General features: G+C 47.5%; 1 long non-coding RNA gene across 2 annotated transcripts; it reads right to left on the reverse strand.

Annotated features, from left to right (window-relative positions):
- Positions 1-43,224: 43,224 nt before the first annotated feature.
- LOC123605881 lies at positions 43,225-51,916 on the reverse strand. Of its 2 annotated transcripts, none has more exons than XR_006715974.1 (4): positions 50,492-51,916; positions 47,845-48,010; positions 43,506-43,614; positions 43,225-43,381 (listed from the first exon to the last, which is right to left on the reverse strand). It is a non-coding gene; the product is annotated as an uncharacterized LOC123605881 (long non-coding RNA). The 2 variants fall into 2 exon arrangements; XR_006715975.1 differs by lacking the exon at positions 50,492-51,916 and adding an exon at positions 49,249-49,334.
- Positions 51,917-72,089: the final 20,173 nt, after the last annotated feature.

The following is a 72,089-nucleotide window of genomic DNA, read 5'->3' on the forward strand; positions in this document are numbered from 1 at the left end:
CCAGTATGAGGTTTGCTCTCCCCGCAGATGCAAGTTGGCATTCCCCTGGGACTGAGCTACAAGGGGGGGAAGGGTGGTGTTGCTCCCTGACTCTCCCCGAAACTGAAGGGTCCGGTGAAGATGACAGTCAGCCCCGCCGTGTACATGCAGTGGGGAAAGAGAAGGGGCAGTTTGGAGAAGGGGGGCAGCAGGCGCCAGAATGACCAAACTTCTGTCCATTAAGCAGAGACATCTGACAAGGCTCTTAGCCATCGGTGAATAACTCGCAAATTACACTTGTTATTTTCAATTCTGAAACTTCTCAGCAGTCACATTTATCTGCTTGTCTTATCCAGGTTTTTCAGCAGAACATTCTAAAAATTCCCATTTTCTAGGCAGAGCAGAAAGTCTAACTTCACTCTTTTCCTGCCTGGCATCCTCTGCGTTTCCCTAGTACCTGGCCTGTCCTGCCTGAGATGGTCCTCATCTTCTACAATTTGCCATCATTCTTGGGACCAAACAGGCAAAAGAGATACCAGCTCTGTTGCCCAAGAGCTGGTTATCAGGACCCCAGACAATTGCAAGCCTGTTGGACACACCCTAGACACCCTAGAGCAGTGGCTCTCAGCTAGGGGTGATTTGTGCCCCAAGGGACATTTGGCAATGTCTGGAGACATTTTTGGATATCACATTTTGAGGGGAACTATTGGCATCTATGAATGCAGGCCAGGGATGATGCTAAACATCCTGCAGTGCACAGGACAGCCCCACAACCCAGAATTATCCAACCCAAAATATCAATAGTGCTGAGGATAAGAAACTCTGCTCTGGAGGCTGCTATTCACAGGATGGCCCATGGAACAGCAGCAGTGACATCCCTTGGAACCAATTAAAAATGTAGGAACTCAGGGCACCTGGGTGGCTCAGTCAGTTAAATGTCTCTTTTTTTTTTTCTTAAGTTTTTCTTTTTTTACATTTATTTATTTTTGAGAGACAGAGACAGAGCATGAGTGGGAGAGGGGCAGAGAGAGAGAGGGAGACACAGAATCTGAAGCAGGCTCCAGGCTCTGAGCTGTCAGCACAGAGCCCGACGCAGGGATCGAACTAATGAACCACGAGATCGTGACTCAAGCCAAAGTCGGATGCTTGACCCACTGAGCCACCCAGGTGCCCCTAAACGTCTGACTCTTGATGTCGGCTCAGGTCATGATTTCAAGGTTCGTGGGACTGAGCCCCACACTGGGCTCGCTGACAGCATGGAACCTGCTTGGGATCCTCTCTCCCCCATCTTTCTGCCCTTCCCCTGCTCTCTCTTTCTCTCAAAATAAAAACATAAACTTAAAAAAAAAAATACATGTGGGATCTCTGGCCCCACGTAGACCCCGCTCTGAGACACAGTAGAAAATGAAGAACCCCCATGTCATTCAGGATGGACTGGGGTAGGGCTGGCAAACTCTCTGTGTGAAGGGCTGCATAGTAAATATAGTAGGTTTTGAGGACCAGATGACCTCTGACACGACCACTCAGCTAGGCCTTTGTAGTGTGAAAGCAGGCATACTCGAGGTGTGAATGAATGGGTGTGGTGGTGCTCCAGTCATTTGGCTGACATTACTCGGCCACCCTGGGCGAGATCATACTACGAAAACAACCCCCAATATAGAATACAAAGACGTCATTTCTTGCACACACAGTGCATCCATTCTGGGTTGGCGGAAAGCCCTTCCTAGGGTCCCTGTGTCCACTCCTTCAACCTTCACTGACCAGCACAGAGAGGAGCATAGGTGTTGCACATGCAGTGCACATGCTGGGTGTGCGTGGGCTCCTAAAGCTTCCACCCGGTGGTGTGACCCACCTCGCTCAAATTTTATTGGCCAAAGCAAGTCGCGTAGTCGAGCCTGACTTCAAGGGTGAGGATGTGTAGCTCCTAATGACTACCCAGATCCCCCCACCCTAGAAGTCCCAGCCCTATCCTTAATACGTCCAATCTATAAATTTCGTCAAGTCTTGGAATAGACCCGAGCAGAGTTGAATCCCAGGTCAGACATGGATAATTTAGTGGGGAACTTACCTCCTGCTCACATCTCCCGGAAGGAATAATGAACAGTACAAACACCCATGTGGATCTCACCGCCTGCTCTGTGCCAGGCACTGGGCACCTACCACACCTCAGACCTCTCCTCTCTCACAGGAGCCCGGAAGGTGGGTATCATCTAGTTCCAGAAAAGGAAACTGAGACAGAGAGGTGAAGTGGCTTATCCAAGGCCACCAGCTGGTAGATGACAGCATTAGAACTCAAGCTCAAGTCTGTCTGATCTCAGCGCCCACACATTTTAACATCGTCGTGACCAGATGTGTTTTGCACACGTACTGGGTGCCAGGCATTGTATATGCTTTTTTTTTTTTTGCTTTTTTGCTTTTAATTCTCATCATAATCCTATGAAGTAGGTATCATTAGCCCCGATTTACTGACAATAAGGGGCCAAAAAGTAGTATGTTCAAAGTCACACGTTCGGTGATAAAACTAAGATTCTAACCCAGATCTTTTGACTCCAAAGCCTATGCTTCCACCGATTTCTAGTACCAGGCCATCTGTTCTGTAACTGAGGCCCCAAGTCCCTGTAGGTGTCCTGCTCATACCATTGGGGCCTTACCACTTCATTGGGCATCAGCCAACTGCCCCCTGTCAGAACCTTCATCTCTTTGCCTTGGGGCTTTCTGGAAAACCACTCAAGAGATGCTGCTCTATGCTCAGAGAAGTCAGCAGCACCAGGAGATCACCATCCAGGACCAGCACTGAACCCCAACCCCACCCCTAGCTCCCAACCAAAGACTACTAGAGTGGGCGTACAAATACCACAGCTCCCTTGCTTCCTGGGTATGTGCATTCTACCCTGGCTCCCGGAGTCCCCAGTGGGGTAAAACTCTAGTCACCCCAGGTAGCAGCTGACTTGATCATGGAACCAATGTGGGCTGCCAGCTCGAGTTATCAGATTTAACAAATGAAAATCACCAGACCCCAGTTAAATTTGAATTTCAGATAAAACTGATATATTTTTTTTCTTAGTGTACGAATGCCCCAGGCATTATTTGGGATACATACAAAAAAATTATTTATCTGAAAAACATGGCATAGGACATGCTTCTATTAAAAAATTACTCATTGTTTATCTGAAATGCAGATTTAACTGGCATCCTGTATTTTACCTGGCAACATTTCTGCCATCCCTTTCCTGTGTCATATCCCTACCTCCATTTCCCATACAAATGGCTCATACTTGACTCTATGTCTCAAAGTCTGTCCCAGGGGTACCTCAAACTATGATGCAGAGTAACATAATGAGGAACAAAACATGTCTGCACACAGCAGAGATATGTAAGATGTTCTAAGAGCCATCTGGATTCCACAGGAACCAGGTCAATGGGGCCAGCAGCGAACCTCCAGGAGAACCACTTTGAATAAAGCTTATATGGTGAAGAGAACAAGCTTGCCTCCCGTATTTCCCCTGCAACTGCAGCTTGACACTTACCATGGGAGGCAGCCCTTTATCTCCTTGTATGCTTTGCCTGTAAGCACTGAGAGAGGCAGGCATCTCTATGCACCTTTCATCTGGGATTCCCTTCACTGTGTTCTCCATTAATAGATCAGAGAGACAGAATTACATGGACCAGGTTCTGTTGCCACCGAATGGCCATCCCACCCTCCATCTTGCTTGCTAACATAACTGGATTTTATTCACCTTGTTCAGAACAGCCGTATCCTTCAAGAGAAACCCAAGCTCTCCCCAGAGTGTGGCCCATTTTCAGTCAAAATCAACCATGGTAACTCCATTATCTTTACCAGTAAATGGTTTAGAAATGGATATGAAACACAATGCTGGCCAGGGGGACAGAAGGGGGAATATAGGAAACACGTCTGTGCTCACGAAAAGACATATGCATAGTAGATGTTGGGTATAACACCAAGATTCCTCTTTAGGACAGAGGCACTCATTCTCATAGCTTCCAGGATGGCCTTGTCCAAGGTTATGCCCCCTCCTCAGGGTCAGCCCACATCCAGTGACAGGGCAATGCAGAGGCACAGAGGGCTGGCCTCTTGCCTCAACTTGGGAACCCGTTAAGATTCAGCCAGCTCCAGAGTGCCCCGTGGGGGTCAGCTGAGGCCTCTGATGCAACTGCATGCTGGCCGATTCCTCCTTCTGGCCAATCCTGCCCATCACTCCCCAACAGTCACTGTTCCTGGGGGCACTGGCCATTAACCTCCCTGGGTGCCAATTTGCATGCTAGGGAAATGCTCTAAGCCAACCTATGAGGAGCAAGTTTCCTTTTTCAGTAGAAGACATTACTTTCTGCATGTGGAACTGTAGCAGGGGACCTTGAGGGGAACCAACCTAAGAAGACAGGATGATGACTCAAAAAGATGGAAATACCATGGGTCTTCAATGTCATGGAGTCACTATATGTTACTTGTAGCCAAAATTGTTTTTAAATTACATAATACACATCAGTAGGAGGCAAAGGGACATACTCCAAGACAAAGAAGAGATGCCCACAGCAGCCCGGGCTCCAGAAACCCAACACACAGGTGACAAGCTAGGACACTCCTCCAAACCCAAATGAAGTCCCTTGTCCTAACTGGGGTGTGACTTCCCCTCCTCGTTTCATGCGACTGTGGCCCAGTAAAGCCAGAAACTACAAAGAAGTGGTGATTCTTTGCACAGCCGTGAGAAAGAAGGGATCTCCAGATAACCCCTCGACACCTTATAATTCACAAGCCAGCCATGCTTCTGTTTTACTTTCTCCTTTTTCTTGTTACACAGAAGAGAAGCAGTCAGGCTAGGAAAGGCTAAATCATCCCAAGTGATGTCTATCTCATAAATACTGTAAAATACTATAGGATGCTCAAAAAATATTTATACAGTTTTGCCCTCTCGTGATGAAATAAACCACTCAGCTGCATCCCCAGGCCATGCAACATCTCAGTAGCTCTCTCCAAAGTCAGAGGCGCCTTTAGTGCACCAGCTGCAGAGTGATGTCTATGCATTACGTAGCTGTTATGGACTGCATGTTTCTGCCAGCCCCAAATTCATATGTTGAAGCCTGAATACCTAAGGGGATGGCATTTGGAGGTTGGGCCTCAGGGAAGTAATTAGATCATGAGGGTGGAGACTTCATGATAGGATTAGTGCTGTTAAAGGAGAGACAAGAGAGAGCTTGCTTCTCTCTCTCTCTCTCTCTCTTTCCCTCTCTCTTATCCATGTAAGGGCAAGCTGTCTACAAGCCAGGAGGTGGGTCATCACCAGACAACACATTTGCAGACACTTTGATCTTAGACCTTCCAGCCTCCTGAACTGTGAGGAATAAATGTTTATTGTTTAAGGCACCTGGTCTATAGTATTTTAGTTATAGCAGCCAAAAACGACTAAGACAGTGGCCAAACATAACACAAGCACATGGCGTCTCTTGCCTGGGTCTTTATTTTCACCATTACGTAGAAGAATAGGAGCCAAGATCAAGAATCAAACAGCCTAGGGTTAAGTCCTTGACTCTGAGTGAGTTGTTTAAGTGTTCCATACTTCTTTCAACATCTATGAAATGGGAAACCTAACAGTACCCGTCAGCTTAGGTTAAGTTATGCTACAGTAACAAACAACCCCCCAAATCTCATTGGCTTACCACAACACATGCTTGAGTCCTGTGTCCATTGTGGGTTGGCTGTGGCCTGGTTCGATAGTCTTCACTTCATGATGTAGCCAACACAGCAGCCTATATTTTGGATTCTGCTGATCTCATGGGAGCGGGAAAGAGATCCTGGCAGAATGACATGATGATTGTGAAACCTTCTGCTTGGAAGTGGCTCCCATCACTTCTGTTCATGCTTGAGAGCCCCAAACTTGTCACATGGCCAAGACTGATGCCATAGGGTGGGAAATATAACCCTCCCACATGGAAGAAGGGTCAATGTTTTTAATAATAACACGTTACCACACTGACATACAGGACTGCTATGAGGATGGAAGGTAAGGGGCACACTGAAAATCCCAGAAGTTGGCTATCACAAATGCTAGTACCATCATCTTAAATTCTAAATTACTTAGCAGATTAAGGAACTTTTTATAAGTGGACCCTTCTCTTTAGATTAAGCTTTTGAAAGTACTAACTCTATTTAGATAGTATGTGGATTATTAGATACTGTCAATAAGTGACCAAATAAAGTTTATTGAACTGCAAAATGGAAATAAAGGTAATGCTGTATAGACTAAATGAGATAATCCACAGGATGGCAGTTGAAAGATGGCCACAAATTCTTTGGACTTTTCTCTTTGAGAGTGAGTCTAATTCCCATCCCTTGAATCTGGGGGACTTTAGTGACCCACCTGACCGATAGAATGTGGCAGAAGTAATGTTTCAGGACTTCTGAGGCTAGATTATATGAAGCCTTGCAGCTTCTGCCCACCCCTCTTAGAGCACTTGCTCTTGGAGCCGTGAACTGCCACCTAAACCGGAGAGGCATCTGGCTGAGCCCAGTCTTCCGGTTGTCTGTGCCAAAGTGCCGGACATTGGAGTAAAGCCATCATGAAACCATCAGACTAGCCTGTCAGTTCAATGCCACCAAGTGACCTCAGCTGATGTCTTGTAGAGCATAACAATCACCCAGCTGAGCCCTGCCTGAATTTCTGGCCCACAAAAATCACAAGATGATGAAATGGCTGTTTTAGCCACTAAGTTTCAGAGCAGTTTGCAATTCAGCAACAGATAACCAGAGTACGTGGAAGCCCTAGGCAGTGTGTCTGACTCATCGTTGGTTCAGAACATACTGCTGGTATCATCAGATCTGGGTAAATTCCCAGCTCACTTTCCCCCTTGGGTCTGGAATGCCTGTGGCTGAGAACTGAGGAAAGGATGGTGAAAACACATCTGGAGTCAAATGTTTCACAGTTTCCCAGACTTCCCCTAAAGGTAAGAAAAGAGCAGGAACATCCCCCAAGGCCACAAGGGGAGACTTAACATATGTAAGGCCACTATCCTGGGGAACACTAAGAACTCCTGGCTTCCCGTGGGTACACTTTGGGCTGAAACCTTTAACGAAAGCCAAAATTCAACAACTTCAATTCCCTTAAACTCCAAGTAAAATTGCTACACCTACATGGCACCCTGTGTTGCCCCTGGTGCATACATGTGTCCCAAGGCACCCATCACATACGTTCAGGACACTGAATGCATACCTCTTTTTTCGGAAGCAATTACCTAGATTCTAGAGTTGTAAAATCCCTATAAAATACACACACACACACACACACACACACACACACGTATACATGTATATGTATATGTACCTATATATGTATATATAAAATATTATATAGGTATATATAGGTATATATATATATATATATATATATATATATATATATATATATTGGTGCTGGTGCTATTCCCTTTGTTATTGATCTGTTGGTTTTCTTGACATAGGGATTTGGCCCTTTTCAAGGGAAACTGAGACAATAATGTTATGACTTTACCAAATCTCATCTCCTTTTCTTCTTGAGGCACAGCTAGACTGCACTTCCCAGTATCCCCTGCAGAGAGATGGGACCATGTGACTGACATCTGGTCCCTGGAATGTGGATAGCAGTAACAGACATCCCTTCCAGGGCTGGCCTGTGCTAGACCTCCTGCGTGTTTCTTCATGCTTTCTTCCATCATCAGCCAGACAGTTCACAGAAGGACCCTAAGTGGGGAGAAGAACCAAGAGTGGAAAGAGGCTGGGTCCCTGAGTGAGTGGAACAGAGCCCCACTTCCTAGCACCATGCTGACTAGCACTGGACTGTGAGCTGGGCGAGAAGTAAGACTTTTGCACATTAAAGCTACTGAGACTGGGGTTATTTGTTGGAGTCAAGAGCCTTTCTTGGCTAACACAATAGTAGGAGGTGGGAGCAGGCTATGTCCTTCTCCTTGCTCCAAGGAGAACAAGCTGGGGAGTCCCAGGGCCTTTGTTGGAGGATTTACTGACAGCAGTTAGACTGTGTGCCATAACTCTAGAAGAAAGGAAAGAGTGGCTCAGAGGGCTACCCCTGCCCTCCCCAGTCTCCTAAGGGTATGAAGGAGGAATCTTCTATTCTCTCTTTCTCTCTGCAGGGGAACAGCAGGAAGATATCTAGCACATCATGTTCTGCTAGCTCCAGTGACAAGGAGATGAAATTCTATCACTCGTCCGACAGCAGACCTCAGAAGTGACTAATTTAATCCCCGAGGCCTCTTTAGAAGGAGAATCCTCTACTGTCTCGGCAACCCCTCCCTTGCCTCAGCCTGGTTTCCACGAAGCCAGATAGTTGCACTCAAATCAGCTCAGCAGGGAGCAGATATTCTTGGAGTGATTCTTCCCCAATTTGGCTGACTGAATGGAATAGCTATTTATTAGAGCTCTAAAATGGTGCCTTTTGCATAACACGGTGCCATACCCTGGAAATCACCCCCCGCCCCCCAGAAAGCAGCAAGGGAGACAGCTGCACACTCCTGAGGGAGGTGGGATGGACCAGTATCCATGCAGGGCCAGGCTAGGGCAGATGAAGAGGTTGGGTAGGGCAAGAAATCATCTGCTACTGATTTCTTTAGCGTTGGGGCTTTGGATGCTATCGGCCACCGCTCCCTGGAGACTGGAATCCTGGAGGTTGGAGTAGTGCTGGGTGACTCAGAAAGGAGAGGGCCTAGATTTGGAGATCACCCAGACCTAGGCGTGACTCCCAGCTCCAGCAAATACTACCAGCTGCGTAATGCAGAAAAGTAACTCAGCCTCTCTGAGCTCCCGTTTCTATGTCTGGAAAATGGAGACTGATGCAACCTAACTATGTCACAGAATCCTTTAAAGGGGAAGATGAACTAATGAGTAAAGTCTCCGGCATCATAGTGGCTCTTCCATCCCCTCCCACCCACGTCCCCACCATTCTTCCACATCTGGAACTGCACCTTTAGGGACCTTGAAAGTCACTACTCTCTTTAAATCCCTGAAACTGACCTCACCGTCTTACTGCTCCTCACTGGCCATTGTATGAAATTTGCAGTAGAAACAAGGTAGGAAGACAAGCTTGAGATTTCAGAGTAGGAGCCACTGTGGACCTGGTAGCTGAAGCTGTGTAGTACCATAGGGGAAAATAGGGGATAGCACCTCCATCTAACGCTTAAAAGGGCCCTTATATGACCGCAACTCCCTCTACCGTCTCAAACTCTACCCTACACTATTAGACTACTGGAACAGGAAACAAACAAACAAACAAAAACAGTGACTGACTGGCAGATCAAGCCACACTCCCCTGTCATATCTGAAATGCATTGCCAGATGACCTCACCGGCCAGGATTGCAAATAGATGGCACGCACCCCACTACTCTCCAGTTCTATACCTGTGGCAGACATCATTAATCAATCACATGGCTCTTCCCCACTAAGCCCAGTCAAGGCAGCAGAATCCTTCCCCACATAGCTCTCTGGCAGACACCACCAATCGATCAGAGATGTCATGCAAATGGGAACCTATTTACCAAACCATAAACATCAGTTCTCTGGAGGGGCCTAGCCATGGAGGGTGAACAGGCAGTCAGAGGGACACTGTAAGGAGGAAACCAAGATGGATCACTGAGCTGCCAAGTGCCCACAAGAATGAGTGCTAACAAAATCTGGATGAAACAATGCAATTAGCCATGGAATCCGGGTTTCAAGGGCTATTGCCAAAGCATGATTTCTGCACTTTCTAGGTATTGCTTTGCTGGGCGTTTTCTACCCTATGGCAAGGAGGTTTTCTCAGGAGAGCGAGCAAAGCACACAAAGAGGGAGCTTATCTTCAAATAGTTCTAGGCATCGTTAGCCAACTCTCTAACTAAGCACAGTGTCAGCAAGGCCAGTTAACCAGAGCTCATCCCACCTCAAGAACTGTTAACAAGACAATGACATATAGTGCAGGGTGTTAAATCTTCCAAGGCAGGAATCCTTGTCTTCGGTGAATAGCCATGAATCAACTAAACAGGATGTGCCAGGATGTTTAAGACGGCCGTATATTTATTTATGAGTGAATGGCCAGTTCAGTATTTCTGCCAGTTACCTTTATGGTTTTTATGAGATTTGGATAACGTTTATTTATCGCCCATACTGTTTCCCATTCACAATGGAGCTTTGTTCGACATTTAGACACATTGCTAATGTTCCTGCCGGCCTCTCTGGCATGAATAAAGGGATCTTTTTTCTTTGGGTTTCTGCAAGGAACTCATGCAAGGCTAATTTGGATGATAAAATGATACCATTTCAAACATCTTCATGCACGGATTATATTATTTGAACCTTTTCATAGGAAGAGATTAATCATGTGGTTTGCATCATCAAGCTTATAATTTTAATAACAAGGCTGGTCAGATGAAGAGCCAAAATCTATCTTTTACAACAGAATATGCTACATCACCAAGTATCTTCTGTTCCTGCTGTTGGACTGTGCTTAGGACATTGGCGATGTGAGAGGTGAATTTCTTCCCAGAATGGGCAATATATATCCAAGATGAAACTCTGTCATTTATTACTAATGTGAACTATAATATTAATAGCCGTAATTTACTGAAAGTTCGTTATGACCCAATTGTATACACAAGCTCTCAAGCCAGAAAAGTAAGAACCAATGTGCCTGCCACATTTTCCAGATGAGGAAACTGAGGCTCAGCATTGGTAAGTCACATCCCCCAAGCCTCTAGCTGGTGCTGATGCAGCCACATTGGTCAATACCGAAGTTTGTCCCTCTCCAGCTATGCTCTGCTGACCTCACAGCCTGTGCCTACAAGATGCCTTCCTCCTCTAAATTATCTTATGTGGTCAAATCCAGGAGAAAAAAAAAAAATCAAACTGGCTGCCAAATACCATGTAGACATAACAAAAAGCTAATTGACTGCAACTCTTATTTTCCAGCCTACTCTTGTGGTTTTAGAGGAAGTAATCTCAGCCGTAGAGCTGGCGACCCACTGGCTTGAAGAGGCCCCAGGGGCTGTGTCGTCCAGCAACAAGAAGCCAGGCCACAGAGCCTCACCTCCACCCTCCCCTTTGCCAAGTGCACTAATCATCCCTGCTGACGTCTCTCACGTCTGGCTGTCTACCAAACAGGCAGGGCAGCATCACGGCCTCCATTATAACAGTCCTCAGAATCATCACAAGGCACACAGGCCGCCTCACAACAGGCCACTTTATGGCACATCGGTTGTGCCTTATCACTACACACGCATGATCTCATTTTATTCTCCCAGCATCTCTAGAAGTAAAGAGAGTGTTCTACCCATCGGACACACCAAGCAACTGAGGCTCAACTTGGGGCTGTCCACAGTCACCCAAGAAGATGGAAGAGCTGGGGACTGGAATCCAGGCTGCTAACCCCAGAGCCCAGGCACTTAACCGCATATTTTCAGAGGCTGTGGACCTTTTCCCAAAGTAACAAAGCAACACCCCACCCCCCAGGACAAACCCACAGATAGTCGTAGATCGAGAATGATAACCAGGGCCCTCTCCTCATTCTAGAACTTTCTCCACATGTCACACTGCCCCATTTTGTCTCCCCAGCCACTGGGCACAGGCCGTTGGCCTACTGTATATCAGGAACTGTGCTATATACTGACAAGAAATAACAACAATAAAACAAAAACAAATGAGAAAAGGATTCATGGCTCCTATCCTCAGCAACATCAGACTGACACCTTCCTGACTTGGCCACCAACTAGCTTTGAAAACTTGGGCAGATCACTTCACCTACCTGGGCCTCAGTTTCCTTGTCTGCAAAATGGGGTAATGTTAGTACCTGCTTCATAAGGTTACTGTAAGGATAAAAAAGAAAGATAACTAAAGCAAGTTTAAATGGGGTAAAGTATATAAAATGCCTGGTATTTTTAAGCTCTCAGAAAATGGTGGCAACTATTTTGTTTTCGCCAGCACATTAAAATACACGTATAATTACACTCACAAGTTGGCATCCAAGTGCCAATCTAGATTTATAAAGAGGGATTCTAAAGGAGAGAGTGGAGATTCGAGTTGGATTGGTCTGGGGTGCTCACACAGAGGAGATATGAATTAATCTGTTCTTGAAAATGAGATACAAAGAATTCAGATGATGAATAATAATGAAAAAAATCAAAGCTCACCATTCCCCATGTACTAGGGTCTTGACACAAGGCATTCTAGGCCTCCAAACCCGGTGTCTACATAGCCACATTGAATAAGTATGAGGAAACTAAAGCTCAGAGAGGTGTAGGGACTCACCTAAGTCCCCAGAGCCACAAAGCAATTGAACCAAGAGAGTCAATCCACACCTATCTGACCCTCTGGCCTCTCTTCCCTTCTCTGGAAAGGTCACTGAGGACAGCCCAGAGAGGAGTCAAGTAAGAAAGGCCACCTGTCTGATGGAGTAGAAAGTCCACACCTCTGTGGATGGTGCTCATGGTCTGTGAACTTGGCATGGGAATCAAAATTTTATCTTCCTTTCCATTAACATTTTCCTGAAATTCAGCATTGCCTTCCATTTTGAATCTAGGCAATAAAGAAACAGTATTATGAGCAGTGCCTCTTCACCAACAGATCTGTTGGCCAATGTCCCATAGTGACACAGGGTATAATCTGGTTCCAAAGCTGGAGTTATCTCTGCTGCACAATTTTATCAGTAAACTTACCACCCTGTGTCTCAATTGTTGGCTCACTGGTTCAGTTCTTCACTGATAATGGAACACTTGTGAGGCCAGAAACTCTCTTGTTCATCTTTAGATGACAAATATTATCGTTTGATCCAGAACCTGATACAGAGTAGGGGCTCAATAAATGTTTGTTGCCCATGGTATGCATGCAGCCTTCCACAATGGCTTCTAGTGACTTCTAGTGACTTCTGGCTATACATGCCCCTGTGTGATCTCTGCCCTTTGAGTGTGGACCTAGAACTGCTTTTTTTTTTTTTTCTTTTTTTTTTCAGAGAGAGAGGGCACAAGTGAGTGAGGGGCAGAGGGCGAGAGAGAGAGAGAGAGAGAGAGAGAGAGGTGGGGCTCACTCAAAGTGGGGCTCGTGCTCACCCAATGTGAGACTTGAACTCATAAACTGTGAGATCATGACCTAAGCCAAAGTCAGATGCTTAATGACTGAGCCACCCAGGCAGCCAGGACAGCTTCTAACAAATGGAACATAGCAAATATGATGGGATGTCGTATCTGAGAGGTTATATAAAATGCTGTCATTCCTGTCTGGCATGCTGTTGCTCTTTGGACATGCCTGCCCTGTTGGCTGGGCATGTGGCAACAAATCGAGAGCAGCCTCTGGCCAACAGTCGATGAGCTCCTGAGGCCCTCAATCCAATAGCCCACAGGGATCCTACCAAAATCCACTGAGTGACTTGGAGGTGGGCCCTGCCCCAGGTGAGCCTTCAGATAAGACCACAAACCCTGAGCCAACAGCTTTATTAAGGCAAGAGACCCTGAGCTGGAAGATCCAGCTAAGCCATGCCCAGATCCCTCATCCACAAAAACTATGACAAAATAAATATGTATGTATTGTTCATAAGCTGCCAAATTTGGGGGTAGTTTGGCACGCAGGCATAGGTAACCAACACCGTATGTATCAAAGTAAAGGAGGAGGAGGAGTAGAGAGATGGGAGGCAGAGAAAGTGCAAAGGGACAGTGTTCAGAGTCCTCTGTTACTGTCTCCCCTCTGGGGTCACTCCTTGACACCTCAATCCCATTCTCTAGACTCTTTCTTGTTCCCCTCAACACCAGTAACTGCCACACAACCTTGCCTGGGCTGGGGCATGCTTTAGGGTACATTTGAACTTTCCTGCCATAGTCACATCAGGCTCAGTGACTCATGCCAAAATTATATTGTCACCAAATGCCTCACTGGATCAGGTCAGAGGTGAAAATTTGGGTAGCGTTCTTTTAATACTCTTGTAATGACTCCCAGCCCATCCAGTGAATGGACACGAAGTCCACTGTGTTATCATCCACTCGACTATCAAAGAATTTCCAAGACTTCCGGCAGTGAGGACATCTGGTGCAGATAATCCTATGAACATGGTCAGTTGTCTTGGCCAGCTGTCCTCACCCAGTCCTCACCCCATCCACCTGCTGGGAACGTGGATTTACACCCACCCACCACCATCCATGCCTGGCTTTTGCCAGTTTCACTTTAAATTCATGGACCCTAAAGGTATCGTCAGAGGCCCCTGTTTGGCTTTCAAGAGGCTTTTGAATTGGAATGAAACTACCAGGGAAGAAGCCCCCAGAAAGAAGCCTCAGGGTCCCATGCCTTCTCTGACCCAGCCATGAGCATAACACTCACCCTCCGGGCTACAGCGGCTTTGTGTGCATGGTCTATTCCCTCCATTCTAATACGCCAATCATGGGGAACACATACTGTGGATTTAATAATAGTGTTTCATTCAGGAAAAATACTATTATATTAAAAGGCCACATTGATTTTTTTAACAATCTCAAATTTATTGAGGTCTACTTTATAGACTATAAAATCTACCCATTCTAGTTGTATATCTGAATGAGTAACCTGGGTAAGCATGACCACAATTAAGACATGGAACATTTATGTATCCCCAAAAGTTCCTTTGTGTCTCATCCCAAATAATTTCCCTACTCCTATCATCAGGCAACCACTGATCTGCTTTTGGTCATTGGAGATGAGAGTTGTGTCATCTAGAGTTACATATACATAGAGTAACCCCCAAGTCTGCTTTTGTCTCTGACTTCTTTCACTCAGGGTAATGGGTCTAAGCTTCATCTGCAGAGTCAAATCGAATGTATCCAGCAAGACAGCAGATCATTCCTTTTCATTGCTGAATAGTATTCCTGTCTACCTTTTATATGTGCTTTTTTTTTTTTTTTTGCATTATCCACCTATATTAAAGAATAATTAACGTGGGCTAAGTATGTAAAGTATACAATTTGATTTGTTGTATCATATGTATATATCGATAATGTACACAGAAAGTTTTACAAATAAGAGTGTTTTAAAAACCAGTACAGCCCAGAATAATGAAGTAACTCCTTTATTCAAGTCCTTGGGAATTCTGAGTGAATATTAGCCTCACGTGTGGCTAATGAGAAATACTTTGAAGACTTTTCCAAAACAACCCACATCTGTTAGAAGGTGTTTGCTGCCTCCGAATAACCTTTGAAAAGCAGTCCTTTGCTGAAAACAAAACCAAAATAAAACAACAAAAAATGTTTAATGGGCATCTCTCTACATTCCATATTGTTATGACAGGACCCTCAACTGCAGTGGCATAAACCCAACTAAAACTGGCTCCAGAAAAAAAAAAAAAAGTGGGCAAAGAGTAAAAGTTATGGGTTAACATAAATGAAAAGCCAAGGGGCTTCAGGCATAGCTGTATCCAGGAGCTCAAACATCATTAGGACTTAGTCTTCCTTCCTATTTTTTTCCCTCTGAACCCTGCCTTTCTCCCTATGAGTTTCATTCTCAGTCTAACTCTTCCCGTGTAGTGGTCTGCTGCAGTTTCAAATTATTCTTCTGTCACTCGTGAAAACCAACCATTTGGGGTATCTGCATTGGAGAAAATTTAATGCAGGGAATTGGTTACAGCAGTGATGGAGCTGATGAGAAGACAACCCAGGGATGTTGACTAATCTGGGACTAGCCACAGTAGGAAGCCCCTGCCTCCCTTCTTTCAGAGAGACAAAGAGAACAAGATGATATAACAGGAGCCCGGGAGCTGGGGACCAGCCTGGTGGAGACTGGAGCCACAGAGGAGCTGCAGCTGTGACTGGACACGTGGCCCAGGACCGGAAGAGAGATGGATACCTACTCTGACCTCTCCCTACTTTTACCCTCAGCGTCTTCGATTGGCCCGACGCAGAAGGAAGGGTGGCGAGGGTGCCTGAGACATGTAGCCTGTAGGGACCAGCCCTCTGGACTACAGACAAGATTCGAGGAAAGATACGGCAGGAAGGCAAAAGGCCCAGCACAATCCCCTGGAAAGGGAGCTTTTTCATAGCTCCACAGACGTGCCAGAAAAGTGTCTGATTTGTCGAGGAGGGTCAGGCCCGCTCCTGGGTGGAGGGGGTGGGTGGGGAGAGAGGCTGGTGGGGGAGGTGCAGTCCACAGCACAGACATTAGGTGAAGCAGGATGGCTCCAAAGCAAGGACAAAGTGCTCTTACCTGTCACGGACCCAGGTCTGGCAGACCCAGATGCCCAACACGCGGCTTAGGGGGCAGGGGTGAGTGGTACCTGAGGCTGTGCGGTTGCAAATGGCCCAACTCAAGTTATTCCCACGTGGCAAGATTGGGGGTGCGCTGTGATGCCAAACCGTGGCAAAATTAGGACCTTGCTGAAAGAGTTCCCAGTGCCTGGGAAGGCGGGAAAGGGGAAAAGTAGGTGAAGCAGCACTATTTTTGTTTCTTCTAATGAGGCTCCCTCGTTCTCAAATTGTGGGGTTTTGTGGCATGAGGCCCCGGGTCTGGGTGGGAAGCGTGGTTTTAGGAACCTAACCCGAGGAAATACAAAAACCAAGTATCTCGATAGTCTCAGTGGCACTTTGCCGTCTAAAGGAGACACTTTGCAACCCAAATGCCGAGGCCAAAGGATTTCCTACGAGTCTTTTATGATCTCCATAAATTTCAAGAGAGAGAATTGGTGAGCAACTGGGCCCTGTCACTGTCAGGTTGCTGATTGAACGTGCCTTTAATGGAGTCTCCAGCAGCCATAAAAATGCATGAAAACAGCTTTCTGGACACAGGCAATCCTGATAGATGGAGCAGTGACACCCAGTAAAAGCCAAATGGGCTGGGATTGTCCTCGTGCCTGCTAAAGAGAATGCATCTTAGTCTCCTAGGATAGAATTTGTGCTTAAAGAAACATTAAGCATTCTACATGAAATTTCTCCCTGGGGGAACATACAGACATGCACACACACACGTCATCAAAACTAAACATTGCACGGGGATGGTTTTTGTATAAGATAGTGTGCCTGACGTTTAATTTTTTTCTTTTACATTTTATTTATTTTTGGTAGAGAGAGACAGAGCACGAGTGGGGGAGGGGCAGAGAGAGACGGAGACACAGAATCCGAAGCAGGCTCCAGCTCTGAGCTGTCAGCACAGAGCCTGACGCAGGGCTCCAACTCATGGACTGTGAGATCATGACCTGAGCCAAAGTTGGACGCTTAACCGAGGGAGCCACCCACGTGCCCTGCGTGCCTGACATTTAAAAATGGGAGCCCTCTAGTGAGTTGAATAGTGTCCCCTACAAATTCATGTCCACCCAGGAACTAGAAATATGACTTTGTTTGGAAATAAGGTCTTCAGAGGTCTTATTTTACATAACATTTGAAAAATAAGCCTTGGGACTCCTGGGTGGCTCAGTCAGTTAAGCATCTGACTTCAGTTCAGGTCATGTTCTCATGGTTTGTGAGTTTGAGCCCCGCGTCGGGCTGTGTGCTGACAGCTCGGAGCCTGGAGCCTGCTTCAGATTCTGTGTCTCCTTCTCTCTCTGTTCCTCCCCTACTGGCACTCTGTGTCTCTCTCTCTCTCAAAAATAAGTAAAAGATTTAAAAAACTGTTTGAGGGGTGCCTGGGTGGCGCAGTCGGTTAAGCGTCCAATTTCAGCCAGGTCACGATCTCACGGTCCGTGAGTTCGAGCCCCCGTCAGGCTCTGGGCTGATGGCTCAGAGCCTGGAGCCTGTTTCCGATTCTGTGTCTCCCTCTCTCTCTGCCCCTCCCCCGTTCATGCTCTGTCTCTCTCTGTCCCAAAAATAAATAACCGTTGAAAAAAAAAAACTGTTTGAGGGGCGCCTGGGTGGCGCAGTCGGTTAAGCGTCCGACTTCAGCCAGGTCACGATCTCACGGTCCGTGAGTTCAAGCCCCCGTCAGGCTCTGGGCTGATGGCTCAGAGCTTGGAGCCTGTTTCCGATTCTGTGTCTCCCTCTCTCTCTGCCCCTCCCCCGTTCATGCTCTGTCTCTCTCTGTCCCAAAAATAAATAAACGTTGAAAAAAAAAAAAACTGTTTGAGGGGCGCCTGGGTGGCGCAGTCGGTTAAGCGTCCGACTTCAGCCAGGTCACGATCTCACGGTCCGTGAGTTCAAGCCCCCGTCAGGCTCTGGGCTGATGGCTCAGAGCTTGGAGCCTGTTTCCGATTCTGTGTCTCCCTCTCTCTCTGCCCCTCCCCCGTTCATGCTCTGTCTCTCTCTGTCCCAAAAATAAATAAACGTTGAAAAAAATAAAAAAAAAAAACTGTTTGAAATAAAAAATAAACCTTGCTTTGCCCCTTTACAAATTGGGGCTATTAATAATAGTACCTACAGGTAAAGTGAGTAAAGGATATAGAACACATACTATCGTGTAATAGATGTACAATAAATGTTGACTAGTGTTATTCCATGTGAGAAGTAGGAGGGAAGAAAGAAGGGAGGGAGAGAGGAGAGCTCATAAAAGATGGCTAATGCTGATCGTAACCTTGAATTCACAGAGCTATGTCCCGAAGGAGCGCAGGACAGAATTCTCACGTATCAGACACGTCGCCTTCCTTCTCCTAACCCTCCAATTTGCTTTGGAGTCCCCTTGACTTAAAACTTCCAGGAAGGGGAGAAATGCCTCTCTGTGAGTACAGATGTTCACAAGGTTCTACTATGATGAAGCGGGAGACGGCCAGCTGGCCATAGACCTGATTTGTCCTGGTCAGATGGTGGCCTGATGGAGTAAGCCAGGAAGTGAGATACCCAATTCAACAGTCGGATAAGGAAAGGCACTGAACCCCTTTATTCCTAACAGGGGCATATGGTACAAATCATTTGGCATGCAGTGAATTATTAGAGTACTCATTTATTTTGGAATGTGTATGAAGTAAGCAGAACAAAACATGTACCATTTTCAAAAGAACTCATTCCCTCTGCCAGCGGCAAAATACCTCTTGTGGGAAGGTATTCAATGAAAATAAATTATCTTCAGGGGAAAACACATGCTTTTCCAAAGGGGAAACATTGCCCTCTACACATTTTCCAATTCAAGGGGTGCCTGCATTGTGCATGTACACACACATATTAAATGCAAAGTTGGAAAATCATTAACCACGTATATTAAACACTGAAAATATGTACATGCCCCAAATAACAGCTGAAACAAGTGGAATTTTTTCTCACATACAAATCAGAGATCCAGGTTCAGATAATTTAGTGTCACTGTGGTGGCTCCATGGTGTTATCAAGCATGCTCCTATCTTTCTACTTTGCTAAATTCATGCTGAGTGGCTGCCGTGCTTGGAGTCACGTTATGGCCCAATATGGCTGTTGGAGCCCCAGCCACCGCATGTGTATCCCAGGCCAGCAGTGCACGAAGGAAGGAAAGACAAAGGAGTGTACCTTTCAAGTATATCAACTTTTTTCAGTCTTCCCCGCAAATCCCAAAGGTATCATAGTCACATACACCCCCTAACTGTAAGGGGGTAACTTTTGTTTCTCAGACAGAAGGGCAGAATGGATCATGGATGACTACCAGCAGCCTCTGCCACACTTGGAAAACTAAACGTAAACCTGACCACGTTATTCTATGTGTCAAATCAGGTCTAGAACAGCAGTAGGCTGTCATGTGGAGGTTAAAATTAACCATATTTGTTTCTACTTGTAACCTGATTACACACACTCAAAGTTGAAATGCAAATTTGAAAACAATCTCATATCTAAAAAAAAAATACACTCCTTTGGGGACTTGCACGTAGAGTTTCCTCTCTATTTATTGGTGTTTTACTCAGCTCCGGCCACCATAAGGAAAACCACACACTGGTTTTCATGAGCCACAAAACAGACATGTCTTTCCTCACGGTTCTGGAGGCTGGGAGTCGAAGATCCCAGTGTTGGCAGTGCTGTTCTCTGGAAGTGACCACCTTCTCACTGTGTCCCCACGTGGCCTTTCCTCCGTGCACATGTGCAGAAAGAAAGGGAGAGATCTCTGAAGCCTCTTCCTCTTCTCACAAGGATACGAATCATATGGGATTAGGTGCCCACCCTTATGACCTGATTTAACCTTAATTACCCCCTCAGAGACCCTATTTCCAAATATAGGTACATTGGGTGGTAGGGAACAGGCACAGGGTGTGGTGTGGGTCAGGGGACAGGGGAGACACTGTTTAGCACGTAACAAGTGGTAATTAAAATCTGTGGGTAATGGGAGGAGAGAACACCATGGCTCTTAAGAGCATCTCACTGTTGCCATACCTCTCCCCTAGATCTGCATGACATAGACAGACAGCAATCGAGTCAATGACAACCAGATCTACTGGAAATAGGGAACGCAGGGATGCTTCCCAGCCCTCGTTTTCCCCTGCTATTTGAGGCCCCAAGCCAGGTATATTAAACTCAGTAAAAAGCAGACATGTGCGTTTTTCTAGATTAGAGACCAGTTCACTGTTTCACAACGTATTCCGCGAAGAATGGGTTCCAGAGAGGCAAGCTCGTTCGGAATAAGGTAATTCCAATAACAAAATTTCTTCATGGGTTTTTTTGGGGTTTGGCTTTTTTAAGCAGGATTCACACCCAGCACAGGGCCCAGCATGGAGCATGAACTCACGACCCCGAGATCCAGACCTGCACGAAGATCAAGGGTCAGATGCCGACCTGGCTGAGCCACCCAGGTGCCCCTTCTTCCTGTGTTCATTTTTTAACTTCTGATCTTCTCAGGGCCTTTCATATATTTGGGGTGTTGTGAGTCCCCAAGATTGAGCCACAGAAGGCCCCATTTTCCAAATATACTTCAGACCCTCATTGAGAGTGCACTTCTGGAGATCGGTGCTCTATCAAGCGCACCTGGGCAAAGGGTGGGCGCATTCCTCTGGAGTAGGGTTCTTCACGTCAACAGTCCTGACATGTGAGGAGGGCAATTCTTGGTTTGGGGGCTGTCCTGTGCACTGTAGGAATTTCAGCAGCATCCCTGGTGTCTGCCCACTGGCAACCCCTCTCCCACCCTGTTGTGACAACCAAAAATGTCCCCAGATAGTATCAAATGTCTCCTGGGGGCCCAAAATCCCCTTTGGATGACCATGTCTGCTCTAGGGAAAGTTCTGGAATCAAAACAACCCAAGAAAACCCCAAAAGGCAAAAAACAAAAACACAGTGACTATGCAAGAGAACCCTCTCTCTCGGGAGATGAACACTAAGTCTATTTTTAATAGCCCATTTTAACACCAATGTTATTTCTTAAAAGAGTCTTACTAGTGAGGACACATTTCAAACCCTAAAATGATAATTCGAGTTGCTGTTTCTGTGAGAACTAAGTCAAAATGTTATTGAAACTTATGGAAATAAACGAAACTTGGTAATGTTAGAGTTTCAAATTCAAATTTTTGTGTAGGCCAATGTGACAATAAATTATATTTAAAAAATAAAAATAAAACAAAAATTTTTAAATTAAACATGTTAGGGTTAGGTGTAGACAATTGTATTATTTTAAACAGAATTTAATCCTCTTCCGCCCCAAACTCCGCGTTTGCCCACGGTTTCAGGAAACCATCTACAGGTCAAAGTCGAGTGTGGCGTTCTTGTGTGTTCTGAAACCCCAGAGGGGATCATCCTACAAATGCTGCTCATGACATTTCTTTCCCTTCGATCAGGTCCGTGTTAAACTGTGATAACCCTCTGAGGAGATGTAGGCCTCAACTGATTTCGATGGGAATCAAGAAAGATTGGAGCCTGGAATATCTTACTGTCTCAGAGTATAAGGAAGTACTCAGAGACTCATAGGGACATGTCCAAAGAACACAGGAGTCAGGTGGCTGGGCTCCCACTGGCCAAATCTGGGATAATTGGAACATTAAATACTTAACAAGCATAACATGTGAAATACACTAAGAATCTATGAACTTAGGTTAGTAAATAAATAAATAAACAGGGAGAAAGGAAAGCTCTCTTCCTTACTGTGAAAAAAGCCAACTAGTTAAAGGCAAAGGAATGATGAAATTATCATAAATTATAATAATAATGCATTCCATCAAGAATCATCAATAGAGGCACGCCTGGGTGGCTCAGTCTGTTGAGCATCTGACTTCGCTCAGGTCATGATCTCACAGTTCGTGGGTTCGAGCCCCGTGTCGGGCTCTGTGCTGCTAGCTTCAAGCCTGGAGCCTGCTTCGGATTCTGTGTCTCCCTCTTTCTTTGCCCCTCCCCCACTCACGCTCTCACTCTCTCAAATAAATAAACATTAAAAAAAAGACAGAGAGAGAATCATCAATGGATGCTAGGGGCACCTGGGCGGCTCAGATGGTTAAGTGTCTGACTCTTGATCTCAGCTCAGGTCATGATCTCACGGTTCCAGCCCCAATCCTCCTCGGGCTCTATGCTGACAGCATGGAGCCTGCTTAGGATTCTCTCTCTCCCTTTCTCTCTGCCCCTCCCTCACTCGTGCTTTCTCTCACTCTCTCTCTCTCAAAATAAACAAATAAACTTAAAAAAAATCATCAATGAATGCTAAAGTCAGTGGGGAAAAGTTTGAGGAGTAACAGTATTTACACAATCCCAATGTATCTTATCACAATACAGTTGACTACAAAAGGTAAAATGACACTTTGCAGTGGAGAAATCTAGAAGAGAGGGTTTTAAATGATTAAGGTTAACATTACCAGTAATGGCACAAGGCAGTGACAAGGATGTCTGGAGGTGATGCACCAAGAAATACATAGCCCCGCCTCAGTGGTATTCCTGCCACAGGTATGTGACCTGGGTCCATTTATGAGGACACATCAGACATGAGGGCTGCTTTATAAAATGCCTGATTCAAAAATGTGATGTCACAAAACACAAAAAAAGACAAGGAACCGTTCCACATTAAACATGACCCAAGAAAGAGGCATGAGAACCCAATGCAGCACATGATTTGGGGTTTCTTTTCTTATGAAGAACAGTATTGAGACAAGTGATAAAATCTGAATACGGTCTGTAGACTAGAAAAGAGTATTATAGGAGTGTTAAGTGCCTGATTTTGATCATTGTACTGTGATTGTACTGTGATACGAGAATGTCTTTGTTTTTAGAAATTCATGCTAAAATAAAAGGGAATCAAGTTTGCAACTTACGCTCAATAGTGTGGGAGGTGGTGTGCATTTGTGTGGGGAGAGGGAGACAGAGAAAGAGAGAGAGAGGGAGAGAGAGGACACGTGGTCAGGGCAAGCACACACTCAGAACATAACTGTGATACAATGTAAACATTTCAGTTGAGAACTGAAAGGTATAAGGTAGTTAGCTCTTAGTAGTGTTCTTGCAACTTTTTTGTAAGTCTGAACGTTAATATTAACAGTTAAAAAAAAAAAGAAAGAAAGTTATGAGGTTCAGGATGCCCCCCATCTCCCCAGCCTGAGTCTCTGCTTCATCTCTCCCTTTTCCTTCCACTGTGCCAAAACTCTTCCAGATCCCCTCTCTCCAGGGGTTCTGAGGAAGCACTTACCTTTTGTCTGTGTGGCTTGTCATAACTAGATTCCTGAATCTTGCCCCAGGAATCCAGGAAACTGACTGGGGACACCAGGATCCCTGGTTTTCTACAGAGGCCCAAGTTCCCCCTCCCCAGAGGTTCTGGTCTGACTGGCTTGGAGTTCATGCTGGGCTTCAGATTTTTTTTAAGCTCCCCAGATGATTCTAATGAGTAGCCAAGGGTGAACGTGACTATAAATCACCTGAAGCTTTATTAAAATGCAAATTCTCATTCACTAAGCCTGGGGGAGCAGGTGCCTGAGATTCACATTTTTGACCATCTTGCCAAGGATGCTACACTGACCACAACTTGAGTAGCAACGGTCTCATCTAGAGTAGACTCCAAGGGTTCTTTGCTCACAGACCTTCACCGTCTTAAATTCTGACAACTCCAAGAGGGCAGATACACCATCTGTTTTATTCTCTGCTGAACATCCAGCACGGGTGTTCCATAAATAGTCGTTGAATTCGTGCACGAATGAATGAATGAAAGGTTCCCTAATACCATGCTAATCTCCACTAGTAACTCCCAGCTGCTTAATATTTAAAAACGGTCATATTTTGCATAAAAATCCCCCCATCAGATTTCGCGAAATCAATGGCTTTTGAAACTAAAAGCCACTTTGGGCCGAGAAGAGCTGGCAAGATCTCGCTCGCCTTCAGGAATCGCCTGCTGCAGGTGCAGACGACTATAGTGGCCTCCGAGTCAGCTGCTACCCCTTCTTCTACACTTCTCAAATCATTTTCGTATTAGCATATCTCTAAGTGCATATAATTTTCACATCAAAGAGTGTAATTTTTTGCAGAAGTGGAGTAGAGAATAATTTATCCGCTGAAGTATCTCAAGCAGCAGTCTCGATAGCATGACATAAAAATTACACAGAAGACAGACATTTAGAAAAACTGGGTGGCAGAATTTGTATTATTTAACTAGATGTGGAGAAAATTCACCCATTGAAACTAAAAAATATATTTTTGGAGCTAAAAGCAGGCTCCTAGCTTAGTGACAAGAGGGCAGCCTGTGCTGATGACCCACCTCCTAGCTCACTGAATGGGGAGAGAATCCATCATCTCTCTCTCATTCTGGGGGAACTGGTCGACTGGAACCATAGGATTCACCAGCCCCGCCGGCCCCCCACACCCCTCACTGGCATTCTAGCTCGTGATGAGTGCTGCCATCTCAAATCCCTCTGAGAGAAGCCCCCGTTTTGAGAACTCCAAACTTAACTTTGACTCCTCAGTGTAACTTTTCTTGTGCAGCCAGCCAGGCTCTTAAGCTCATCTCCTTGTTCTGAAAAACCCATCCCTTGCCCTTTGCCTCACTTAGATCCTTGGACTCCAATCGCATTCTTTCCTCCGGGGCTGAAACTCTCTCCTGGTAACCCGAGTAGAATCGCCACCCACAGGAGCCCTTGACTACACACACACACACACACACACACACACACAGCAAATATACGTGCACCCTTAATACACACTCCTAACACCCACAGACACTTAATACACACACCTATACAGAATCACACCTGTACATACACCCAGATACCTAACACACACACGCCCCTAAGCGCACACACACCTACTATTCACACACATCCGATACGTGCACACAACTGTACACACACACACTTACCACACACACATCTGACATATGCACACGTAGACCTAACAGACATACACACCCCCGCATGCACACTTTTGTTTAAGAAAGAGGACATTTCTTGGGGCGCCTGGGTGGCGCAGTCAGTTAAGCGTCCGACTTCAGCCAGGTCACGATCTCGCGGTTCGTGAGTTCGAGCCCCGCGTCGGGCTCTGGGCTGATGGCTCAGAGCCTGGAGCCTGTTTCCGATTCTGTGTCTCCCTCTCTCTCTGCCCCTCCCCCGTTCATGCTCTGTCTCTCTCTGTCCCAAAAATAAATAAACGTTGAAAAAAAAAATTTAAAAAAAAAAAAAGAAAGAGGACATTTCTGTCCCTGTCCCTAGACAATCTGTCAGTCAGATAACCTAGATTTGTTGTTGTTGTTGTTACTTTCAAGTATAAAACACCTTAATTCTGAAATATTTTAAAAGTGGACTCCGGGACACTGCAATGTAGTCAGGAAAGAATGGTCTTGTCGCGAGACGCTGGCGATTTCTGCGGGGGAAACATGTGTCTTTGCCCTCCCTTAATTCCAAGAGGATGACAGACCTCAACATGAAAGGGAAAACGTAAAACTCTTAGAAGAGAAAGCAGAACATCGTTGGACTCATGGAGTACGCAAAGAATTCTTGAAGAAGGATCACACCAGGGCTAACGATACAAATGGCAGGCAAGGGTCCTCATCCAAGGCCCGCTCTAAGAACTGCCTCCACGTCTATCAGAAATGAAAAAGATCAACCGTGTATGTTCACACACCAGAACGCAAGAACGGCCATCTGTGACTGCACACACACGACCTAAGACTTAGTCTCACAGACATAAACTTGTGTGCAAAAACAAACCACACAACAAGAGTAGATACTCTAGGATTCCATTCAGGTAAAGCGGGAAAACAGCAAAGCTACTTTCCCCGGTTGTGCTTTGGGATAGTGGTTACTCTCAGGTGCTGTTAATCTGGGAGCAGAAGGGGCTTCTAGCACGCCGACAGGTGTTGTTTCTCCCACGGAGCACTGGGTGCACAGGTGTGTTTATTTTATAACAGTTCCTCAGGTGGTAGAGAGGCCACCGAAAATGCTTCTTGTGTAACCGTCCAGAAATTGCACATGCACATAGATGCACATACGTGTGTGTGTGGATCTGTGTCTATCTACACGTTTTCTACACAAATGAGAATAAACATGGTCTCCTGCACAATTCTTTTCTCCTTAACCATATCTTACGCATCCACATTAATAAAGACCCATCTCTTTCTTGGGTAACCTCTTCTAAAGGTCTTCTATTGCCTGTAGTGGCAAACCATGGGCAGCATGCCAAATTCAGCCCACCATCTGTGTCTATAAAGTTTTATTGGAACACAGCCATACCGTTCATTTACATATTGCCGGGGTATGGATTACATACAGCCGTGGCTGCTTGCGTGATCCACAGCACAGCTGAGCTGCTGTAACACAAACTAAATGTAGGAGCTTCTGACTGCTGCTGTAACAAATTACAACAATTTGGTGGCTTAAAACGACTCACATTTGAGAATCTTACTACTTTACTATTAAGAGATGGTGTCTGAATCCCTTCCCCTTGAATTTTGTGCACAACTGACACCACGTGATTTTCAAGCATAGGTCATGAAACGCAGTTCAATTTCTTTTCTTTCTAGAAGAGTCACTCCTGAGGCCTCCTGCCACCACGTAAGCAATCCAATAGCCGCAAGGCCGCTGTGTTGTAAGGAAGCCCAAACTAGACCACGTGGAGAGGCCCTGAGGCTACTCAAAGACAGAGAGATGCCTGGCCAACCCTGGTCACTGGGCTCCAACCATCATTTGTTTGCAACTGCCTAAGACTCCCGGGCCAGAAGCACCCAGCCCAACCCTTTCTGAGCCTCTGACCCCACAACAACCATGAGAGAGAACAAAATGATTGATGTTGTTTTAAGCCAACCACAAACCGACTCATTTATTATCTTATACTTCTGGGAGTCATCTATTTAAAATGGGCCTCCCTGGGCTAAAATCTGGGTGCTTCCAGAGCTTCTTGAGGCTCTAGGGGAGAGTCCCTTGCCTTGCCTTTTCCAGCTTCCATAGAGGGTGCTTGCATACCTTGCCTTGGGGCCCCCTCTCCATGTCTCAAGCCGGCAATGGCTGGTTGTGCCTTCCTCACATTACATCACTCTGACACCATGAGCAAGAGTTGTGAGGCTGGCTACTGTTATAGTGAGCTCAGACTGCGGTAGCAAAAATCCCAGAGACTGAGAGTCTTTAATAGGAATTTATTCCCAATGTTGTGGAGGCTGCGAGTCCGCGAGGAAGGTGTGAGCAGGGTTGGCTTCTCCTGAGGTCACTGTCCTTGGCTTGCAGGCTGCCTCCTTCTCAACGCATGTCCACATGGCCTTTCCTCGGAGCACACCCACCCCGGGTGTCTCTCTGTGTGTTCTGATGTCCTCTTCTTATGAGGACGCCAATCGGATTGGACTAGGGCCCATCCTAATGGGCCCATTTTAACTTCCTCTTTTTTTTTTTTTTTAATTTTTTTTTTCAACGTTTATTTATTTTTGGGACAGAGAGAGACAGAGCATGAACGGGGGAGGGGCAGAGAGAGAGGGAGACACAGAATCGGAAACAGGCTCCAGGCTCCGAGCCATCAGCCCAGAGCCCGACGCGGGGCTCGAACTCACGGACCGCGAGATCGTGACCTGGCTGAAGTCGGACGCTTAACCGACTGCGCCACCCAGGCGCCCCTAACTTACCTCTTTAAGGACGTGATCTCCAAACACAGTCATATTCTAAGGTAGTGGGAGTTAGGACTTCAAAATACGGATTTAGGGATGTGGGGTGGGGCACAATTCAGCCCATAACACTCCCCTACAGCTTAGTTGTCTCTACTGCACCTGCATATTCTGTGATAGGAAAGAAGGCATTTGGGCACAGACTCAGGGATGCAGATGCTGGAAGGAGAGAGCTGCTAGTGGGGATGACAGCTGTCTCGGGTGAACCCGAGACAGACAGACAGGAAGAGAGAGGTGACCACAGCATTCTGCCCTCTACAAACCTCTCCGTCACTTTCTGGCTCCTCACATTGCTTTATTTTTTGTCTTATCTCTCAATATATTACCTCTTAATATATTGCTTTTGAGCTAAAAATCACATACCATAAAATTCACCCACTTAACGTGTGAAATTCAGGTTTTTGTATATTCCTAAAGTTGTGCAACTGCCCCCATTGTCTAACCCCAGAATACTTCCAGCACCCTTGAAAGAAGCCCATGCCCGTTCGCAATCACTTCGCATTCTATATTTTACTTTATTTTCATAACGACTGTCCCTCCTGCTGCTAGAATTGAAGCTTGTTGAGAGGAGACTTTGATTTGTTCACAGATCTGGATCTGTCCCCTCAGACGGGACCTGGTGCCTGGCAGCAACCCAGAAGCCACCTTCATGAAACTGACCTGAGGTTTTTGAGACAAAGGAGAATACCAGGAACGGTCTGTGGCGAGGGTGTTCCTCCCCACGTGACTCTCCTGCTGGCAACACGGCTAGATTCTCAGGGGCTCATCTTCACTTATCAGCCCGGAAAGGAACGAAGCCCCTCTTGGGATGCTGGCTTCATACACGGAGTTAGGAGACTTTCAGATTTATGGGCCTGCAGTTGAAAAGTGTTGGTTTGCCGAGTGTTACATAGGCTGTGATTTCATTCTCTCCCTGTATCTTGGTGAATATTAACACTTCTAAGCCTCTGAGTGAGTTGGCAAGGTGGTTGGTTGGTTGGTTGGTTGGCCTAGAGATCACGAAGAACAGCCTTCAGTCTCAGCCTGGCCACTTAAGGGCGGTTGGAGCCTCCAAGCAAGTTAAATAGCCTTTTTCAGCTTTAGTGTCCCCTCTGTAAAATGGGGTGGGAGAGGGGAGATCATAATTCCTATCATACAGGGTTGCTGTGAGGCTAAAATGAACAAAACGCCTCTGGTTCACCCTTGGCGCCTAGTATATGCTCCTCGACCATTAGCTACGAGCGCTGAATGAGGCAATGTGTGTAATGCTCCGGGTGTGATACAAGGTAAAGTATAAATAACAAATGGTTGGGATTCACCAGTCTCCTCTCTGCTAGACACTCTAAATCCCTAAATTCTGTGCATCGAGTCAGAAAAACTAAAGGTTATAATAATCCCTTATCTTTGATACATACACTAGCCATGGGTTCTTGGGCGAGTCACTTGTCTGAATTTCAGTTTCCGCATCTGCTAAATGAGAACCATCTATAAAACGAGTGACCATTAAGATAAAAGGGACAGCACATGCGAAGGGCCTGGGACACTGGTAAGATTTAACAAACGATAGTTATTAATACCATCTTTATTCCAAGTTCAGAGCTCCTTCTCTAAAACCCTGGAATCCAGAAGTGTTTAAGGAATCAGAACTTTTCAGGCATGCAGCGTACTAGGGGATACCCCAAGTGGGTCTACAGCAGCAGGCTATTACCAAACACATAAACACTTCCATGGTGGGGTTTGTGAATATTCGCAGAAGCCGGATGAACCATACAGATTACCAACAACATTGGTCAGGGCGGATCAGGTTTAGCCAAAATGACTAGAGGTCAGGGACGGTTTTAACACCAGATGAGTAATGAAAAACCTTTCCATTTGCAAAAACATTTCAGATTTTCAGGGAAGGAATTGTGAGTTTGTACTTGCACTTGAGAAACCCACATCTTTTGTTTTCCACTCTCCCCTAAGAAGAGGCAGTGGAAATAAACATCTTTATTTCCCAAAGCATGACATACTCGCATATTTCAAAAGAGGAAAAAAAATATTACAACACCTGGAGAAGAACGACAGACGAAAAAGGAGAAAACAAAGAATCCAAACTGGAAACTAATTTTAGTAACAGCAGTGGATTAAAGAAAAATTTTCCTCACTCACACATTGAGAAACAAAAACCGTCACACTGACGTGTCTTCCCAAATTTGGTTGAAACATCCCTCCCCCTGGTTTTGGAGAGGTCTTCTCTTGAACTGAAGCCAAGAACACATTCCCCTGTCCAAGTTCAAGATTTCATGTTGCGAATGGAAACACAGAGAGGCCCTTCTGAGCTAGCTCTTCCACTGAGGTGCCTTCCCTGGCAAGGGCCACCTTTGGTCAGGCTCGGAAAACATTTCAACTGCCAAAGGAATATAAATGTTACCCGTTTAATCAAACTGTTGTGAGTTTCTTGCCAAAATAGTTAGTGTGCACCCAAAACATAGACACAATCTCCCTCCGCTGGGAGTTGAGCATTCGCGGAAAGGGAAGTTCGCTGAGCTGGGGACAGCACCTGGCAGGCCACCTCTGCAATCCTGGGCAGATAACAGGTGTCACGGGAGATGCAGTTCCTGCTTACGGCTCCATGCAGCTGAATCCTGCCATATAAATTATTAAAGAACGTGCAGAACATTACACAGTTCATGTACTTAATGATTATAGTTCACAGTCTGGGTCAGATATAATTAGATGTTACATTAAAATAGCTTCACAGAGCCATTTATTCTGATTTAATTACTTAAAATGATAGCATAATGAGCAATGCTTTCAAGGAAAAAAGTACTGTTTTAAATGGGCTCATTTTAAGTTAATACGAAGAAAATTAATCATTTAAACGTAGGAGGACATGTGCATGTCTTAAGCAACATTGTTTCCATGTCACAAAGGTTATTTCCCTTTAACGACATGTTGCAAGTGATAGGGAAATAGAGGTGTTTTTTTTTAATCCCCGTGGGAATACAGATTCGCATTTTCACCATTCCCCCCGAATCTTTCTCTCTTCCAAGAGAGCCTGGCCGTTGGGAACAACGACTTGAAACACCAGCAATTAGACACAAACATCCAAGCGAGACCATCTCCACAACCAGCAGCATGTTAGGAATGGCCCATGTCATTCTTCACAAGGGGCCTTAGAAACTGGTCAGAAGCAACAACACAGCACAGTGGTTGCATGTACACACTCCATAATCAGACGGGGAAGGGGTTCCAGTCCAACTTTGCCACTTAGACCCATGGGGGCTGTTCACAAATTGTGTGGCTTGTCTGGGTCTCCATCTCCTCATCTTGAAACAGGGGACAAAAATGGCACCCGTCTCATAGGGTGGGTTTGAAAGCCACATGAGATTCAGCGTGCAAACCATTTACATGGTGTCAAGCATGTGGAAGCTGATAATGAGTCTTAGCTCTTGTTAGTATAGAGATAACTGATGTTTTGCTAGCTCCTGGCCCCTCTGCACCCCACCCCGCCGCATGCACTTCTCAGAGTCTCCAGGCTCCTGCTGCATTTTTCCAGCAGAAATTATAAAAGTCTTTAAAGGAAAGGATGGAACCTCCCCAACCCAATTGCTTCCTTCTGTTTTTAATAACTATAAATGATAAGAGATCCCCATCTGAAGCTTTTTAGAGTAGTATCAGTTGACTCAAAAAAAAAAATCATCCATGGTTTAAAAAACATATGGCAATGTTTATCTGCTATTTTTCTGTCCTGTGTTAGGCTTTGTAGTGAAAATACTCAATGCTGGGCTCAGGGGAAATGGGGGAAAAATTTTAAATCAGGAACCTTCCTATGAATACCTTCTTAAGACAGCTTTAAATACTACTCAGGGGATGGGGTATTTATTTGGATCCTGGGACGCTTAGCAAAGGTGATGACAGAAAACACTGGCTTATGGATACAGGGGGTTGTGGCAGCCAAAATAATGTGTCAAACTTGGCCTTGCATGAGCAAACACCATCCAAGAGAGAGCTGACACAATCTCCAAACGCAGAACTTTCTGGATGAGAAAACCCAACACGCCACAGGGCTTTGCGAACATGGGCTATCACGGGAATTGCTGGTGTTCAAAATGAGCTCTGCTCCCTTGGGGTGGGGAAATGCATGCCGTGCTGACTCAAGGAAGAGAGTCATGTAGCAGGGATCTTAGTTTGGGATACTCCAAAACCTGAATCTAAGGCAAAAATTTAGGCCTGAGCAGTTTATTCGGGACATGTGATGGTCAATTTTATGTATCAACTTGGCTAGGCTATCGTCTTCCGTTATTTGATTCAACATTAATCCGGGTGTTGATATGAAGGTGCTTTGTAGATGTGATTAACATCTACAGTCAGCCGATTTTAAGTAAAGGAAATTGAACCCCATAATCGGGTGGGCCTCATCTAATCAGTTGAAAGGCCTGCAGAACAGAACTGAGGTTTCCAGAAGAAGAAGAAATCCTACCCGCAGACTATATTGCCAACTTTTGCCCCAGAGTTTCCAGCCTATCCTTCCTGAGGACCTCCTTTACGGATTTCAGATCCATCACAAGCCCTGCTGCGACATTCACACACGCAGATTCTTCCCAATAGTCTTCTTAATATATAAAAGAAGCATTTTAACTTCTTCAGTGATTTTTTTCAATATATTTAAAAAATTATTTCCTTGGTGATTCCTCTAGAGCTAACTACATACATCTTAATTTATCAGAAGAACAAGCTTCAGGTTTCTGAGAACTTAACTCTGGTAGGATACGGAGATGTTCTTTATCTATCACTCCATTCTCCTTTTCCCTTTCTTGGGTTATTACCTTATACATATTATATCCATACGTTTTAAAAACCAAAACAATGCATTGTTGCAATTATTGTTTTTTACAATTTTATGTCTTTTAAGGAAGCTAAAAGAAAAACAGAGGATAAGCATATATTTATAGCTTTGGTTATATTAGCCTTTTTTCCCCCCTGGTTCTCTTCATCTGTTCCTGTAGATTTGGCAAATGTGTTACATTCTTACATGTTATCGGTCCAACAATATATTATATACATAGTGTCTTATGCAATTGCTTTTCAAATCAATTAAGAAGGAAATAAATGCATGTACACTGTCTTTTATAATTAATTACCTTTACTGGTAATTTGTTTTTTCTTATGGATTCAGGTTATTATCTTCTTCTTATCTGAACAACTTCCTTTAGTATCCGTAAAGAGAGCTTGCTAGCCATACATTCTCTCAGTTCTTGTTTATCTGGAAGTGCCTTTACTTTGCCCTCATTTTTGAAAGATAGCTTTGCTGAATAAAGAGTTCTTGGTTCATAGTTTATCTTCTTTGAGTACTTTAAATATGTCATCTTACTGCCTGTGGCCTCCATTGCTTCTGATGAAAAGTTAGCTGTTAATCTTATTGGGATTCCATGTAAGTGATCATTTTTCTCTTGCCGCCTTCATGGTTTTCTCCTGTTTGGGCTTTTAGCATTTGTACTATGATGTGTCTGTGGATTTCTTTAGATTTATCGTGCTAGGAGTTTGTTGAGCCTCTTGAACGTATCAAGTTTTCTTCACATTCAGATAATTCTGTCATTGTTTCCTTATTTTTTTCTGCTTCTTTCTCTCTCTTCTCCTCTTTGTACTCCCATTACACCTGTGTTGGTGTGTTTAATAGTGTCCCACATTTCTTCAGGCTCCATTTATTTTCCTCATTCCTTTTTTTCTCCTATCCTTGGGTTGCAAAATCTCTATTAACGTATCCTTGAACGCATACACTCTTTCTTCTGTCAGTTCGAATCTACTGTTGAACTCCTCTAGTAAAATTGTCATTTTAGTTATCACCCTTTTCAAATCCTGAATGTGCATTTTTTTCCTTTTGTCAGTTCTCTATTTGACATGATATTTCATCATACCTTCTTTGACTTACTTATGGTTTCCTCTAGTTCTGTGAACATATTTATAATTGCTACTTGAAAGTTTTTGTCAAACCTGATATCTGGTCACCCTCAAAGGCAGTGTTTTTGCTGTTTATTTCCCCCTGGTATAAGGGCTATACTTTCTTGTTTCTCTGCATGTTTTGTGATTTTTTTTTTTGTTGAAAATTGGACATTTTTAGATTATGTACTATAGCAACTTGGGACTAGTCCACCTTGTTCTAAGGGTTATTATTGTTATTTGCTTGCTGACTTGTTTAGTGACTAACTACATTATCTTAGTGAAGTCTTTCTCACTCTGTAGATTAGCAGTCACAGCCTTGGGATGCCCAGTCACCCTCGGATGACAATGGTTTGGCAGACTTTTTTTTTTTTTTTAAGTTTATTTATTTTTAGGGAGAGAGAAAGAGTGCACGCACAGGGTAGGGGCAGAGAGAGAGGGAGAGAGAGCAAATCCCAAGCAGGTTCCATATTGACAGCATGGAGCTCGATGCAGGGCTTGAACTCATGAACCATGAGATCATGACCTGAGCTGAAATCAAGAGTCAGACGCATAAGTGACTGAGTCACCCAGGTGCCCCATTGCCAAACTCTTTGACTTTCTTTTTCCTTGACCACACCCAGCTGTTAAGTGCCTCTACTTACCTACTGGATACTCTCTTGCTATCAATTATGTTCTAGAGCATAAATTGCTTAAAGAGTGATTCAAGCAAATTTGACTTGCTTTGCAGGGATAGTTGCTGAGGTCAGTGTTAACATTTTTTCTGAGGTCATGAGGGGTCTTCCTATCTCCTTCCCTCTTTCTCTCCAGCAAAGTAGTTCCCTATAGCTTAACCTATGCCTCCAATACATCTCTCAATCTACAAATTGTGTTTCACCACACCACCTTTGTTTTTGCAAGGCCCCCTTGGCCTGAACTTGTCCATATCTCATTGAAAATGAAGTCAGTTCCTTTGGGGAGATATTTGGAGATCCTTACCCTATGTCCTGCTTATCCCCCAGACACAATCTCTAAGTCAAGGCTCTAGTGCTGGGGACAAGGACAACTGTGCGGTTTCATCTGAGCTAGAAGTCAGTGGAGGGAGGGGCAGCAGTCCCAAGTCACCCGAGCTGGATTCTCAGCATGAAACAGCACCTCAGGAGCCAGATTAAGAACTCTCTGCTCGCCAGTATCCCCCATGGCACCATATCCAAGACAGAACTTCCTTTCTATGAATGGGGGCTCAGCAGAAGTAAGGAGCTCCCATCAGTCAGCCGCACTCTGGGCAGAACTGAGCCCCAGAAACAGGCAGTGGGAGGCAGGATGGGAAAAAGTGGCACCTTGTCCCTCTCGCGAAGATAGGCCTCTGACCGGGAGTTGGGGGGGAGGCCAAGCCCTCTGTTCTTGGCTGTATCAATCTCAGATGCGGATTCTGCTTCACTGAGAGAGAGCAGATGTTGATTCAAACATCACAGATGCTCCCTGTTCTTACCGAATATTACTATATTTTCTTCAATTCATGTTTCTTCAATTGCCGTGTGCCCTCAGAATCATTTCCGGAGGTGTAATTTTTTTTTTTAACTTTTTAATTTTTTTAGTTTTCACGAGTTTGACTGGGGATAGGTCAGCAGGGGCCCGAATACTGTTATGCTAGAAGTGGAAGCCAGCTAAGTATTTAAATATTACTCTGACTTGTAATCTTCCTGGACAAGTGACAAGAGAAGGGGATTTATTCTGAACCTTATTTCAAAATATACGACATCTCCTGTTTCTAGTGGCTCTGTGATTTCAGGCAAATTCTTTGTTTCCTCATCCACTCCGATGAAGAAATTTGATCCCTTACAAGGCAGAACTGTTGGGAGGAATTCAAATAGCATACCCAAGGTGTTTGATGCACAGTAGGGTTTCAGGAAAATGAACGAATTTTTGTTACCATTAGAGAGAGCTCAGGCAGCAAATTGGCCCATTGAAGAAACAGGTCTCAGGATTAGCAACACCTAATAGTGGTTCCAACTCACAAATGTTCTTTGATCACAGATCAACCCTGTCTTGGGATTGGGCCATTCTCCCATCCCCCGTGACTCTACTCACACACATGCACGCGCACACACACCTACACACGCAATACAATTTATTCAAGCAAAGAGGAAAACCACAGCTGACCAATTTCTCTTTTTTTTTTTTTAAGAATCTAGTTTATCAATACAACACGCCTGTGGGAAACCCTCCCACACTCCAGGGAAACTTGCAAAGCAGTTTCTTTCTGCCCTCAGAAAGAAGTCACAGCTGGGCCAAAAGCTCAGAGCTGTCACCAAAAAGTATGCATTCCAACAAAGTTACTTGTCACGTTCCTCAACCTTTGCTTCTCTTCCACCGTTAAACCAGGTGAAATCAGATACAAGCAAAACAACAGCCTGGTTGCAGCCAGAGAGGAGTGGGCAGGCAAACAGGAAGTTCTTTCCTTTGGCCTAAATTTCATGAGGTTGCCAGGAGCACTGGCTTTTTTCCCTGAGCCTTAGGTCTTCTGGGTACAATGAGGCTAAGGCATCGAATAGACCAAGATTCCAAACCCAGCTCTGCACTAGCCTTCTGTATAACGTTTTGTAAGTCACTTAATCCCTCTGAGCTTTGGTTTCTATACCTGTCAGATGCAAAGAGTAACTCCTTCCTTACTGAGATTTTTCCAGGAATTATGGAAATGCTTACTAAGTACAAAAGTTAGGTGCCTGCTAGATTTGAAGTTGGGAAACTACAGCTCATAGTCAACTCTGGCTCCCGCTTAAGGTTACCAGGTTGAGATTTTATCTGGCAACCATAGCCACCTGCCACAGGCTTTTGTAGATGAAGTTTTACTCCACACAGCCTCACCTGTTACGCATCACATTTTTTTTTATTTTAAAAAATATTTATTTATTTTTGAGAGGAGTGGGGTGGAGAGGCAGAGAGAAAGAGGGGAGAATCCCAAGTAGGCTCCACGCTGCAAGCACAGAGCCCCAGTGCGGGGCTCAAACTCACACATCTGTGAAATCATGACCTGAGCCAAAACCAAGAAGTCAGATGCTTAACCAACTGAGCCACCCGGGCGCCCCACTCATCACATTGCTTGAGGCTGCTTTTGCTATACGAGGCTGGGCCCAGCATTTGTAACAGACCGTGTTGCCCGTGCAGGTCGCTGCCCGTCACATGCTGGACAGGAGAGGCAGCAACCCGAGTGGTTCCGGCGAGTACTCTGTATGCAGTCAGGCTTCCAAGTTTAAGTCCTGGTTCTACCATGGAACATTGGACAAGTTAGAGAACCTCTTAGCACCTCAGTTTCCTCCCGTCTAAAATGTTCTGCCATCGGGGCCATCACCGGAAAGAAGAGTGTACTCACACTGGTTGGCTGTTCAGAGGCTTCAGAAAGCCCAGAGAATCCTCTCCTGGGTCCTTGTGAAGATTCAAAAGATAATGCATGTAAGGCCCAACAGCACAGTGCCGGGAACGTGGTAAGTACTCAAGACGTCCTAACGATTCCTGTTGCAAGCGCAAAGCTATTTCTATGACTACAATTACTTCTACAACCACCACCATGACTGCGGCTCACACTTCAGACAACTGTTGTGAGGACTAAGTGAATTCTAAATGGGAAAGTTCTGGCCATAGTAAAGACCCCATCCGCCCCAGTTTTGCTCCCGTCTCCTCCACCCCTTTTCCCGGGCCCTGCCCCTCTGGCACAGCAGAGTCTTGAGCACCGGCCAGACCTGGCAGCTGGGCTGGGAGGAGAGCGAAACCCAGCAGGATCTCCCACTGGGAATCCAGCTTGGACTCCTGGGCCCGTTCCCCGGACCTTCTCTCCCCAAAGGCTTCCTGCCACCTTAACTCTCTGTGCAACAGCACCGTCTGTGGGTCACTGTGTCTCCTTTACTCTCCCAGTGGGATCTCGGTTCCCAAATCACACACGCTCACAAATTACAGAAACCAGGGGAGGGGAAGAGCTATTAATTCCTCCATCTTGGCCCATTTCCTGGGATCTGGCTGAGTATCTCGGGCATCTGAGGGCCTGGCGGAGCCCCATAGAAGATTAGTGTGCTAATGGCCCCATAAAAATGAAACATTTATGGGAAGGGCTTTCTTTCACTTTACCCTAGTTCCCCTCCTTTTAATGAGGCTGGCTCCATCACTGGAGGCTTTGGGGGGAGGGGGGCTGACAAACCACAGTCTCCAGTTCCAGGCTGGGGTTGGGAAAAGTGGCAAGAGTTCTGTGCCCTGTGGGGGTGACTGCAGGGCTAGGGGCAGGAACTGAGGAGGACGTGGGACAGAGGGTGGGCACTCTGAGGATACCAAGGACCCCCCCAGCTTCTCCCCAGAGTCAAAAGGGTCTTGTCAGCGACAGTACCGAAAAGCCAGAAGCACTGGATATAATCTACAGGATTACAATCAATGTGCTTCTCACCAACACCGGGTCCGGTGACCTGCAGGGGACTAGTGTCCCCCAGTGGCCAGCACGGCCCTCATTGGCCTCGGCTAATGATTCCTGAACTAGAGGAGTGGACAACTTGACCGGGAAACCAGAACTAACTTGTGGCAGCTTCAACTTGTTGATGGAAGCACTTTGTTGCCCCTCTCCCCCTACCCCAACGCAACCTCAAACTCCTTCCTCTTCTCCTATCCGCCTCTTTTCCAAATACAGCCTGGGGGTGGGGCCTGGCTCTGATGCTCTATAGACCTGGGCTTAAATCCCCACCTCTGCCACTCCCTAGCTGCCCACTCTTGGGCAAGCTCATCTTCCTCTCTGGGCCTCATTTTCCCCACCTTGAAAATGGGGATGACGGTGCCAACAATGCTCACATGCTAGGGTGATAAGATTATGTGAGAGAGTAGGATGTCTGACACCGATGCTAAGCTGTCTGTGGACAGAGACTAAACTATTTTATAAGGGCAGAATGACACGGGTTTGCTGTGGACTCAGATATACCAGGGGCTTAGGTGAAGGAACTGGAAGAAGCCTGAGTAACCGGTGGCGCTTGAGGACAAGCTCACATCACTCCTACCATATGCCCCCTTCACCCTCCTTTGTGCCCCTTCTTTAGAAGTGCTAATAGCCACGAACACTGACTGAACGTGCCTTGTGCCAGGAGCTGGGGATTCCAGACCTAACGAGACTCCAGGCCTGCCCTCCGGGCTCTGCCAAGTTCCCGTGTCACGAGGCTCGGAATATCGGTTATTCCCAAGGACCACGGGCAACAGAGAATTGTTGGCTGCCCCTACAAGGGAAGCACCGCCCAAAGGGAACCCCTTGAAAGGGTTCTGCCCGTCAAAGCAGAGAACGCTGATCAACGGGGCCGTATCACATGCAGAAGGAAATGTTCGTTCCTCAGTGGTCGACCCCAATTAACTTGAGGGCGGCAGCAGTGCCCCACCCAAAGGGTCCCTGGAGGCAGAACCCCTAAGGCTTCCCCTCTCTGCCACAGGGCTCCTCCGGTGCAGGGAGTAATGCCTTGGGAGTAGCCATTTGGCAATGCAAGTTGGGACTTGTAGCTCGGCTTCCTCGCCCGCCCCTCAGCAATGTGTCCCGGGGATCCCAGCAGTTGCCAGAGAACTGAGCCCAGGGGCTCCCAGGAGGAACCTACTCATTAACTCACCTGTATGGACCGACTTTCCTCCCTTCTCCGTCTCACTTCCTGCTCCCTCCTAGTGCCCCTGGGATCACCTGCCCAGTCAATTCCTTGCACCTAAATCCTGGCCTCAGGGTCTGTGGAAGACCCAGAGACCACCTCTCAATGAAGGGACTTGAGGCAGTGTGGTCAGCAGCACCTCCAAAGCACCTGCCCCGGGCCAGGACATTTCGGCCACTGGACCGCTGACACCTGCTGTAAAGCACCCTTACTGGCTCAGCAGAGCCTGAGAAGGTTCAGAGCCCTTGCCAGGCCTACCTGCTGCTTGCCTTCTTCCTCCACCCGGTCCTGCTCCCTCCACCTTCCTCTCCCAGGCCTTGACCTCCAATAAACATCTTGTACCCCAGACTCCATTTCTGGGTGAGCTTCTAGAGAGCCTGCCTACACCATTCTCCACTGGCAAACGTGTTTTATATCTCACCCCAAGATGTGAGTGAGAAAGAGGGGAGAATAGCACCTGATACAACCTTTCAGCACAGAGAGACAGACAGAGACAGAGAGAAACAGAGGGGGGCGTGGCGGGCGGGGGGGAGGGGGAGAGAATGCAAACATGGGGGCACTTCCCAGTCCCCAGGACTGAGCTGGCCTGCACCACTACTCTGTCAAGCTGCCAGGTGGGAGGAAGGCAGGAAAATAGGACTGAGGGGAGAGAGAGACGGTGGGCCTCCTCCCATGAGGCCCCACTCCAGTCCCCTGGCTCTCTGGCCACAGAGAAGGGAGACAGCCATTTGTTTACTTATTTCTAATGTTTATTTATTTATTTTGAGAGAAGGGAGAGACAGAGCAGGAAGAAGGGCAAAGAGAGAGGAAAAGACAGAATCCCAAGCAGGCTCCACACTCAGGGCGGAGCCCAACATGGGGCCCGATCTCCCAAGCGTGAGATCACGACCTGAGTGGAAATCAATGGTCAGACGCTTAACCATCTGAGCCAGCCGGGTGTTCCGTCCTGCCTTTTAATGCAATAATCTCACCACCTAAGAAACACCGCCCAGTGCTTGCCCCGAGGGTGAGTAAAAAGGGGTAAAGTCACATGGAGATCCTTCCCTCAGAGGCCACCAACTCCCCTTCCTTCCTTTGTCCCAAGAACAGTGTTCTTCGCACCGAGGAGCTGCTGACAGAGATTCTGCCAGTCCCATGAACTGGGGTCCAGAGAATCAAGTTCCACCCGGGCCAAAGCTTATCAACACTCATCCAAACCCCCTTTGAGAATCAGCAGGGTGGTCCACAGAGAAACCAGCCTCACCAAAATTGGCTCGGTCAACAATCGCTGCCTTATCAAGGGAACGGCAGGCTTGTGTGCCGGAGACAGCCAGATGGTGTCTGTCCTCAAGGCACTGGAGGATTTGATTGGTGAACAGACATAGACTCCCGTAACTTCTAGAACAAAGTCAAGATAAGTGATATAAGTGGTTTTTGAAAAAAGTGCCTGTGGGAAGTATCTCCTTCAGCTGGAGTGGGCAAGAAGCTTCTGGAAGGGGGAAATATTTAAGCCTAAGCCAGTGCTGTCCAACAAACACATAATGTGGACTCTAATGCAAGCCACATCTGTACCTTTAGGTTTTTTAATAGCCACACTGACAAGGGTAAAAAGGAACCAATGGGAATTAATTTTAAACATGTTCTTTAGTTGACTGCCCCGCAATTCAAAATATTAATTCAACAATAATAAAATCAATCTGATGTTTTACAGCCTTTTCTTTCATATAAAGTCTGAAACCTGGTGTGCCCTTAACACCTCCCTCATATGACACTTTGGAAGAGACACAGTCCAAATGCTTACAAGTGACGAGAGGTGAGTGACCACTGTACTGGACAGTGAAGTTCTACATTCTTGCCTCGTGGGATATTCACGGACCCAAGCACATTCATTGCCTTGGCGTCACCTGAGAGCTCGTAAGGAGCAGAGCACCTCAAGTCCTGCCCCAGACCTCCGACATCAGCACCTGCATTTTAACCAGATCCCCCAAGCGACCTCAGGGCAGAATTTAAGAAGAGAGGCTCCAAAGTTTTCTCCCCCCTCACGCCACACATCCAATCCATCATTCACCCAGTTCTGTCCAGTCCAACTTTCAACTATCTCCCAGATCTGTTGCACCTGCTCCCTGGCCCTGTCACCGCTGTGATGCAAACCTGATCTGGGTTGAACTGTGTCTCCCAAAAGGATGTCAAAGTCCCAACCCACAGTGAAGGTGAACTTTTTTGGAAATAAGGTCTCTGTAGATGCTCAAGTTAGCAGAGGGTTATTAGGGTGGGTCCTAATCCGATAGCACAGGCATCCGACTACCAAGGGGGGAATTTTGACACAGACACACACCGAGAATGAGCGCTATGTGAAGATGAAGGCAGAGATCAGGTGTTGCAGCAGAAGCCAGGAAACATCCAAGATGGCCAGCAAAGCACCAGGAACTAGGAGAGGCATGGACCAGACTGGCCCTCACAGTCTCATAAGGATCAGCCCTAGGGACATGCTGATGGTGGATGCCTAGCCTCCAGAACTATGACAGAATATGTATGGCTTTTGTTTTAAGCCCCCCGTTTGAGTAACAGCAGCCCTAGCGCAGTAGTTAGTACATACACGACCACTATATAGCAACCAACACCTGTCCCCTCTTCCAGTAGTCCCATCACCCACCACAAAACCCTCAAAGATCCACAAAGGATGCCTCAGTCACAACCAGAGGGACTTCCTCAGAATGAATATGGGAGCAGATCACTCACTCAGCCTCACCCTTCCCATCGCCCTGCATTCCATTTCGATTTTTGTTAATGTTTATTTATTTTTGAGAGAGAGAGAGAGAGAGAGAGACAGAACCTGAGTCGGGGAGGGGCAGAGAGAGAGAGGGAGACACCGAATCCGAAGCAGGCTCCAGGTTCTGAGCTATCAGCACTGAGCCCAACACCAGGCTTGAACCCATGAACTGTGAGATCATGACCTGAGCCAAACTCCACTGCTCGACTGACTGAGCCACCCAGGCGCCTCTGCCTTCCATTTTCGTTTAGCCCCTCATTCTTAATATACCTGGTGTACACACACACACACACACACACACACACACACACACACATACAGTCATGCTATCCCTTGACAAGCCAACTCTTTACTTCCTCTGGGCTTTGATACTTGCTCCTCCTTACTCATAAACACTGGTCCCTTCACTCCCCGCCCCCCAACCCAGGTTGATTGTCTCTACTCATCTTTCCAGTTTCACTTCTTCAAGGGTCCTTCAGTAATCACCCAGCCTAAATAAGGCATCTGTTTTTGTCTCTCCTAACCCCTCACTGGTCCTTGATAGAATACCATTCCAAGTGTGGGCCAGTGATGGGCCACCAACAGGTTGTTATGCATCCATATCAACATACAGCATTTGAGGGTTTAGAAACTTTTATTATAGGGCATCCAAGCAGGGGATGGGTGGACCCATCTCATTAGACAGGGTGAAGTATCCAACTCACAATACAAATTACACACAAATCATGCACAGTAGGACCATGTTTGATGGGAAATGAAAAATAATAGGTCTTTGCTCACAGATAGCAGAGAAGCACTGCTTTATGGAAACCATCACTAATAACCCAATTTTAATTGGCCTGCCTCTTCACAGACTGAGTTTCATGATGGTGACAGCTATTTTGCTCACCACCGACCCCAAGACCCACCAACGTCCAGCACAGAGAAGGGGGGTGACAAACACTGAACATATAAATGAATGGGTTGAATTAGGACAGGCAAGGGAATTATGATAGGCAGGGGTGTGGAGAATGTTCAAGGGGGACAGAGGGCTTGAGGCCAACATTTGAAGGCGAGAAACCACTAGCAAACGCAAGCCTGCCTGCACTATTTTTAAAGCCTGGCAACTTCACATTAGGGAATTACTCAAATGTTAATATGGGGCCCAGCCGGACAGATGGAGAATTCCAGAGGAATGGATAGATTCTTTCGATCCTGGGCTGCATTCTGTTTTCCCAATTGTTTCTGGCAGAAGCCTAAAGAAAAATGCAAACCAGATGTACAGGGAAATATTTTCCTGGTCAGGAAGAAAAGACAAAGTGACTTATCCTGCTTTCACATTGCTGCCCCTCCAGCACAGGCTAGATTCCCAAACTTTACCTTGAACCACTTGAAGACACTCCAGAACCTTCTCCAGCCTCATGTGCTTGGGGTAACCTGGAGGCTGGTGCTGTGGTGGCCACGGTGCTCTCCCTGGGGTCTCTCCAAGCTGGAGAAGCAGATGGAAATCTGATTTCTGCTTCTTGCTGCAGAAGCATGAGCTCCGGGGCTACATAATGAGCCGGGAGCCTAAGCAAAAGACAGCTAGTGCCAACAGTTTGGGCGGGCTGCAGGGAATTCATCTGCCCCTTGCATCCTCTGGAGACACTGGCTCCTGCTAGGGCCTCCCTGGTCCTCCTCCAGGCCTCAGCCTCCCCGCCACGATGGTTGGTGACCTCGACCCAGAAAAGCCAGCGTTGGCCAAGAGCAAGAAAGCAAGCCAAGTGTGCCTTCAGGAGTTCTGACAAACCCTGAAGCATCCTCAAAGGACCTCCTGGCTGATTAGCCCCTCCTGTGCCCAACCCTATCAACCTGTATCAGTCTCACAGACCATTCCCAGGTCCTCTGAGATCCTCGTCTGCAGTCATGTGAGGAGTGGTGCTAAGGGGACGACGTGCTCCTTCACTGCTTCTCAAAGTGTGGTCCCCAGACCAGCAGCATCAGCATCATCTGGGAACTCGGAAGGATTGCAGATTCTCCTGTGTGCGTATTTTGCTTTTATTTTTTATTTTGGGAGGTGTTTTGTTTTGTTTTTGAGAGAGCACGAGCTGAGGGAGGGACGGGGCAGAGAGCTAGGGGGACAGAGGATCTGAAACAGGCTCGATCTGACAGCAGCAATGAGCCCAACGTGGGGCTTGGACTCACAAACCGCGAGATCATGACCTGAGCCAAATTCGGATGTTCAGCCGCCTGGGCCACCCGGGTGCCCTGATTCTTTCGCTACTTATTACCCACCCCTAGGTTCTCCCACTCAAGTCCCTAAGGAGCCAGGTGTGTGATCCAGCTGAGGAAACTCAAATGTGCTTTCCCAGCTAAGAGAGGCACTGCCAGCCAGCTCTACCCAAAGGATGCAAAGTAGAAGGTGGGCTTGATTTTACCAGATCTTTCCATTTCTCAAGAGTGGCTAGAAATGTGGATTTTTTTTTTTCTTCACGTGAAATCTCCCAATTTTTAAACACTGTTTTTTTTCTAGACATAATGCAAGACTCACCATCCCCAGTGAGGACAACTTCATCCTTCCAGTCGCTTGGACCAAAAGTTATCCTTGATTCAAGTTGCCCTTTCTCACTCCCCACCTCCCATCTATTAGGACGTCCCTTTGGCTACACCCTCAGAAGGCATCCAGCACGAGCTACTGCTCCCTGCCTTCACTCACCTACAGCCCCAGACCAAGCCACTGCTCGAGCCACCACGGGACCCAGGCAAACTGCGCAGCCCCCTCCCCATTGCCAACTTTCACCCTGGGCCCATGCATGTGAGTTTTCTTTTTAATATGAAATTTATTGTCAAATTGGTTTCCATACAACACCCAGTGCTCATCCCAACAGGTGCCCTCCTCAATACCCATCACCCACCCTCCCCTCCTTCCCATCCCTCCCCCCTCCCCTCCATCAACCCTCAGTTTATTCTCAGTTTTTAAGAGTCTCTTATGGTTTGGCTCCCTCTCTCTCTACCTTTTTTCCCTTCCCCTCCCCCATGGTCTTCTGTTAAGTTTCTCAGGATCCACAGAAGAGTGAAAACATATGGTATCTGTCTGTCTCTGTATGACTTATTTCACTTAGCATAACACTCTCCAGTTCCATCCATGTTGCTACAAAAGGCCATATTTCATTCTTTCTCATTGCCACGTAGTACTCCATTGTGTATATAAACCACAATTTCTTTATCCACTCATCAGTTGATGGACATTTAGACTCTTTCCATAATTTGGCTATTGTTGAGAGTGCTGCATGCATGTGAGTTTCAACAAAGCCACCAAAGCTCCCCTTTACAAATGTAAGCTAGATCATGCGCCACCTCTGGTCACACCCCACAATGGCAGTTTATTGCACTCATGGTGAAAGCCAAAGTCATCCAAAGCTTTACATGACTTGGTCTTCCTACAGTTCCCTCCTCAACATTACCTCCACTCCCCCTTGCCCAGCCTGTCCAGCTGCAGTGAATGCCGTGTTGTGCTTCCAACAGGTCAGGCATGCTCCCAACACGGGTCCCTCATGCTGGCGTTCTCAATGCCTGGAACATTCCTCAAAGCTCATCTCTCACCTCCTTTGAGTGTCTATTCAAATGTGTTTCTCAATGAAGCCCATCCCAGCAGCCTTATCAAACATTGCCTGCCTGGCATTTTGAGTACCCATGAGCCAGCTTTATTTATTTTAGCACTTAACCACATAATATACTATGTACATGTAGATCTATATCTACTTGACTGTCTATTTTCACCTGCTAGAATTTAAGATCCACAGGAGCAGGAATTTGTCTGATTGATGCATCCCTAGTACCTACAACAGTATCTGGTACACAGTAGGTACTCAGCAAATAGGTGTTAAACAAATAAATGAATGAATAGCAGACTGGATACTGTCACCAAGCAGCTCTGCGTTTATGGTTCAGTCGGAATTTCTTTAAGATTTGCTCCAAGCCCAAATCTTGCTTATACTCACGGGAATTTCAGTCCTGCTGCTGGCTGGCCAGAGGGCCATTTAAGGACAGACAGTATTTCTGGGGTCCATGAATCAAGAGCTACCTCCCTTTCCTGCATAGAGCCCTGTCCTGCCCACATCTAGACAAACACTCCTGCCTTTGCCAAGTTTTTCATCCCGGAACGTGGCTTCTCTGAAGCCTGCACAGTAACTGTCCTCTAAGCCAATGTTTTCAAAAGAGTATTCTTTGCAACACTGGTCCCATGAGAGTCTCCAAGAAAAATAAGTTCTGGAAATACACACACACACACACACACACACACACACACACACACACTTTCTCTCTCCTTAGAGTTCACAATACATGTTAGCATTTTAAAGCCTTCAATCTGGTAGTGCGTTTGTTATCTCTTTATTTGCTCCTCTGTTTCTCAAGTTTGTTAGACCACACAACCCCTTCCCCCAATGAAACACCTATTAATAATACTCCAGGACACAAATGCTCTGAGCAAGCAGTTTCATATTTATCCTCTTATGGGGCAGGACAGGGGAGTTCAAAGAAAACTATATCCTATTCATTTTTCCAGCCACTTGCTGGAACTTGCAAGGATACTGAGACTTCCTCATGCCCACACTTTCAGGCTAATGATATGTCTCTCTTGCTACTGCTCTCCCCAACTTGTAAAGTGGGGGTGGTGGATTTACCTTCACCTTCATCAGCTATGGTTCTCCCCATTGCAAGTGGCAGAAAAACAGACTCAAATAGGTTTAAGCAAAGACAAAGGGAATTCATTGGTACGTATGAGTGGAAAAGTTTAAAGGTACAGCAGCTTCAGGCATGGCTGGATCAAGAGTCTAACCAGGATGTTAGAATGCAATTTCACGCATTTTCCAATTCAGCCTTCAAGACAATATGGCTACCACAGCACCAAGCACACCTCCTCTCACATTCAAATACAGCTAGATAGAACCAAAACCTTTACTGATAGCCCCCTCTAAAATCCTTAGCTCTTCTCTGATTGGACCTGCATAGAATATGTGACCATCCCTGAACTATGGCCAAAAGGATAGGATGCACTGACTGGCTTAGGCTGAGGCCTGATGTTCCCCTCTTGGAGCTAGCTTAGACTCTACCCAGGCAGACAAGTAGGGTTGAGAAGTGGTGACAAATGGGTCTCCCCACCCCCTGCCAAAAAGTCAGGCATTATGCCGGAAACAGGGAGGATGGACGCTGAGAAGACCACGCTGAGTTGTGTACCACCCCGCCCTTTGCACACACATACAAACACTAAACACCCTCCAGGAAGTGGTCCCGGATTCCCCAAGCCAGAACTAAGCAACCCTCTTAAGGAACTGATGTATACAAACAAATAGCTGTGGAACACAATAGGAATTTTTCAGGTTCACAAGAGGAAGCAGTAGGAGTACAAAAGATTTGGAGTCAGAAAGGCTTGAATTCACAGTCTGGATGTATAACCTCGGATGAGTTACTTAACCTCCCGCAATTTCAGTTTTGTGTTCTCTAAGGATTCGAGTTTTCTAATCATTCGCACTCATGGTGGGAAACGTCTATAATAAAACCTAGAGAGCAAACTCCAGTCAGCCATTATCCCAGCTCCCCGTGGTTACGTCTTGCCCGCTGCCCGCCTCTAGACCCCACTGTGTTTTAATCAGCCCCTCACGACAGGGTCAGGTCTCCCCTGGATTTCTCCAGAAACATCCGCTCCGTGGCAGCTTGGGGACACGTGTCCTGGTCTCACCATTCTGTCAGCGGGGAGCTGTTCCTTTGCGGTCTAGCCTGCAGCCCTCCCGTTACACCTGAAGTCAGCTCCCGTGTTCTCAGCCCATGCTGCTCTCACTGAGGTGAGCTTCAAGACCAGAAACTGTTTCCGGCAGCTGCCAGGGCTCACATGAAGCACACAAGCTCTGGGGATAAAACAAAAGTCAATTCAAGTATTCAGCTTCAGGCCATACAAAAGCCCTCCTGACTTGAGATGACAATGGAAGAAAGCAGGTCCAGGCACCAAGCATGCATCGTTTTTTTTTGTTTTTTTGTTTTTGTTTTTTTGTTTTTTTTCCCATTAGGAGACAGCCAATCACACTGAGAGGAGGGTGACAAAGCTCTCTCTCCTTGTGGCAGAGATAAACCGTGGAGATGGAGAGGAGACATGAAAAGCAGAAAGATACGTGAAGGTAAACACGGACCAATCCGGTCAGCCGTGGGGCTTCTATTTTACGAGAGGGATTCAGGGACTGGTGCTCTAGGAGACAGTGATAAACTTGGAGCACTGAGGCAAGCGGACACAGTCTGGAGTTCTCACGAGGCCTCAGATGTACTCCCACTCATTTATTCCTTCATTCCCTAGTCTAATACGGATTAAGCATGTAACCTGTGCTCAGTGCGTCCGGCACAGACCGACACAAAATGCCCCGGGCACAGACCGACACAAAATGCCCCGGGCCCCGCCCTTGCTGAACTCAATCCAGAGGCAAAGACAGGTGATAAACAAGCAAACCCTTCAAATAAATACGCAGCTACAAACTGGAACAAACACTAAAATGAAACACACCCAAGCAGTAAGGGAGAGTACCAGGTGAGCCGTGTTTGCTCGCTGCGGTCAGAGAAGGCACTTATCGACCCAAATGGGGAGAAAGAAGAGGAAGCCCACAGATGCCAAGAAGGAAAGACCCGTGTTCAAGGGCAGAAAGCAGCCAGTGGGGCTGGAGCTTACTCAACACGTGATGAGGACAAAAGCGTGTGGTGCAATCAGAGGAGGAGGGAGAGACCGAATCACATAGGGACACCTGGGTCCTGATAGCGCTTAGATCTTAGCTGAAGGGCGAAGCCTCTTTTCTAAGCCACCACGGTCCGCTGGGATCCTATTCATGGCACCTGCATACGTTTGAGAAATGCAATTTGCATGACGCCTCACTTATTTGAGTAACAGAGAGCACCCACAAGAGTAGAGGGGCCCTTGCAGTAATCTGAGCTCTCTCAGGGGGGCTGGAGGCCACAAACCAGGAAAGCCCCTGACTTGGATCATATCAAGAGACAACCCAGGGACCTCAAATAATCTCTGCCTAGGGAGGAATAAGGAGACACAGATAAAACAGGATAATGAGAAGCGTCCATGGGAGCCCCTGAATAAACAGCTCTCTCCCACCTTCAAGCTGTCACCTAGGTCACTCAGGTGTAAGTGCCATACTCAGACAGAATCAAGCCTCAGCATCACCCGGGAGCTTGTCAGAAATGCAGCCCGTATCGGTTTCTTATTGCTGCTGTAACAGCTGACCACACACTTAGTAACTCAAAACAACGCGGAAGTATGACCTCACAGTTGCTGAGGGCAGAAGTCTGAAACAGGTCTCCTGGGGCTAGAAGCAAGATGTTGGCAGGGCTATGTCACCCTGGAGGCTCTAGAGGAAGATCCTTTTTCTTGCTTGCTCCAGCTTCTAGAAGGCATCTGCATTCCTTGCCTCAAAGCTCCCCAGTTCCCTTTTCAAGGCCAGCAGAAGCAGCTGGTTCCGTCTCACATTGCATCCGTCAGACCTCCACTGGGCCCACCTGGATGGGCCAGGATCATCTCCCATCTCCAGGTCAGCTGACTAGCAGCCTTTATCCTCCTCAGCCTATCACCCACCACAGTCAGAGGTTCCGGGGATTAGGACGTGGACATTCTGGGGGCCCATCATCTGCCCAACCCATCGATGCCAGACAGACTGAAGCAGAATGGACATTTTACAAGACCAGCAGGTGGCTCAGGGGCACATTCCAATTCAGGAAGCCCTGGCCTGGCAGCCCTGCCAGTGTAGACATCTCTCAGACCAGGCATAGGACGCCAGATGAGCGGGTTCAATCAGGCCACGAGGACCGCTCTTCTTGGCTCAGCGGCCACAGCTGCAAACATGCCCTCTGTCTCCACACGACCTCGAGCCCCTCATGGGCGTTTTGTCTGGAAACCTGGGCTCAAAGACAACCTCTTATAGGTGGTCTGAGCGTTTCACAATGTTCCCCAAGGGGCAGCAAATGGGCGGAGACTTGCACACAGCGTGAGGGAGGAACAGAATTTGCTCACCACCCCCACTGCAGGCCCAAGAATGGCCAGTCATGGGAAAAGGTCAGCAAAGCTTGCTTTGCGCCAAGCGAATGGTGATTCTCTACAATTAGGAACAGTAATTAGACGGGGGGAGCCTTGCAGGTTTCACAGATGAGATAACAGGCTCAGGTTGTGATTTGCTCAAGGTCACAGAGGGGAGCAGTGGAGAAGTTTGCAGAACAGGGAGCTAGGGACAGCGGCGTGAGTCTACACACCCTGCTGTTTCTAACTGGCTATTACTGGGGGACTGTGCCTCAACTGAAGGTCACCCGTCACAGGAAGGAGAGAGTAGAGATTAAGACCACCATACCTCTGGCTCCATCTGTTCTGAGGGAAAGCTGATCCTAACGACTGCCTGGACTCAGCCTGATCTGGCGGGTTCCTCACGCAGCCAGCCACACCTAGAATTTTCCAAGCATTCAGTGAAGCCCCAGAAGGATAGGTCCCCAGGCATCACTGCCTGGATCTCAGCACGGGGGATGAAGCACAAGCCCTCTGGGGAAGGATGACCCAGGGCATTTCCTGCCTGGAACAGACCCATCACAGCCCGGCAGGTGCCCATAACCAGCAGCCAGTGCACAGTGTGCGGCCTGAGCCCCACACAGGTGCCAGCACCTAGAAATCTCTTCGGGATGCCCACTTCCAGGCAGAGCCTTTCCTCTGCTTGTCCCGGAGCCCCCCCAAGGAGCTGACATTTGGAAGCTTCCCTCCACACCCCAGCAATGCTCAGCTTCCCTGCACTGCTAAAAAACATCTGGCTGGCTTGGCACCTAAGCCGGGTAAAAATAGCGTGCCATCTTGTGAGCGGGCACCACGCCATCTCAGCAGATGGAGACCAGTGCCGGCAGCCAAGAGACCGCTGAACGGTATGGAAGGCATTTGCAAAGGGCAAGATTCACAGCTGGAGGGGTCACGAGATTGAATGCCAGGACCTGAGGTGAGGGGGCAGAAGTTAAACAAGAGGGCCACGGAAAGGGGCAGGACCTCTCTGCTTTTCACAGGAAGGACAGGGCAGTAGAAGACCGCATTTGGACACTGGAAGGCATCGGGGGGCAATGGTGAAGATCTGGTCTTGGAACCAGATGGACCCGTGCTTGATCCTACCATCGCCTTTACTAGCTGTGTGACCCAGAGCCAGCATTTAACCTCTCTGGGCCTCAGTGTAAACCCACACTGCAGGGTTCTGATAGGCTATTCGGTCCCTCTTTCATTCAGTAAGTATATTATTGAATGTCAGGCACTGTGCTTGGTGTGGGACATGGCAGTGGGCCCACGGCACTGAGGTCTCTTGTAGGAGACACACGTGAATTAAAAAGTGGCACGAATAAAGTAAAAATGTCAACTGAGGTAAGTGCCTCAACGGGAGGGTCTGTGGTATAATTAGACCATGTAATTGAGGGGTTGGGAAGCGGAGGCGCCCAAGTCGAGGAAAGCGTCCCCAAGGAAGGACAGTTAAGATCTGTAAGGTGAGTAGGGAAATAAATAGGGAAAAATGAGAGAAGGTACCCTAAGCTTTTAGCACCGTGCCTGGGACCTGATAACTACCAGCAAGTGGAACTGATTATTAATGACTACTTACCGGAAATAAAATTGTAGCAATAGCAATCCACTGGATCCAGGATCAGAACACAGGGCTACGGACCTCAGGACCATGAGCAGTCATTTCCAAAGCAAGAGTCTCACCTCTCGTCTCCACCCAGAGGAGAGAGGCCAGTGGACTTTAAAAATAAAAAACTGGGGGGGCATCTGGGTGGCTCAGTCGGTTGAGCATCTGACTGGGGCTCAGGTCACGATCTCACAGTCTGTGAGTTCGAAACCCGCGTCAGGCTCTGTGCTGACAGCTCAGAGCCTGGAGCCTGCTTCGGATTCTGTGTCTCCCTCTCTCTCTGCTCCTCCCCTGCTCTCACGCTGTCTCTCTCTCTCTCTCAAAAATAAATAAAGGTTAAAAAATATTTTTTTTAAGTCCTTTCTCGTCTGCTAGGAGAGTCAGTCTCTGTAGCTTGCAACCACTAATGCTTACAGACACGCAGAATCCCAATATTTAAAAGGAATAAAAGTGGATATGGTCTGCTGAGACGTAGAAGAGTGGACAGGGGCTTCTCCCTCTCACACCACACCTGTCGGTGGTTTCTTCTCTCAAAACTGCCGCAGGAGCCCGGGAGAGCTTGGCTGGAAACTCCTGATCTCACCCCATCCCTTTGTTACAAATAAGGAGAGCAAGGCAGGAGGGGTCCTCTGACTTGCCAAATGAGAGTGGAAAACTCAGGCCCCCAACCTCCTGGGGCAGCACCCTTCCTGCCCAACCCCCCCCCCCCAGCCCCCATCCCCCACAGCGGCAGGCCCGCCAGAATCGAAGAGGCAAGGAGACCACAGGGCCAGGTAGAGATCAGGTGCATGGCATGGTCTCTGCTACTGGAAGTCACAGGAAACAGCAACAACACGATGGTCTGGGAGGGCTCCACCCCAGGCAGCCGGCTCATTGCTCATCCCTGCTCTTTATTTCCTCGGCTGCCAGCGGGCCCGTGCAGGCACACCTTCACCACGACACCTTCAAGTCATAATGACAGATGTGTGTCACAAAGGCCCTCTGCCATATTCCCACAGCGCACCTCCCTGACTGGTCCCCAGTCCTACAAGACGCTCTGCAGAAAATGAGTTGCACGGGAGCGGCTGGATGGTTCGGTCGCTTAAGCGTCGGGCTCTGGATTTTGGCTCAGACCATGATCTCACAATTCGTGAGTTCAAGCCCTGCATTGGGCTCTGTGCTGACAGCACGGGGCCTGCTTGGGATTCTCTCTCTCCCCCTCTCTGCCCCTTCCCCACTTGCACTCTCTGTCTCTCTCTCTGTCTCTGCCAAAATACGTAAACTTAAAAAAAAATGAGTTGCAAGAACAAATGCCCCCTTTTCTAGACCCGACGGCACATTTTCTTACTTTCCCACACGTTACTATGAAATGAGAGGTGGTGTAGTGAAATGGTTATGAGTATGTACTGCGGCATGCCTGGGTCTGATGACTGGCTCTGGCCCTTCCTAGCTGTGTGACCTTGGGCAAGTTACTCAACCATTCCGGGCCTCAGCTTTCCCATTTGTAGATTGGCAATGAGATAAAAGATCCAACCATGTTAGTTCACATTCTGCAAGAGGCAGACTCCGCCATGAGACGAGATGTGTCGGACGTGTCCTGGGAGAAACACCTGTGCGAGAGTGCAGGGGTGAAGCTGGAGGAGGCTGGGGACCGTGTGAGGCCTTGGGGAACACCTGTTCCTGCCATAAAAGAGGAGAAACAAAAGCCTTAGACTGCCATGCAGTTCCAAGAAAGTTTGGGCAAATTTTTGAGGAGTTCTTGAGTTCAAGTCAGCTGTCAGAAGAGTCCCAGGTCTCCCAGGATGGGGTCTACCTCGGTGTCCCTGACATGCTCAGTCACTGGCCTCTGCCCCAGGCCATGCGAAGTGTGTTCAGAGTGCACCCCTGGGGCCCGAGGTCAATCACGCTCCCTGGGGTACTCCCTCTGGGATTCTTCAGCCCCTCCCAGCCCCACACCTACCTCAAAAGGTAGGACTGAGTCGGGGCGCCTGGGTGGCGCAGTCGGTTAAGCGTCCGACTTCAGCCAGGTCACGATCTCGCGGTCCGTGAGTTCGAGCCCCGCGTCAGGCTCTGGGCTGATGGCTCAGAGCCTGGAGCCTGTTTCCGATTCTGTGTCTCCCTCTCTCTCTGCCCCTCCCCTGTTCATGCTCTGTCTCTCTCTGTCCCAAAAATAAATAAACGTTGAAAAAAAAAAATTAAAAAAAGGTAGGACTGAGTCAATTTAGGTAAAAGCTCTTAAAAACATGCCTGGTCCATCTTAAGTACTCTGTACAGACTGCCTTAAAACAAACAAGGCTGAAATGACGATGCTTCCGAAAATCAATTCGCACACCCCATGTGATAGTTTTCCTTTTTTGTTCTGATTCTGAAAATGCTGTTATTCAAATGCTGATACACCTTACAGTCAGTGCATCATGGCATTGAAGAAATACATTTGGAAAACTGCAAATTATATACTGGAGATGTGCACTGGTGTACTAAAGATTCTGATAAGTCCTGCAACAGACATGCCTACTTCACTTGGTTCAACTCCCAGGTGCCCAAACTTCTTTGCACACAGGTCTCTGATTTGTATCCACTTCCAACAGATTCCTTTTCTCTTTACTTAAAGCGGTTGGTTTCATTTGCTTGCCTCCAAGTCCCAGCCAATACAGAGACAATCTCAGTATATCAAAGAAGTAACATGGAAGGGCTTTGGTTGAAGGTGAGGTGGGGCTGGGGGCTAGGATTCATGGAATACAGTTGTGGCAAATGCTGTTTCAGATGACGCTCAGAAATTAGGTTTGGAAGAAACAGACCTTCGGGTGGACAGGAAGATGGGAGAGGAAGGAAGAATGTTTCTTGACACACCCGGGTCACCCCACCCCACCAGGTCCCTGGAGGACATCTTTGGAAAACCCCCAACCAACCCAACCCTTTCACCGAGAGCTGCCCAACCAGCCTCTGGCCGGAAGCAGGGCACCCATCTCCATCCGGGCTCCTGAAGGGCATAAAAGCACCATGGAAAAAGAACTTCTGGCCACCGTGACCAGAGTTGGGGGGCCAGGAAATGGGGATGCCCCCTCCATTTCTCACTTACCACTGGTTTAATGTCTGCTCTGTGCCAGTCAGTGTGCTTGGAGGTGCAGACTCGGCTGTGACAGGTGCAGCTTGCTTACGGGGGCCACCTTTTATGCGCCATCTCAGACCCTGGCCACCCACCTCTTTGTCCTGTCCAGAGCTGTGGCAACAAGCGGTGCCTTGCTTCAGCTGCATTGGGTATCTCTTGGTTTCTGCAGACCTTCCCTGCTGTGTGGCAGGTGCCCCCAGGATCCTGCTCGGCCGTGTGGCCCCTGGCAGACATTTAAGTGCAAACATTGAAGAGAAGCCCTAACCAAGTCAGGAACAAATGCTCCCCTCTTTTGTGTCTTGGGTGGAAGTGGGGGTGGGGATGGTGCTGTTGTGTGCTCCACAATGCTTCTCAGAGGGTCCCATGCCCACAGCATCACCGCAGTCAGAATTGACCTGCCTGGCTTGCCTGTTGGTCTCCCAAGTGTCCCCACACCCTTTCCGAAGAATCACTTCTTCAAAATAAACTATCTGCACCTAACTCTTTTCTTATCATCTGCACTTTAGGAGAACCACGGTAGGACTTTTTTCTTAATATTGTTTTGCATGTTTAGCAATTAAAATAGTATGTACTTGTAAAAAAACATTTTGTTTATTTTGAGAGAGAGAGAGAGAGAGAGCAAGCATTGGGTAGGAGCAGAGAGAGAGGGGAAAGAGAGAAACCCAAGCAGGCTCTAAACTGTCAGTGCAGAGCCTGATACAGGGCTCGAACCCACGAATCGTGAAATCATGACCTGAGCTGAAACCAAGAGTCGGATACTTAACCTACTGAGCCACTCAGGCGTCCCTGATAGTATGTCCTTCCAATAATTCCTTTGACCATCAGAGCAACCGAGAAGAGAAGAGGAAAAATGGAGCTCAGACAGGTCAGTTGACTTTCTAAATGTCACACAGCTAGAAAACAGCTGGAAAACAGCAAGACTCCCATATCTCAGCCCGAACTGCTGTCAGTAGAAGTGTCTGTTCAGGGTCTGAGCACCTCAACCCAGCCTCAAAGGTAAACCCTTTGAATTCCCTTAGGCTGGATTTTGAAGAACACTTGTGAATTAGCTAGAGGGAGATGGGCCAGACAGAGCGTGGGGACAAGATCTTGGACCGAGGGAACAGCAGGAGCAGAAGCCCAGAAGTGGGAGCCACTTATCAGGGTTTCCTCTGAACTGTAGGGAACATGGCTTGGAAGAAACATAAGGCCAAGGAGGCATGTGGGGTATTGGTGAGAATTGCATGAAAGATCACACGGACCTCGTAGACTAAGCATTCCGACTGCTGGTTGATGAACACAGGAGGCCATGGGGTGGTGGTGTAGGGAGAGGACGTAAGGCTTGCAGGAGAGAACTTCAGATCTGTGGGGTTTGCCCAGAATCAGCTGGTGCCTATCCAGAGCCTCCCCGCCTGGCACCCTGGGACAGCTTGTTTCCCTGAGGGCTCAGGGCTCCGTTCCTGACCAAGCTGCCCCTTGCATTGTCCTTGACTGTGTAAAAGAAAATGAAACGAGACAACCTGTTCTTTTTCTCTGGGAAGAGGTGCACCTCTCATGTGTAACTAATCAGGGCCAGTGGGGGGCTAGAAAAAAAAGGAGGGCACTCAGAGAAACCCAGACTCAGCAGTCTGTCAGAAGGCCACCTCAGCCCTCCTCAGCCGCTTCAAGCTGTGGTCAGCCCAGTTAACCACTGACGACCTCAGGCCTCGTCGGCACTGGGGATGAAGGACCACGGTTAACAAGTGACCTCACATGCCCATGTGTACACGGAAACCCCCGCAGAAACCAGTCTCTCGGCGGGCAGACGCCTCCTTCCTTGCTGGGGCAGCACGGACCAGCGGGAGCTCTCTCAACAGAGAGGTTTACGGGGTGTATCCAGAACTTCAACAACGCTCTAACATTGCTGCCATGTCCCTTCCAGGAACTTGTCCTAAGTAAAGAGTCAGACAAATATAGCAGATGCTTGTTCCAGCCTCATTTGTAGGAAGAGAAAATGAAGATCAACCTCGATGTCCAGCAGTTGGGGCTAGAGTAAATTATAGCATGTCCATTCAATAGAAAATAATGTAGTCATTGAACAAGTAGGAAGTATGTGGTAGATTGCAAAAATACCCACAATCATTCTCCTTTCTCTGTGCTTGCCCTTTGCAACACGACTCTGCAGCAACTCCCATCCCAGGAATGGGGTCTCTTTCGCACCCTCTGGCCACGTGACTCACTCTGGTCGACAGAATACAGAGAGAGGAGACAATGTGCCTATTCTGAGCTTAAGTCTTTAGAGACCTTAAGCTCTCCTGCCCTCTTGCTTGCCCCCCCCCCCCATTCTCTCCCTCTCTCCCAGTCCGTCCTCTCTGTTGGGAAAGCAGCCATCATGTGACCTGCCCAAGCATGTGCCCCTTATGGGACTTGGCCAACACACCAGTATATCTGCCGTGCCCCCACTCGTGTGGGTAAGGAATGGGGTCTTTGCCTGTGGTACAAGAAGGGTGTATGTAGTACATCACCCTGCATTGGCTACCGGAAGGGTCCTGTGGCCATGGGAGACTGACACACAGTACAGACACTGATCTTGTGCATCTCTTCTATATGCGAATTAAAACACATATGTTTTTTATTTTTTTGTTGTTGTTGTTTATTTGAGAGACACAGAGAGAGAGTGCCCGTGTGAGCAGGGAAGGGGCAGAGAGAGAGAAAGAGAGAATTCCAAGTAGGCTCTGCACTGCCAGTAGCTCACAAACCATCGGATCATGACCTGAGCCAAAACCAAGAGTCAGATGCTTAACCGACTGAGCCACCCAGGTGCCCCATGTTTTTTAAAACACATATGTATGTTGTTCTAACCAACACCTTGTATGTTGAGTCCCCCCTCGTGACTCTGAACCTCTAGCAGGTGCAGGGGGCCGGGCCTGGGTTCTCTTCTGGTGGTTGGTATTTCTGTGATCTTTGCTGTCCTCACCATCCGAATCTTTACTTGGGACAGGTAGCTGTGTCTTCCTACTCAGTATTCTCTCTCCATGTCTCAGAATCCTGCCACCACCATGTGCACAAGCTCAAGCCAGCTGTTGGAGGATGAGAGGCCACATGGGGGGAGCCCAGTTGTATCAACTGACGCCATCCCTAGACCAGCCTCCAACCAGCTGACCCTCCGACACGTGTGAGGCTGGCCAACTTCCACAGAACCCGCAGCAGCCATAGCTGATCGCAGACACATCAGTGCACCCGGCCAAGAAACCATGAAAACCATCTACCTGGTCTGATGACTTATAAGCAATAATAGTAAACACTAATTTTTATTTTTATTTATTTATAAAAACTTTTTTAACGTTTATTTATTTTTGAGAGAGACAGAGACAGCGCGAGAGCAGGGGAGGGGCAGAGGGAGGGGGAAACACAGAATCCAAAGCAGGCTCCAGGCCCTGAGCTGTCAACACAGAGCCCAACGCAAGGCTCGAACTCACAAGCCTTAAGATCATGACCTGAGCCGACGACGGACACGTAACCGACTGAGCCACCCAGGAGCCCCCATAAATACTAATTTTTAAAATCCAGCTGTTCCCAAAGGGTGGTCTGGTGACTACAGAAGGTCCCTGACCCTATTAAAGTCTCTACAAGGTCAAACCTCATTTTGTAATACTGTGAAGATGATACTTGCCTTTTTGCTCTGACTCATGAGCGTACAATGGAGTTTTTCAGAAGTCACATGGCATGTAATGACATCATTACTGTGATGGCTAGTGGAATATGTGCTTGCGTATTCTTGCCTTAAAAATTTTGTTTTCAGGCGTGCCTGGTTGGCTCAGTTGGTTAAGCGCCCGACTTCACCTCAGGTCATGATCTCACTGTTCTTGGGTTTGAGCCCCGCATCGGGCTCTGTGCTGACAGCTCAGAGCCTGGAGCCTGCTTAGATTCTATGTCTCCTTCTCTCGCTGCCCCTCCCCTGCTCATGCTTTGTCTCTCTCTGTCTCTCAAAAATAAATAAATGCCAAAAAAATTTTTTTAATAAATAAAAATTTTGTTTTCATTTCCAATATAGTGAATATTGATAGCTGTAGCTGGCAAAAGCGAAAGTTCTTTGAGGTATTTAATGATTTTAAAAGTGTAAAAATGTCTTGAAACCAAAAGTATGTGAGGACCACTGTGTTAAACCACGAGGTTTGAGGCTAAGTTATTAAGCAGGAATACATATTTGATACAGTGTAGAGGCATGTGATCAACATGGAATGAGGTTTATATCATTGGGTCTTTGAAAACACTGCAAGGGTGCCTCTTTTGTTTGAAAGCTTTCATACAAAAATATGCATATAACCAAAATGTTCATGGTGATCATCTTTTCTATAATTATCCATATTTTCTCATTTTTTGTAAGAAATTTATTGCTCATGTAAGAAAAAACAGCCTTAAAAACAAAACATGTGGGGATGCCTGAGTGGCTCAGTCGGTTAAGGGTCCGGTTCTGGCTCAGGTCATGATCTCATGGTCCGTGGGTTGAAGCCCCGTGTCGCGCTCTGGGCTGACAGCTCAGAGCCTGGAGCCTGCTTCGGATTCTGTCTCCCTCTCTCTCTGCCCCTCCCTTCCTTGCGCTCTGACTCTGTCTCTCAAAAAGAAATAAACATTAAAATAAAATAAAAACAACCACATATGAACAAACAAACAAAAAGACCCCAGACTCTTAAATCCAGAGGAGAAACTGGAGGTTCCCTGAGGGGGAGGGGCTGGGGGCTGGAGGAAAAAGATAAAGAGGATTAAGAGGTACAAACCTCCAGGTGTGCAATAAGTAAGTCACAGAGATGACAAGTAACAGCATAGGGAATATGGTCAATAATGTTGTAATAACACTGCATGGTGACAGATGGGGACTGCACTTAGCATGGTGAGCGCTGAGTAATGGATAGAATTGTCGAATCAATATGTTGTACACCTGAAACTAATATCACATTGTATGTCACACATACTTCAGTAATTAAAAAGAAAGTTAGCTTGTCCAAATAGTCTTTGTGTCGCTGTTGAGACATAGTAGACATACAGCATTATATTAGCTGTAAGTGTATAACCTAGCGATTGCATATCTGTACGTGCCTATGGTCTCTAGAAAGAAAAGACAGCACACTCTCTCTTTCGCTATGACCACGGCCCCTCCCATGGCAGGGTTTCGGTGGTCGGACGTGGGCGAGTTAGAGGACTGCCTTCTGCCACCCTTTTCACGCCCAGCCAGAGAATTCAGCAAAGGGACCCGGAGTTGCCACGTCTCCAACTTCCAGGGGCAGTCCGGTCAGACTTGTCTTGCTGCCCACTTTTCCAATAACAAATGAACATGCTAATTCCCAGGGGGAGAAGCCCACTCCAAGATGCCCCCAAACAAGAAATGAGCAAGAGCCATTTCATATTCCTGTGTGCACAAATCCTCCACAAGTTGACTGCATTCCCGCAGCGGTTGCCTAGGGAACACCAGTGACATAAAGGAGATGTGAGGACACACTAAATAACTTTAGCAACTATTTACATTTGGCAAATGCGGCCAGGGGCAGGGCCCTGTATGCCTCCCTGTGGAAAAGACAGAGAAGGAAGGAAACCCCCAGAAGGAATGGGAGCCAGCCAAGCAGGGCAGCAGATGTAGAATAAGTGAGGGAGGGGCGCTCTTAACTCTTTCGTGGCCCCTCCTTTAAGCGTGCTGGGGCCAGAGGTAAGCAACGGTGAGAGCCAGTAGGGTCCCAAAGCTTTGCGCGTTCAGGGCGATGTGACCAGAGGGCAGGAAACCCCAGAGAGGGGTGACCAGGGACTGGCTCCCCCTACTCACACCCTGCAGTGTCCCCCCCCCACCATCTTGCCCCCATTTCTACCACCTTGGGAGACAGATGGCAGGATGGGCTGTGAGGCTGCGGGGCTCCGCATCGCTGAGGTGGTTAATTGGGATCCTTTTCACCTGACAGGTGAGAAGTCTGAGAGAGCCACAGGGGGTCCGCTCTCTGTCAAACCAGCTCCTTCTCTCAACTGTCTCCTCTCATTAGAGCTGAGCCCTTCCCACAGAGCCCCAAGAGGGGAGGAGGGAAATGAGCGGAGCCATCCCCCCTGTGGCCTAGAAATTGGAGCGACTGTCACCGGGCTTGGCAGGGCTCCTTAGGTGAGGTCCTGCATGGCTCCCAAGAGCCCCGAGCTCCCCCTGTCTGGGTGGGACGGAGAAAGACCCAGAAAAGAGGCCAGCAGGGGCCCAGACGGAGCCTGGCTTTTCTCAACGCAAAGTTCTAGTCACATTGAATTATATCAGAAATGATTGACTCCTTTTTTCACCCCCCCCTTGCTTCCAGCCCCCTAGCCCTCTCCACTTTGACCACATCTGTGGGCTGCACTGAAACAGAGCCAACATAAACGAAAACAAAGCAAACCCTGGCAGCCGGTGAGGGCAGGGACGTCCCACCCACCTGGGCAGTCCACATGCGGGGACTGGACTGCCAAGGCGCACCTCCTGCTCATACAAGTGCTGTGTGGAGTCATTAAGGAGCCTGGGGTTGGGCAGGCCAGGGCGAGTGAAGAGTGCGCATACCCATGTGGGCTAATTGGAGAGGAAGAGAGAAGGACTCTCCCAAGTGAGCACTAAAACGTGTGCAGACTGAACGATCCTCTCGAGCAGGATGGCGGTCGGCTGGCAGTGTCCCACAATGTGGCTGCTATCATTTGTCTTCCAAATTGTTTCCCAGTCTGAATGGCTGCTGGACACTTTGGCCTCCATGGATGTATGCATAAAGACATGCCACTTAAACCATGTAGGATTTGTTTTTGTTTTTGTTTTTTATGGAAGTGTTCAGAGCTGGCAAAAGCAGAGGAGAGAGACAGACACTCTAGTAGGTTGTTGGTGAGGATGACAACTGGCTGACATTTCTGGAGGCCGGTGTGGGCTCCATGTGTCCATGCAGGAGACACAGTCACCACGGGGCTAGGAAGTCTAGGATTCTACAGCCTTGGATGTTTTCTCTGCATTGAAAATGCACTCTCACTGCTGGTGCTGGTGGAGTTGAAAAACCACCATTCTCCAGAGTCCCAAACCTCTACTGGTCCCAGCTCCTGGTGGCCAGCAAATCCCATCATCACCTGGGAGAAATAAATGGGATGTTCTGTGGGCTACACTCGCTTGGAAAGGTCACACCGCAAGGTGGCTTAAGCCCTCCGAGCATTAGTTTACAGAATGCTCCTCTTCAGGTGACAACTATGGTCCCTTGACTCCAGAAATGCCACCATGAACTGGGACAGGTGCTGGTATTAGTTACACAGTATCCAGTACCCAGAACCCCTTCTCTCCTTGATGTTTCTGCCCTGTGAGACATCTGGTTTACCATGCTACACTCTATCCCCTATGATGAGGTCCCTGAAACCAGACCACCGTCCGGCTATCTGAATTCGTTAGTCTTCTCACTGGATGTCAAACCCGAAGGTGGACCAGTTGGGAGGCTTAGATTTCTCAGAGGTCGTAAACAGACAACCCGCAAAAGTTCTCATCTAATTCTGGGCACTTGGTCATTGAAATTCTTGTTCTTACGCAGCCAAAACACCATTACATGAGCTTAGAACATGACAGGATTATGCAGACAAATGTATCAGCAATGCGCCCCTCTGGGAGGTGGGATTAAACTGATTTTCTGCCTTTTGCCTGTTTCCTTGCACTCTGAGGTACTTTATGCACTTCCAAGTGACTTTGAATCTATTATTCCGTGGCTGTAGGAGCTCAGATGCAAAAATGGCCCCAACTATCTCCCTCCTTGTATGCACATCCCTTTGCAATGTGACTTTGCAGCCTCTGCCGTTAAGAGATGGAGTCTGGTCCCCCACCCCTTGAATCGGGGTGAGGCTTGTCTCTTGCTTTGACCAAAAGAATTCGGCAGCAGGGACAAGGTAACTGGCCTAAGTCAAAGCTTCAAGAGGCTGTAGACTTTGGCTTTCTGTCTTGTATTCCACAGACCCCTGGGACTAGCCTGTTGAAGAATGACAGATCCGTGGAGAAAGACTAACTGTCTCAGCTGGGCCAGCCTACACTGGCAGCTGTCCCCTGGTGCGTGAGTTATCCAGCCCAAGCTGAAGAACTGCCTAGCTGAACCCAGCCCAAACTGCTGATTCTCAGAATCGTGAGCTTCTAAGCCACCGTCGTTATGGACCACTAGCTTTGGGTGGTGCTTTTTACGCAGCGAGAGCTGATACCGTGAGCTCCCAAACTAAGTGGGACAGGTATCATTTTAACCAGTTTGGAAATCAAAACAGGCTGGCACAGGACTGGATGTTTTATTCAAGGCCCCAAGGCCAAGTCGTGGTAGATTGAGAATTTGAACCCAGGTGTCCTGCCGGTTTATTTTCTCATGTGCATTTCCTCCAGCATGGTAAACGCGTGAGAGACTTCTGGACAGCAGCCCTTAAAAGTCCCTCCTGAGCAAGCCCGCTGCATTTTGGGCGCATCTGTCCGATATCACCTACTGCCACAACACCTCACCGCCCTGCCTTGCCTCCAACCCTCCACGGGCAGCACAGCCACACATCAACCATCAATAATCAGCCAGCTGGCAATGCCAGCTCGCAATCTGCAAGGCTCCCATCCGGCCGCCCTCTCTTCTGCAAGAGCAAAGGCAGCAGCCTGAAGAACATGAACATTTCTTTTGAGCCACACTGAATGGGATCAGTGGGTGGGCCTGTCCACTTGTCGGCGTCCGTTGGAGATCAAAGCCAACACAAGACGGAGCAGACCCAAGAGGAGGAAGGAGGGGAAAAGCCCCCTTCAACCCACTCCAAACCTGGCCAGGCCTTCTAAGGGGTGGATGTGGTAACAATCCAGATCGAAACGCCACCCCTCCCCAAGGAGCCCAGAGGAGAAAGGATGAGAAGGAAATAGAATGGTTGGGGGTGGAGGGTAGGAAGAGGAAGCAACCGAAAACACAAAGGAAGGAAGGAGGGCAATCGGAGGAAGAACTCCACCCTCTAGTAGCTTCAAAGCAGGCCTTCAGGGCAACAACAGGAGGGCGGGCGGCCCAGGAGGAGACAGCTGCACACAGGTCCTGGCTGGGCGCACTGGCACCCGCGGCTGCCAGCTGGAGGGAAAACAGGCAGGCCTGGCTACGGAAGGGAGAGGGCTGGTGCTTGTTTCTTTCCTCGGAAGAGCTGGAGAGAACAGAGCCCAGCCCCGTGAACCTGGCCAGGCCCAATTTCCTCCCACAAGGAGAATTCTTTCCTGTGCTTGGGAAACACACCTGGCTAGAATTCTCATGCCATGGGCCAGGAGCTCAGAGCTTTCTGCCCAGCGGATGGTCCCTAGGGGAAATAAAACGCTTGGCTGAAACAATACACTTTGATGTCAAAACGCGTTGGCAGGAGACAAGTAACAAGCACTAAATGCCTGCTCAATGTGCCATGAGTCAGTAGCACTCAGAGCACTAGTGACAGCAAGAATGGTAACAGTAATAATAATGGCCGCCATTTAATGAGCACGCACTAGGTGCCGGGCATGGTTTTATTGCCTCCTCACAACAACTCGATGGGTTTGGTGTGGGAGACCCCCTGGTCGTGCCCTCCACCTCCCGCCCTCACATACAACGAGGCCCAACATCCACCACCAGCTCCCACCGTCTCTGGGCCTCCTCACCAGTGGGATTCAGGTCTGGTCACCCGGTGTAGTCAGTTGCTTGATAACACACTTGGTGTGCCTGCCTCCCTGCCCTATCTCCCTTCCTTGTCCCCTACTAGTGGTTCCTGGGATAACCCATCCGAATAAACTCCCTGTGCTAGAATCCTTTCCCCAAGGTTGATTTCTGGGGAATCCAACATACAGGGGTGATAGCCCCATTTTACAGATGAGAAAACTATGGCTTAAAAGTTCCAGAGAACCTACCAGGGCGTGCCTGACTCAAAGTGCTTGTATGACTATTCTCTCCTACAAGCACTATAATTTGTGCTGAATCCTTCGGGAGCCAAGGAGACATCAGCTCAGGCCAGGAAACCCCGAAAGGGCGCCTTCCCCTGCCCCCCGCCCCCGAGAGCTGCTTCTGGCAGGTGGGTCTAGAGTCTCCTGAGGAGACTGGATCTCGGCCCCATTGGCTAAGAAGACACTGGGCCCCACTGGTTAAGAAGGCTTTGGCATCGGGAGACCTGAGTTTTCCTTCTGGAGGAGCCCAGTAGGAGTTCTATGGCCTGGGGCAAGTCCCTGAACCTCTCCAACACTCCGGTAAAGGAAGGCTACAGTGGCTGCCCCGTAAGGCGGCAACCAGCCTCAGTCTGCCCCTCACTTGTCCTCTTAAGCCTTCCCTCAGTCTTGTGTATAGTTGAGGTATGTTGTGTCAGGCGGATGGAATGAAAACATGAAGGTGATGCATTGGGCAGGGGTCCTGATTCAGGGTCAGAAATTCTCCTTCCTCTCTGGGCTTGTGTGTAATGTGGTTGATCTCAGCCCCTGAAGACATTTAAATAGTGACAGCACCGTAAAAACCAATCTGATGCCAGAGCACTCCATGGAGACTCCCGGGGCCCAATTAACTTTCCACATTAAGCCAGCCCCACAGGGGCTCCAGAAACGCCCAGCTTTTACAAAAGGCCTCCCAAGCTCGGAGGCCAGGGGTAGCTGGAGGCCCAGCTGTGGACCACTGCCCAAAATGCTGGAGACCACTTCTTAAGAAGAAGACATAGGTCAAAGAGCCCTGAAATGTGAAGGGACAGTTTTGGATACCAGACCAGTGGTTCTCCACCCATGGAGCGTGGCTCCCTGGAGTGTCTCAGACCCTTCGTTAGGGAGCTGCCTGTGCCAGAGACCTCCCATCTGCCCCTCCAGATCCACCCGCCATCTTCCACTCCACTCTGTCGGGAAGGCTGCCCCATAGAGAATGTATCCGCAGCCTCCTTTGCCCTCTGGCTTCCGATGAGTGCTGTCAAGACACTGGAGGGTGGAAGGATGGAAAGGTTGGGGAATTTATCCTCGTGCTGGGTCACCACAAGTTAGCAATGCCGTTCTAGCCCCAGCTACACTCCTCTGGCATGCTTTTCCATCTGGCAGCTCTCCCCAGCTGCAGGTAAAATCCCTTACTCCCTTGTCCTTGTAGCCTCGGGGTGCACCAGCTCCTGGCTGGTAGCCCTGGAGCACTGACCAAGCTCTTGATGTTTCCCTAAACCCTCCAGACACCTTGGTCAACGGTCCTCTTATTAAACTCTCTTCAATTAACCTGTGTGAGTGTGTCATCAGTTTCCTGCTGAGACCCAGACACAGCCACCAAATTTGTAACAGGGTGTCAGGTTTATTTTTACCACAACAAAGCTTAAAGACTGTCATCATGACGTGCGCCTGTTTCAACGCCCAGCTGAGCGGGTCATGCGGTACATCTGCTAAAAGGCCATTTGGCTGCAAATAATAGAAAACTGGGTTCACACTGGCTTAAACAGAGAGGGGGGTTATTTTCTCAGATAACAGAAAGGCTGGAGGTAGGCAGCTGCCGACATGGATTTTAACGATTTCTGGGCCAACCTCTATTATTCTCGCGGGCTTTGTCTTGTGACACAAGATGGCTGCTTCAGCTGCAGGCAACTCATCCATGCCCAGGCCAGGAATAAATTGGCCATCGGAAAAAGTCATCATCAGTTATTTCTGTGCAGGAAAGAGAAAGATTTCCCAAAGCCCCCTTCCCCACCCCAGCATATTCTCACTTACAGGTTGGATCTGTGTAGCCAATCTCCATAGCTGCAAGGGAGGCGAAGAGAGGAATTATCTGGAATTCTATTCTCCACACAGGGAGAGGGCAAGGGAAAAGGAGACTGGAAACTACATGAGGGTAAACTACATGAGGGTAAAAAAAAACCTACAGTGAGGTCTCCCAGGTGTACCAAAAAATAACATAGCTACAACTTGCAATGAAGAGCACTACTCCAGGTCAAGCTAGACTTACCATCTTCCATTTCCTGTGTTTACTCTGGAGCAAGTGAGACTTTTGCTGGTTGAGGCAATAAATGACCCTATTCAGCCAGCAACCTTGTCCCTTCAAGGATGCTACCAATAAACCCTGAGTATTTTTACAGTGTGGCCCTATCGGCCCACAAAAAGTTGGAGCAATTGATGTTTTCCCAGTACTCAGCATCAAATTCCAGGCTCCCCCCACAGCTGCATAACACAGAAGTTTGGAGCTAAGGGCAGAATCATCTGGATTGCCCATCTGAGGGACTGAAAATGGTATCAAAACTAGGTTCCCACCCTCTAGCTCCTCACCTCCATGAGAATGCTGTCATGTCTCCTCAACCTTCAAATGTATCTCGTATGCTAAGCAAGTTGATGCTTCCTCCCGTTTTTTGCTGCAACTCTGCCTTCTCTTGGCACTCTGCTCAGATATCTAAGCATAGGGACCATTTGGCCATCACATCACTGTAAAATGACACCAGACCAGTTGTTATTTTCTTCTTTATGCTCATCTATCCCTTCTCACTTTCCTGACAATGAACATGTATGTTGTATGATGGGAAATCATTTTCTTTTTTAGTTAGATTTATATACATACACATATATATGTATATATATATATATGTACATATATATACATATATATGTGTATATATATGTACATATATATATATACATATATATGTGTATGTATATGTATACACACACACACACACACACACACACACACACACATATATATATATATATATATATATATATATATACACACAGTTTTGGAGACGAACAGCAATGGAGTGTCCCTGCAAAGCCCTTTCCCACTTAATTTCGGAGCCTATGTGTATTTCAATGGAAATGCAATCCATATGTTTGCTTCATTCATACATCCTCATCCACACAGCTCTAAGAGCAAGCTGATTGATGGCCACAGGCCCTCAAGACTTTTTGAAGGATTTCTTTTTCCTCAAAAAAGAGAAATTTGCCTTTGGCAGCGGCAGCGGGAGTTTGCCTGCCAAATGTCTGAGAGTGAGTCACAATACAGAAGCCAAAGGTCCAGAGAAGTAGACGAAGGATCAGGTATCAGCCTTCTCCAGAAAGGAGGCTCACAGCTCTTTTCCATATCCAATATTTATTAAACACCTACCATTTATGGGGTGCAGTGTTGGGGGTGGGGAGCAGGGAAACTACAAAAATGACACATCTATGCATTCCCTTCCAGGAGTTACCACTTTTACTGGGGTCAGCAAATTTCTCTGCAAAAGCCCAGATAGTAGATACTCTGCCTTTACAGGCCAGAAGGCCTATGTGGCAAATTCACAACTCTGCCGTGGTAGCATGAAGGCAATCGTAGACAACACACGAATGAATGAGGGTGGTTGTATCCCAGTACATTTTGTGTTTTGATACACAAAAACAGAGGTGGGGTCCATTTGGCCCACAGGCCACAGTGTGCCGACCCCTGGTCTAGATGAAAACACATGAAATTGTTGGCAATGTCACGTGGTCCCATCTAATGGTTGGGGAGATTAAATAAACACAGACGACTCTTACATGAAGAAGAAAGTACAAGAGGCCATAATCATGATTTTGTTTCCCGGATGGTTCTTCTGAAACGATCATCTGAGGTAGCTAATGATTCTAGCCGGGTGACCCCCGGCTACCCCACCTAGCACCTGAAATGCACTAAGTCAACCTCTATTTTTATATGAAATATGCAACCCTGAGTTGCTGCTAAAATTATGTAGGTGCCTTATAGCATTCTTGGAAGGGAGAGGATTGACTCCTTTGAGGATGAGAAGCAGAGGAGTAACTGTTGTTAAACAGGCTGGGTCCCTGCAGGTCTTGTCACAGCCTTTGACATGCTAATGGGCTCCTTGAAGTCCTCTGATGGAGATGTAGCATGAAGCAGCTCCCCAGCTGATTTGTTCCAGGAAGATCTTTGTATAAGCAAAACATCCCCGACTGTGGTTCTAGAAACTACCCTGTGGAAATACCTTTACCCAAGGTGTTTCTAAGAAGACCAGCTTCCTCTCCTGACAGATCTCATGTGACTATCCTATGTCGCTAAGAACAAGAGTGAAAGAAGGTGGGTAAGACAAAGGTTCCAGCTCTTTGCCTGACATCTGTCCTGGACCCAGAGGAGAGGTTAACCGAGGCTGGTCCCTGAGCAGCACTGATTGGATAACTGCCACTTTCCATTTCCTGCTTTAAGGGATGTAATTTGACACCCAGACTTGAACCTTTCTGGGAGAATTCCTATAATGACATTATGACATCTTGTGGCCATTTAGAGGAACCCACGCTATTCCCCTTGGGTTTTGATCCTGAAGGAGAAAAGCCCTACTTAAAGGTCACCACCCAAAGGAGCCCCAGGAGGACGTCCTCCCTTTACCTGCTCCTCATTGGCCAACTGGTTCCATTTCTATCATTCAGTGTCTTGCTACTCAAAGCGTGGGCCTCGGACCAGTGGGACCAACAGCAGTGCATATTCTCAGGCACCCCACCCCCACCCCCCAGAGCATCAGAATCACAATCAGCATTGTCATAAGAGCTCTGGGGATTGGAGTACACAGCAAAGTTGGAGGAGCATCTCACTGGTAGACCTCTTTGTGGGTGAATGCGAGTTTTGCTTCTTTATTCAGGAATGGGAAGAAAAAGGAAGCACCAAAGGCTGGCGGACAGTGTTAAGCTTCATGTTCTTTGGTGTAGTTCTAACTAGCTCATTGTTTCCAGGGATTTGCAAGGGGCCTTGGATAAGGTAAATAATTCTATTTTGTTATTTTCCTAGTATTTATTAGATATTGTTGCCAGACCCCACACTCAGTATTCTACTGGCAGTACTTTACTTAATTCCCACTGACATTGCTGTAGAAACTATTACTGGCTGGATTTTATGGATGAGGAACCTAAGGCTTAGAGGGGAGGTTGACTTGCAGATGTTGGTCTTTGCTCAGTCCCCACAACTCACTAGAAGTAGGATAAAGGAAGATCAAAGCTATAAACAAGAAGAAAGGAAACACCAGCGAACGGGGAACATCAGCCCAGTGTCAGAAGACAGAGAAAGGACAGACAAGTGACAATGGATGTGGATCTCAGCCTTCTCCTCGGTCCTAAGTGCCCACGAGAGGAAGCCAACACGAAGCAGAGATGACGCCCTGCAGAATCTTGGAAGTTTCAAGAATGGGAAGTACCAGGTACCTCTGGAGGCAGGCATGGGGGGTGGCGTTGAAACAGGAATGTGGGTTGAAAGTGGGTGCAAACTTAGATCCCCAGCCCCCTTCTCCAGGCCCACATTGCCAGGCAAGCAACGAGCTCTGTAGCTGCCAACAGGAAGGCAAATCTTGAGAGACAGGCGACGTTGGGCACTGTGGCTTGCTGGCCACCAGACCCCACTCACATAGAAATGAGGAGCTGTACTGAAACCAGGGAGTCAGTAAATGTCCACCAGCAAAGAGTGATGCTCAGTCCTCTTCTACCAACTCAGCTCCAGAATGCCCACTGTCTAGCTTATCAGTATCCTGCCCCCATTCCCAACACACACACACACACACACACACACACACACACACACACACACAGAACACCCCATGAAGATAAATCAGTTTTCTTTTCCAGGGAAGCTGACTGAGCCAAAAGCAAAGACCTAGAGAATTTGATATTTGGGGCCCTTAGAAAAAAAAAAAAAAAAACATGTCTGTCTACCTCTCAGGTTTCCCAATCAGAAAGTTGCACACCCTGGACATTTGAAGAGTGCTTCTACCTTGACACTCAGAAGCCAAAACAAATGAAAGGGGGGAAATTCAGACTGACAGGGTGCAAGGAGTGGAAGAATGTTGTTAAAAACAGCGAAAGAAAGAGAAGATGACAAACTCTTTAAACGAGAACGAGATACTCTCACGAAGTTATAGAAAATAGAAGTCTCTGGGAATTGAAAACAGGATAGCAGAAGGGTCGGGTAACCACAGCGAGACCCCCAATCTGCTTTTTCACCCTTGTTTCTCTGCTTCCTTCCCCTCCTGTTGAACAGGGCCTCCCCCGAGGCCTCCTTGGACCCTGTGGCTGGTCAGCCACTCACCTAAAGATCCTGAGGAGAACTGAGAAGGCCTGAGCTGTGTCCCCGCTAATTCATACGTTGGAATCTGAGCCCCCAGTACCTCAGAATGTGACATATTTCAAGGTCAGGCCTTAAAGGGGATGATTAATGAGAGGCCCTTAAGGTAGCCCTATTCCAAGATGGCTGGCATCCTATTGGAAGAGGAAATTAGGACACACAGAAAGACATGAGGGATGTTTGAGCACAAAGGAAAGGCCATATGAAGATGTGGTGAGAGGGAGGCCTCAGGAGAAACCAACCTGATAGATACCCTCACCACAGACTTGGAGCCTCCACAACTGTGAGAAATAAGTTTCTGAGGGTTAAGCTGCCCAGTCTGTAGTAGCTTGTTATGGCAGCCATGACAAAAAAAAAAAAACAAAAAAAAACAAAACAAAAAAAAAACTGCATTGTTTAATCAAGACTAATGTTTTTGTTCCAAGGGTTGAGAAAAAACAAAAAATAAAAACAGGGAACTGACCCTGAAAATTGTAACTCTTTTCCTGGAGAACAGAACTCTGTAGGCATGAGTGAAACATAAATGGTCTTTGCTGTTTCCTTCATTTTCCTGAGAACTGAGGATGAAAGGGAAGGACTCCTTGGGGCAAAGAAGGAGCAAAGGATTCTGGTACAACAGCCAGAGACCAACATGGTCCCAGAGAGACTACCTGCCTGAGGCCCAGGCCCAGCTGGGAGCCCATCCAGGCCTGGATTCCCTCTGCCTCTGTCTGCTCACCCACAACCCCCAATTCCTCACCCCCCACCGCACCCCCAAGTGCCCAGTCCTTTCCCATCTCAGAGTCTGTCCCCTGGAAGTTTCTGTCGCCAGAACTAGCTAATCCAATCAACTTATAAGGTATTTCCCATGCTGCCTGATCAGAACCCTCACCTGGGACAACTATTAAATAAACAACTTCCTTGGACCCTCCCCTGCAGATTCTGATTTAGTGAATTATATTTGGAACTTATTGCCCAGAAAATTCTAGTAGAGGCACATTCGGAAAACAATAGACTCATGCCTAGTTAAGACAGGAGGAAGGCCTCTCTTCTGGATCCAAGGCCATTTGAAATCCACAAGGCTGCTTTTGGAGTCCTGCTCTCCAAATGCCCCTGATGTCTGACCCCTGACAGAGCCATTCAGCTGAGGGGCAGCTCAGAAGCACAGTGGCTTCCTTGGGCTGGGCTGAGCCGCGCTCAACAAGGAAGAAGGGATTGGCTGTCACGGATGCCAGCTTTGGCT

Source organism: Leopardus geoffroyi, chromosome A2 (genome assembly GCF_018350155.1).
Source record: "Leopardus geoffroyi isolate Oge1 chromosome A2, O.geoffroyi_Oge1_pat1.0, whole genome shotgun sequence".
Taxonomy (NCBI): Eukaryota; Metazoa; Chordata; class Mammalia; order Carnivora; family Felidae; genus Leopardus; species Leopardus geoffroyi.